This window comes from Peromyscus eremicus, chromosome 5, assembly GCF_949786415.1.
Source record: "Peromyscus eremicus chromosome 5, PerEre_H2_v1, whole genome shotgun sequence".
NCBI classification, from domain to species: Eukaryota; Metazoa; Chordata; class Mammalia; order Rodentia; family Cricetidae; genus Peromyscus; species Peromyscus eremicus.
Window position 1 is genome coordinate 104,240,775 of NC_081420.1, and position 66,413 is coordinate 104,307,187.

Sequence of the window (66,413 nt, forward strand, 5' to 3'; positions counted from 1 at the left end):
GAGGTCTTTTGCTCCACCCCTTGGCATTCCTATAAAAGGCCCTTTAGAAGAGACAGAAGTGGCCGGTGGATATTGATCCAGGCCTATCTGAAGCTATCCTGTGTTTCTATCTGTTTCTCTGCCCTCTATCCTTCTATCTAATATCTCTTATCCCTCACTCCTCAAGAGTACCCTGGGAAAAAATTGGGAGTGTACCTCCCACAGAGAAATGAGTAGGCCTCTCAGAGATCATGAAATTTGCAGGCAAATGGATGGAACTAGAAAAGGTCATCCTGAATGAGGTAACCCAGACTCAAAAAGACAAACACTGTATGTACACACCCATAAGTGAATATTAGCTATAAAGCAAAGGATAACCAGACTACAACCCACAGCTCCAGAGAAGCTAGGTAACAAGAAGGACCCTAAGAAGGATGCATGAATCACTTTGGGAAGGGGAAATATCTCCATGAGTAAACTGGGGGTGACAGAGGACAATAGAGGGGAGGGTATGGAGGATGAGAAATTCAGGAAACAAGATGGTCGACCTGGGAGAGGGATGGAGTGGGAGAGCAATGAAAGAGATTTGTGAATAGAGGGAGACATCATGGGGATAGGGAGAATCCTGGTGCTAGGGAAGTTCCCAGGAATCGACAAGGATGACCCCAGCTTAGACTACTAGCAATAGTGGAGAGGGTGCCTGAGCTGGCCTACCCTAGTAATCAGATTGCTGAATACCTGAACTGTCATCATAGCGCCTTCATCCAGTAATTGATGGAAGCAGATACAGAGAGCCATATCCAAGCACTAGGCTGAACTCCAGGAGTTCAGTCAAAGATAGGGAAGAGGGATTATATGAACAAGGGGGTCAAGATCATGATAGAGAAATCTATAGAGACTACTGAACCAAACTCATAGGAACTCAGGAACTTTAGACCAACAGCTGTGGAACCTGCATGGGACCAGACTAGCCCTCTGCATAAATAAGGTAGACAGTTGTGTAGTTTCTTCTGTTTGAGGGGCCCCTGGCACTGGGATCAGCATCCATCCCTGGTGTATGAGCTGGCTTTTTGAAGCCCATTACCTATGGTGGGACACCTTGCACAACCTTGATGCAGGGGGAGGAACTTGGTTCTGCCTCAACTGAATGTACCAGGCTTTGCTGACTCCCCATGGGAGGCCTTACACCTTTGGAAGAGGAGAGAGGTTGTGGGTCGGGGTAGGGAATGCTGAAGGGGAGTGGGAGGAGGGATGAGAGGGGGACCTATGGTTGGTCTATAAAATGAATTTTTAAAATTTCTTAAATAAAAAGAAGGAAACTTTAAAAAATCACCCAAGCTGGTCGGTGGTGGCGCACACCTTTAATCCCAGCACTTGAGGGGCAGAGCCAGGCAGTGAGTTTGATGCCAACCTGGTCTACAGAGCAAGAACCAGGACAGGCATCCAAACTATACAGAGAAATCCTGTCTGGAAACAACAAAAATAAAACAAAATAAAATGAAAATAAAAACAAACAAAAAAAGGGAAAAAAAACTAATGAGCTAGAGGACCAAAGACAATATGAGTTTCAGAAGAAAGCAAGAAGTAACTAGGAACTGAGAAAGGACAAAGGACCCTTTATTCAGTGATCAGGCAGACCATTTTTCTGCTGAACAGCTCACACCCCATCTACACTAAACCACAGTCAAACAGCTTCACTCATCTCTGCTGTGATCATGCAAATAGGGTCTCACCACATCTGTAGGGCCCTGGAATAAAAACAAACCTTGATGTAAGCAAACAGAAAGGAACTAAAGTGGTTCTTCTTGACACACACACACACACACACACACACACACACACACACACACACTGTCACAGAATCAAGGCACAAATGGACATGTTTAGATATATATGCTACTCACTTAAAAAAAAAAAGTCCTCCGCATTTGAGCACAGAAATTTCTAAGTGGATTGTTACACAGTCCATTACAAGTGACAACCAATGGAGACAATAGCTAGACAGGTTTTCAATCGTTGGCAATCTTGCTGGCTGATAGGAGGACCTTGGATGCTATATGCCGAAAGTCTTTGTGGCTCATACTTGTATGTTACAGCCTGATGTCCAATGTCATGATTATAAGATTGGGTTCACTGAGCAATGGCCAGGCTATTAACACCATTGTTTGTCTATTTACTCAAGGAGGATACTTGAGGCAATCTTTGAGTCAGAGAGTAAGCCCTATCCACATACCAAATCTAATGGCATCTTAATCCTGAACTTCATGATCACCAACTCTGGAAACCAATTTTTGTTGTTTATATGCCATACTGTTTGCGATACATACTTAAATACATAGTGATATACATACTTATCTGTATAGTTATTATATATTTACATGCAGTGTCCATATTTAGAACAAGTTACCCTTGCATTTCTGAGTTCATTAGATCCTCCACCTCAGTCTTGCTAGTAGTGGGGCCACACATCTGTCACAACACTCACCTTGCAGCTTATTATGATTTTTTCATGGCATCTTTAAAATACCAAGACACCAGTGCTGTTACTAATCATGTTATAATCAACTCATAGATAATGGATTCGGACTTGCTGAGAGATGCATATGGGGTTTTAATACCCACGACATGTGTCGTGTTCAAAACTGTCCAGAGCTTCTGATTCATTTGAAGAAATTTAGGATTTGGGAAAGAGGAGAAAGAGGGCTGGGAGAAGATGAGGTAAAGAAGAGAGGAAGAGATGCAGGTCCACTAGGATATAAAGCGATGTTGGCATCCACTAGGGCTCACACAAACATGCTGTCATGGGAAATTTATTGAATATGTGAAACAAGACAGGACCCAAACAGGGTACCAGTGACACACTTAAGTGTAAGCTGAACAGATACATGAAGAAGGGATGCATGGACACATGAAAGATGGAGTCACCCCTCTCTTCTGAGTATGGAGGCACCTTAGGTTGACTCCACTTCTACTCAGGACACTCCACTATGGTGCATAACATGCTACAGCTCTGTGTGCTTTTTCTCAACATCCTTCAGCTGCTGGATCTTCTGGGGCAGAGTCTTGGTCCAGAACTGCATCCTGTTGGCCTTCAGAGCATAGCCCACAGTAGTCTGGATGTCCAGCTGCAGGTACTGCTCATCCTGGGTAAACACAGGCCAGTGGGGCAGGTCCATGCTGTTGGGGTTCCTGTGGACACACCCCCATGTTAGGGTACAGTGAGGATCACTATGAGTTATGCTATGGCCAGACTTGATCCCCTACTTTGGGTCAATATGGCGCATGAAGCAGGCCAGAATTCAAGGACAAGGAAGGATGGTCTCATGATAAGGCAAAAAGAAGTCCCGCTACTGTCACTCCATAAGGGGCAAGACCATCTGGGATGTTTTTTCCTTTCTCTATAGCAGGCTCATGTACCCAAAACTAGAGCAGTTTGGCCACACATGCCAAGTCACAGAGACATGACTGTTGGCTGACACTCAGATGGGACAACTGTGTGAGAGAAACCTGCCCCTGAGGAATAAGCTATCATGTGATAAAGCATCTATATATGCTCCTGAGGCTACCACAAACAGGAACAGGAGTAGGTCCTGGAAGATTCAAAAGGTGTATCTTCTCACCCATGTCTTGCAAAGTTGGCCCAGTACTTCATTATCCTCCTGCTCAGCAGCTCCTCCTCCTCAGTGAAGTCAACTGTAGTCATTAGGAAGACAGAGGTCCAGGTCCCAGACACCCCATGCAGCTGCCACATCCACAATCCCAGCTACAGCCTAACTCTGGTGCTCATGTTCCCCACCTGCTAGATCCAAGGTCTTCCATTTTCCACCCACCCTTACTTGCCCCAGCCTCTAAGGAACCCACCACCTCCACCCCAGCTTATTCTTAGACTAGAGGCCCTTTCTTTGCTCTGGCATAATCACTTAAGAAAACATCATAGCCGGGCGGTGGTGGCGCATGCCTTTAATCCCAGCACTCGGGAGGCAGAGGCAGGCAGATCTCTGTGAGTTCGAGGCCAGCCTGGGCTACCAAGTGAGTTCCAGGAAAGGCGCAAAGCTACACAGAGTAACCCTGTCTCGAAAAACCAAAAAAAAAGAAAAGAAAAGAAAACATCATGGCTTTAACCATCCCCCTTGGATGTCAGGCCTGACACCACCATCAGGGCAGGGACAGGACAGAAAGTACAATCTAGACTGGAAAGGATTCAGATTACAGTCCTAGTATACCATTTGGGGTTACAAGATGGCTCAGAAAGGCTCTCCAAGAACCTCAGTTTCCTCACTTGAACAGTGAGCTCAGTCATCCCTCAGTTCTCATCTGGGTCCCCATCCTATTCATGCAGAAAAGGGAAGACTCACATTTGCTGCCCCAGAAGGAGGATCCAAAGACAAAGGAAATCTCATCATCATGGTCAGCCTTCACATGAGGTGGTCTTCCATCTTTGAAAAAGTTGGTTGGGTGCTGAAACTCATAGAAGTAGACAGGCGCAAGGGGACCTGGAAGTATAGACACACAGTGACATAGTTGCCTTTTGCCTGGACCAGTCCTATCTCAACATTTGTGTGAGATACCGTGACCTAAAGTTGTTAAAATGGCTGGGAGTTTAGGGGAGTGTTGACTCCAAGACTAAAAAATGAGCCTTTGGAAAACCCTTGGTTAAATCATGACCTTGAGTCATTTGAGGAAGTTCTAGCATATCATTACATCACTTTCTTCATTTGTGTCTGGAGAAGTTATGCTCTTACATTAGACATGAGGATTTACTAAAGTAAGAGTCCTCTGAAGCCTGGAACCAAAGAAAAATAAAGACATAGGTGGGAACCTGGACACCAGAGAGCTGTCCTTGGACCCACACCTCTGAGACCTCTCCTTGGAATCAGGCCTCTTTTTCTTTGTGACACTACAGGAAATTAATCATGTGGCATTATGCATATGAAGCAAGTGTTCTACCACTAGCTAGAGTCCCAACCCAGAGTCATATTTATAGATGTATTCACTCTGAGCATGGGCTACTTGCAAGCCAGGGGCCACAAACATGAAGTCTTCCATCATCTCCTTAAACTGTGCTAGGAGAATCTCAGGGTCTTCAGTGTCTCCCAAATACTCCTCTACCAGAATGTCAGCAACACCAGGAGGCATCATCTAGGTCAGAGGGATCCAGAAAAGATGTGTTAGGAAAACTTTAACACCAGGAATCAGTATCCTCAGGTGAAGAGAAAGGGGTCTGAGATGGGAGAAGGTAATGGAGCAAAGGACAAAACTGAGGGTGACACTACCACAAAACAGAAGTATACCCCATTCTTTGCTCAGGTGGCTCTTGGCAATGGCAGATAACTAGAAGCTCCCTTTTCAATGGCCCACAATATTAAGAGTCTTACCAGTTGTGCTGGTGTGCTCTGTAGAACAGCCTGAATGGTCTCTCTGTCCATTTTTTCCCCAGTATCAATGTGGAACAGATACTAAGAGGTGGATGGAAAAGTTCAAGTTGATTTTCAAATAGGTTGTAGTTGGGACTGTGGAGCTCTGAGCATCTTCTCCCATCCTATCAGTTAACCAAAGAGTTGTATCTGGACTCACCATTGGGATGTCCCAGCCAAACTCATCATTGTTGACACCTATGATGCTGGGGACAGGTCGAAAATCAGCAGAGACCAACAGCTCCTTAGGGTGCTTGGGAAAGAACACCCCATCCACCACAGCAGGCATGATCTTGAAGACCTGAAGGGCATTCAAGGTGAAGGATCAAGTCCAGGGCCCAGATATTTTCTAACGTCAAAAAATCTCATTAAATCCATACACATCCATGGTTTAGTTGAACTTGTATCTATTTTGTATTGACAGTTACAAGGGCATCAAGCCGTGCACATCAGCTATATTGTCGCTGAGTAGAAAGAACTTTCTGTTTCACTCCCTATTTGAACCCTTCCAAGACACTATCACCATGCAATCAAACCTTAGTGATATCCAGCATCTCCTCTTCACTCTTGCCTCTCAGACAGCCCACCATGGACTCTGAGTCCATCTGATTACATCCAGAGAGGTTGGCCACCATCTGTACAGATTACAAGCAGGAACCTGTTTATCATTCCAGGCAGGGAAAAAAGTTTTGCTAATATTCCTCGTTAGTGTGGATTCCCCACAAATCACAGTGGGTAAACTATGTGGATTGCAGCAGAAACGCAATTGTTCCCACATCCCCAGTGTCAATATGAGATAGACAAGGGAACTAATGCATCTGCAATGCTTCTGAACACAATGTGAGCTACCAGGCAGAACTGCTTTGGGCAGAGAAAATACTCAGCTTACATGAGACAGAGGTATATGCATTCTAACCCTTGAAGCTTTCAGCAAGGAAGAAGGAAAGAGAAAGTCCTAGGTACCCCTATGATATTTACTGCATTCAGAGATCAGACAGAACCAGGAGTTCTGAGAGTGAGGGCTGGGACAGAGGACTAGGATGTGGAGAATTGAGAGAACTCACTGTGTAGACCACCTCAGACTGAGAGACGAAACCAGGCATTGTGGCCACTCCACTCTCCATAATGGCTCCATGGAAGAGTCCTTTGGACATTGGGGACAAAACAAGTGAAGACACACTTGTTGCCCCTGCTGACTCGCCAAAAATAGTGACCCGGTCAGGGTTGCCTCCAAAGTGGGCGATGTTCTGCTGGACCCAGCGCAGGGCAGCCACTTGGTCCAGGTAACCCCAGTTGCCTCTGGCATGCTCGTCTCCAGTGCTGTGAAGTGGCAGGGGAAGGAATCACAGGCTGTCCTTCTTTTGCCCAGCTCCCAATTCCCTGCCTTGCCCTTGGCTCACCTGAAGTAACCCAAGACACCCAGGCGGTACTGGATGGTGACCACCATGATGTCCTCAATTGCTGCTAGCTTCGATCCATCATACACAGAAGCCAAGCCCAAAGCGAGTCCACCACCATGGATCCATACCATCACCTGGTAAATAAATAAGGTAAGAGATCATTCCCCTTACCCAGCTCAAGTGCTGCCTGTCATCTAGAATATCCATTGCTTTGTCTCAGAAGCTGCCCACATAGACAGTTCCCAGCTGTCATAATCTGTTAAAGGATCCAAGTTACATCAGGAAGAAAAGTCTCTCAACCATTATTTTGTCTCATGTACCAAAGGCTGTCTCCAATACTCCAGGAGACCCTCAAAAAAGGAAAGACATGTGTCCTTCCTGATCACATATGGAAATAAAACAAATGCCCTCCAATCTTTTGGCCAAACAGATGAGTCAACTTTTATGACTTGCTTTGGGCATGACACAAACCTCATCTCTGGGAAATCTGACTGGGTTTTTTGGGCACAAGCCCTGAATTCATTAAGATAAAGACTGACTTCTCGGTGCCTCCGGGGATTTCTGTGCGTAAGCCCATGAGTTAACTGCCTATGGTAGGCAAGAAGGCATTCTTGGACACAATATCAGGCAGGATCTATACTGAAGCAAGATCCAGAATGATCTTAGCCCTTCCATATTCCTTCAGAAGGAATGTCCTTCCACCCCCAGTTGGCCATGGCCTAATACTCACAGGCAGGTTGGAGCCCTCAGAAGCATGAACAGGTGAGTAGATGTTGAGGTACAGGCAGTCTTCAGACATAGAAAGAAGAGGTGGGGAGCCTTTGAACATGATCTCGGCTACTGAATTCATTACAGTAATATTCTGTAGACACCTGTCAACAATGGTAAATGGTTAACTATTCAAAGGACTGAACTGGGTCAAACTGGTTAAAGTCAGAAACCAGGTAGATTTGCTCCTAGAAAGCTACATGCTGCAAATATGAGATCATTTTCTAAAGTCCCTCTTGGTGATAGAGTGATAGTTCAGTGGTCACTAGCCCTGGCTGCTCTTCCAGAGGACCTGGGTTAGATTCCCAGCATCCACATGACAGCTGACAACCCCTATAACTCCAGTCAAAGCGGGATCTAAGGACAGTGAATGCGCATTGAGCACAGACATACATGCATTAAAACACTCAAACACACAAAATAATAAATAAATAAAATAAAGTCACTCCTCCACAGATAAAAGTCTCAGGCTTCGGGGAAGCTGTGATAGAGCCCAGATCTCCGTATATAGATTTAGATGGTCTTAGATCCTACTTATTGGAAGGTCAGGAAATAGAGAGTCCTAGGAAACCTCAAGGCAGCCTTTGACCATGGGCTTTAATATTTTTACCATTTCTCCCTATTTCCAATAAGGCCTGAAACAGGTGAGTTGCCTCTACAGTGCAATTGTATAAATAGGTATGAATTAGTTTCCCACAAGGTAGTAGGACCTCCTTCATCTAAAGTCTCCATTTTCAGGGTTCCTCATCTCTCCCACAGGCCTCCTCATTGTCAGCACATGCACTTGTTCTTGTCAAATGACATCTGCTCATATGGTTGGCACAGTGACTGTGGAGGGTACAGTCCTTTGGGGACCATTGCTTCACTATTTAGGATTCTTCAGTCTCTGCTATAAAACTAAGGAGTTCTTCTGGTTAAGTGATGGAGTCTGATCTCCTCCCAGAGACATTTCCCCTAGTGTCAGAGACACATGACATAACCTGACTCTCAAGACAAATGTGCCTGTGCTCCCATCTGCAGTCCTCAAGGCTAGCTCCTTGTGTGGGCAAAGCACTGAACCTTGAGCCTGGAACTGGTTGTTCCATTCAGAATCTGAGCAGGTCCTTGGAAAAATGTAAGTGGGACTCCCCCTACTCCATGAAGAGGGGGAACTGGATGTGGGATTGAGAAGTTGGAACCACTGCAGCTGGGACATCCCTCACAACACTAGCCCACTCCCAGGCCTCAAGTCTACTGGGCCCCAGAAGAGCTTACATGGCAGGATGGGAAGTTCCATCCCTCACACCATTCCACGGTTCAGGGGGCTCAGGAGGAGCAAACCGCAGAGGTCCTACAGGTGGCTTGGCAAAGGGAATTCCCAGGAAGGTGTGGACTCCCATGTTGATATCCTCCAAGTGGACAAGGCTACCTTGCACCTGTCCGGTGTGTGTGTTCCTGATGGGCCTGGATGAGTCCTGGCCTGTAAATAAAGAGGTGACAGCTGGGTTAATCTGCTTAATCAGACACTTTTGTTCCATCCTTTCGACCCTTTTCCCAGCCTCATCAAAAATCCTGGACTGAAAACACAAGATTTACATATTTGCTGCCTGTTACAGTCTTCACTGAGTTACGTCCAAGTCTAGTCCCTTGACAGGACTCATTTAGGCACCATGGGACTCAAGAACATCATTCAGCCCTATGAGCTTCCTGTACAGGGCCACATATGTGGCAATGACACAGTCTCCTTTCCATCAGCTCTATGTGAGCCAGTATAGGGACTATTCGGTCACACTGAACATTATCCCATGTAGCCTTGCAGCATGCACGATGTTTCATCCTCACAGAAAAGCTCTCTATAAAGTTCACATTAAATCTGGTGATCTGTCCTTCCCACCAGAGGCTGTAAGCTATAATCCAGAGCGGGGACAGAGTTTATGACCAACAGGTAAAATTAAACACAGCTGAAAAAATTTCATTTTCTTTCCTTTGTTTGTTTGTTTGTTTGCTTGTTTGTTTTTTATTATCTTGACACAAGTTCTTACTGGGTAGCACAGACTGGTTCTGCAGTTGGAGTTCCTCCCATTTCAATTTCCTGGGTGCTAAATTTACAGCTGTGTGGCTACACCCAAATCATACATCTCTTCTTGTGCAATCCTTGCACTATATGTCAGACTCTGTTATTTGCTGTCCCTGTGGTGAGCCAAGCCTGGGAGGTATAGAGGGGATGGGACACAAATATTTTTCATTTTATTGTTATCAGTGATTCTGAGCCCAGAAATTCAAACAAACATCAGCCATGGAGACAGAGCCCGACAGAGCCCGCCAGAGCCCGATTGGACTAAGAGGTGAGTCTTTATGCTCAAATCTAAACACCCCAGCCACTAGGCTTTGGGACTAGGGACACAACCCTGCACCTCCATTCCACCATCTATTGCAGTCCCAGTTTCAAACCAGTCGGCAGGCAGACCTCCTGCAGACAGGTGAGACTACCACCATCTTCCACAAGACCCTGTAACCCACAATCCCCACCTCCTCCATATCCCATTCACCCACTGAGATGCAACTGTTCCCTGAGATAGAGCCTGCCAGTGCCCGACTGTACTAAGAGGTGAGTCTTTCTCTAGGTTTGGCCCAGGGGCACAACCCTGTACCCCCACACCACCAGCCATTGCAGTTCCAGTCTCAGGCCAATAGGCAGACATCCTACAGACACGTTGGACTATGACCGTCACCCACTAGACCCTGTAACCCACAAGCCCAATCCCTCCCAAACATACCTACCCTCCCAGACTGCAGGTACTCCCTGAGACAGAACCCACCAGTGCCAATTGGACTAAGAGCTGCTCCTTGTGACAAAAAGTCCATCAGCACTGCTTAGACCGGGAGTCCCAACTAGACCAAGAGCTCCCACTGGACCAAGAGTATCGATCAGACCAAGAGAGGCTCCCTCAGACACAGACACCACTTGCACCAAGTGGAGAAAGAGCTGGGTAGACGCCAGTGCAAAAATACAGTCAACAACATAAAAACCAATATGGCTCCATCAGAACCTACATCAGCAAGACCTGAACATCCCAACACAGAAGAAACAGAAAAAAAAATCGACCTTAAAAATGACTTTAAGAAGATGATATAGATCTTTAAAGAGGAAATGAAAAATTCCCTTAAAGATATCGAGGAAACAAAAAAATTGGAAAAAATCAATAAATCCCTTAAAGAAAGCCAAGAAAAATCAATTAAACAGGTGAGGGAAACAGTTCAAGAATTGAAAACTGAAATTGAGACAATAAAGAAGATACAAACTGATGGAATGCTCGAAATGGAAAATCTGAGTAAATGAACAGGAACTACAGATGCAAGCATAACCAACAGAATGCAAGAGATGGAAGAGCAGATCTCTGGTGTTGAAGATACGATAGAGGAAATAGATTTATCAGTCAAAGAAAACACAAAAGCCAACAAAGTCATAACACAAAATATCCAGGAAATTTGGGACACCATGAAAAGACCAAACCTAAGAATAATAGGGATTGAAGAAGGAGAAGAATACTAACTTAAAGGCACAGAAAATATATTCAACAAAATCGTAGAAGAAAACTTTCCCAACCTAAAGAAAGAAATGCCTATAAAGACACAAGAAGCTTACAGAACACCAAATAGAATGGATCAAAAATAAATAAAAAGTCCCCTCTCCACATAATAATCAAACCATTAAACATAGAGAATAAAGAAAAAGTATTAAGAACTGCAAAGGAAAAAGGCCAAGAAACATATAAAGGAGGCCTATAAGAATAACACCCAGCCAGGCGGTGGTGGCGCACGCCTTTAATCCCAGCACTCGAGAGGCAGAGCCAGGCGGATCTCTGTGAGTTCAAGGCCAGCTTGGGCTACCAAGTGAGTTCCAGGAAAGGCTCAAAGCTACACAGAGAAACCCTGTCTCGAAAAACCAAAAAAAAAAAGAATAACACCCGACTTCTCAATGGAGACTCTAAAAGCCAGAAGGTCCTGGACAGATGTTGTGCAGACACTAAGAGACCATGGATGCCAACCCAGACTATTATACCCAACAAAACTCTCATTTACCATACACGGAGTAAACAAAATATTTCATGATAAAAACCAGATTTAAACAATATCTTTCCACAGATCCAGCCCTAAAGAAAGCACTAGAGGGAAAAATCCAACCTAAGGAAGTTAGATACACTCACAAAAACACAAGAAATAGTTAGTCACACATCAACAAACACCAAAGAATATAAACATACAACACTACCACCAAAAAATAACAGGAACTAACAATCACTGGCCATTAATATCCATTAATATCAATGGTCTCAATTCACCTATAAAAAGACACAGTCTAACAGAATGGATATGAAAAGAAGATTCATTCTTCTGCTGCATACAAGAAACATACCTCAACTTCAAAGACAGACACTACCTCAGAGTAAAAGACTGGAAAAAGATTTTCTAATCAAATGGACTTAAGAAGCAAGCTGGTGTAGCTATCATAATATCTAATAAAATAGGCTTCAAACTAAAATCAATCAAAAGAGGTAATGAACAACATTACATATTTGTCACAGGGAAAATCCAAAATGATGAAGTCTTGATTCTGAATATTTATGCCTCAAATACAAGGGCACCCACATTTGTAAAAGAAACATTACTAAAGCTTAAATAACAGACAATTTGATGCAAAAGGACTTAACAGATTTCTACAAAATATTCCACCCTAACACAAAAGAATATACCTTCTTCTCAGCACACCATGGAACCTTCTCCAAAATTGACCACATGCTTGGTCACAAAGCAAATCTCAACAAATACAAAATATTGGAATAACCTCATGTATCTTATCTGACCACCATAGCTTAAAGTTAGATTTCAACAACAACACAAATAACAGAAAGCCTACAATCTCATGGAAACCGAATAATGCCCAACTGAATCACCAATGGGTCAAGGAGGAAATAAAAAAAGAAATTAAAGATTTCCTAGAATTCAATGAAAACAAATGTACAACACACCCAAACTTATGGGACACTATGAAATCAGTACTAAGAGGAAAATTCATAGCACTAAATGCCCACATAAAGAAGTTGGAGAAATCGCACACTAGCAACTTAACATCACGTCCGAAAGCTCTAGAACAAAAAGAAGCAAACTCACCCAGGAGAAATAGATGCCAGGAAATAATCAAATTGAGGGCTGAAATCAATGAAATAGAAACAAAGAGAACAATACAAAGAATCCAAGAAACAAAGAGTTGGTTTGCTGTGGGATGGTCTGTATGTCAAGTGTGTTGCTGATTGGTCAGTAAATAAATCACTGATTGGCCATTGGCTAGGCAGGAAGTATAGGCGGGACAAGGAGAAGAATTCTGGAAAGTAGAAGGCTGAGAGAGAGACACTGCCAGCCGCCACCATGACAAGCCACATGTGAAGATGCCGGTAAGCCACGAGCCATGTGGCAAGGTATAGATTAATAGAAATGGATTAATTTAAGCTGTAAGAACAGTTAGCAAGAAGCCTGCCACGGCCATACAGTTTGTAACCAATATAAGTCTCTGTGTTTACTTGGTTGGGTCTGAATGGCTGTGGGACTGGCGGGTGACAGAGATTTGTTCTGAGGTGGGCCAGGCAGGAAAACTCTAGCTACATTGGTTCTTTGAGAAAATCAATAAGATAGACAAGCCCTTATCCAAACTAACCAAAAAGCAGAGAGAGAGAGAGAGAGAGAGAGAGAGAGAGAGAGAGAGAGAGAGAGAGCATCCAAATTAACAAAAATCAGAAATGAAAAGGGAGACATAACAACAGACAATAAAGAAATCCAGAGAATCATCAGGTCATTCTTCAAAAATCTGTACTCCACAAAATTGGAAAATGTGAAAGAAATGGATGATTTTCTGGATAGGTGCCCCATACCAAAGTTAAATCAAAACCAGATAAACTATTTAAATCGACCAATAACCACTAAGGAAATAGAAATGGTCATTGAAAGTCTCCTAACCAAAAAAAGCCCAGGACCAGATGGTTTCAGCCCAGAATTCTACAAGATTTTCAAAGAAGAACTAATTCCAATACTCTTCAAATTGTTCCACACAATAGAAACAGAAGGAATATTACCAAACTCTTTATGAGGCTACAGTTACCCTGATACCCAAGCCACACAAAGATGCAACAAAGAAAGAAAATTACAGACCAATCTCCCTCATAAATATTGATACAAAAAATACTCAATAAAATATTGGCTAATGGAATCCAGGAACACATCAAAACAATTATCCACCATGACCAAGTAGGCTTCATCCCAGGGATGCAAGGATGGTTCAACATACAAAAACTTGTCAATGTAATACACCAAATAAAAAAAACTGAAAAAAAAACACATGATCATCTCATTAGATGTGGAAAAAGCCTTTGACAAAATCCAACACCCCTTCATGATAAAGGTTCTAGAGAAATCAGAAATGCAAGGTACGTACCAAAATATAATAAAGGCAACTTACAACAAGCCGACAGCCAACATCAAATTAAATGGGGAGAAACTCAAAGTGAATCCACTAAAATCAGGAACAAGACAAGGCTGTCCACTTTCCCTATATTTATTCAACATAGTACTTGAAGTCCTAGCTAGAGCAATAAGACAACAAAAGGAGATACAAATTGGAAAGGAAGAAGTCAAACCTTCCCTATTTGCAGACTATATGATATCATACATAAGTGACCCCAAAAATTCTACCAGAGAACTACAGCTGATAAACTCCTTCAGTAAGGTGGCAGGATACAAGATTAAATCAAAAAAATCAGTAGGCCACCTATACACAAATGATAAATGGGCTGAGAAAGAAATCAGAGAAACATTACCCTTTACAATAGCCACAAATAGTATGAAATACCTTGGGGTAACTCTAACTAAGCAAGTGAAAGACCTGTATGACAAAAACTTTAAGTCTCTGAAGGAAGAAATCAAAGGAGATATCAGAAAATGAAAAGATCTCTCATGCTCATGGATAGGTAGAATTAACATAGTAAAAATGGCAATCTTACCAAAAGCAATCTATATATTCAATGCAATCTCCATCAAAATCCCAGTACAATTCTTCACAGACATGCAAAGAACAATATTTAACTTTATATGGAAAAAAAAAAACAAGGATAGCTAAAAGAATCCTGTATAATAAAGCAACCTCTAGAGGCATCACGATCCCTGACCTCAAGCTCTACTATAGAGCTATAGAAATAAAAACTGACATGTGGACCAATGGAATCGAATTGAAGACCCTGATATTAATCCACACACCTGTATACATCTGATTTTCGACAAAGAAGCTAAAACTGTACCATAGAAAAAAGAAAGCTGTAGCATGAATCTTATAATGTTCTTATTAATAAGATCAAATGTGAGCCAGGTATTGGGGTGAATGCTGGAAGATCAGAGAAGCAGAACAAGCCACAGCTTCCTCACCTCACCAATTCCTCAGCTGATCCTGTTTCTTCAGACTGGAAGCTTCTCAGTCCTCATCCAGAATGAATCTTAGCTGAACTGCTACTCACAGCCTGAAATCTTAACCAGCCTAGTTCCTGGTTTTCATGTCTTATATACCTTTCTGCTTTCTGCCAACACTCCCTGGGATTAAAGGCTCACATTCTGGGATTAAAATTTGTAAGGGTGCACAATATTTTGGGGAACACAATACCACCACAGAAAGCATCTTCAACCAATAGTGCTGGCATAACTGGATGTCAACCTGCAGAAGATTGCAAATAGATCCCTATCTGTCGCAATGCACAAAACTCAAGTCAAAGTGGATCAAAGACCTCAACATAAATCCAATTACACTGAACTTGACAGAAGAAAAAGTAGGAAGTACTCTTGAACACACTGGCACAGGATACCATTTACTAAATATAACACCAGTAGCACAGACACCAGAGAGCAACAATTAATAAATGGGACCGCCTGAAACCGAGAAGCTTTTGTAGAGCAAAGGACATGATCAATAAGACAAAATGACAGCCTACAGAATGAGAAAAGATCTTCACCAACCCAACATCTGACAGAGGGCTGATCTCCAAAATATATAAAGAACTCAGAAAGCTAGACATCAAAATACTGAACACTCCAATTTTTTTTTAAAAAAAAAAAGGGGGGGCTACAGAGCTTAACAGAGAATTCTCAACAGAAGAATCTCAAATGGCAGAAAGACATTTAAGGAATTGCTCAACATCCTTAGTCATCAGGGAAATGCAAATCAAAATGATTCTGAGATACCATCTTACACCTGTCAAAATGGCTAAGATCAAAAACACTGAAGACAGCTTATGTTGGAGAGGATGTGGAGGAAGGGGAACACTTCTACACTGTTGGTGGGAATGCAAACTTGTAATGCCACTCTGGAAATCAGCATGGAAGTTTCTCAGAAAATTGGGAATCAGTTTTCCTCAAGACTCTGCTATACTATTCTTGGCCATATACCCAAGGAATGCTGAATCTTACCACAAGGACACATGCTCAACTATGTTCATAGCAGTATTATTCATAATACCCAGAACCTGGAAACAACCTAGATGCCCCTCAAATGAAGAATGGATAAAGAAAATGTGGTACATATACACAATAGAGTACTACTCAACAGTAAAAAACAATGATATCATGAAATTTGCAGGCAAATGGATGGAACTAGAAAATATCATCCTAAGTGAGGTAACCCAGACTTAGAAGGAGAGACATAGTATGTACTCACTCATAAGTGGATACTAGATGTAAGGCAAAGGATAATAGACTACAACCCACAGCTCCAGAGAAGCTAGCTAACAAAGAGGGATACTAAGATGGACACATAGATAGCCCAGTGAAGAAGAAATAGATGAGATCTACATGAGCAAACTGGGAGTGAGGGCAGGTGGTAATGAAGGACAAAGAATGGGGGATGAGAACATAGGAAATTGGAGGTTTGAGCTGGAACAGAGACAGAGTGGGAGAGCAAGGAAAGAGATACCATGATAAACTGAAGACATCCTGGGAATAAGAAGAGGCATGGTGCTGGGGAAACGCTCAGGAATCCATAAGGATGATCCCACCTTGGACTACTGGCAAAGGTCAAGAGGGTGCCGGAATGGTCTACTAAGGTGACCAATCTAGTGAATACCCTAATTGTCATCAAAAAGCCTTCATCTAGTGAGTGCTGGAAGCGGATGCAGAGATCCAAAGCTGGGCACCAGGCTGAGCTCCCGGAATCCAATCAATGAGAGAGAAGAGGGATTCTGTAGCAGGGGACATCAAGATCATGATGAGTAAACATGCAGAAAGGACCAGCCACACTAGTGGAAACCCACAAACTGTGGACTAAATGCTGTGGCTCCCCCATAGGACTAGATTAGGCCCTCTGGAAATGGGAGACAGTTGTTTTGTTGAACTGTTTGGAGGGCTCCACCAGAAGGGGGATCAGGATCCATCCCTGGTGTATGGGCTGGCTTTTTGGAGCCCAGTATCTAGGGTGTGACACCTTGCACAGCCTTGGTGCAGGGGGTAAATGCTTGGACCTGCCTCAGCTGAGTGGGCCAGGCTGTGCTAACTCCCCATGGGAGAACTTAATTTGGAAAATGTGGGGATGAGGGTGAGTAGGGAGAAAAGATGGGGGGTGGGAAGAGGGAAGAGGGGGGATCTGTGGTTGGTATGTAAAGTGAATAGAAAAATTCTTAATAAAAAAATGAAAAAAATAACATAAAATAACAGCCCTGAGTGAATCTGGCAGAATCTCCTGTCTAGAAGGTGCTGGTGATCTCTCAGATCCCTGGAAACAACAGGGAAGAGTCCCAGCCCAAGGGGAGTGCAGTCTTCTTAGTGGGAAGGCCTGACTAGATGTCACCAGAGATGACACTAGGAGGAGCTGTGGTAAGGGACACCTAGGGCTGCACACACATACTGAGCACAGTGCCCTCTGACTCAGCTCTGATAAGGACCTGAAAATTGTACACACCCACAGCACATGCTAGTTGCCCCAGAAAGCAAGCCTAGATAAGGAGCATGGAGAAGGAAACACAGAGATTCCAGGTAGGTACAACTGTAGGTTGTAGGACTGGGACTGTCTGCATACCTTAGTGGCAGCCAATACCTTGTGCAGGGCCTTTATGGAGTGCATGGCACTTCTCTATTCTGAGAGTGACACATGAGGAGTTTTCAGCAGCATGAAGCATAAACTGTTATTATCCAAGTCAGTAGCAGCTACAGTTTCAGCAACACAGAGAGGAAATGTCCCCTCTGCTCCTCTATCCCTTGACATTTAGATCCAAAGCAACTGAGAGCCCATCATGCTGGGGTAGCTTCTCAGTATTGGAGTTCCTCTGGACTCCCAGACTCCTTGTTTGGTAGAGGGGCAAGACTCTGGCTTTTATAGGGAATTAGGAGACTCACATTTCCCACACTGCCATCTCCACCGGCTCTTCCTCCCTGGTACTTTTACCCCTGCAATCTCAGCCAACAGCTCTCATCAAGTTTTGACAGCTTGGACATGGGTCCCCCATTCCTCCCTAGGTAGTCTCACCACGCACACTGAAGAGAAGCAGAAGGCCACAGGTCAGAGTATTCAGCCATCTAGAAAGTCTGTCTGAAGGCATGCTTAGCTCCCAGTCCTGAGTCTGTGCTGCTGTGTGCGATCAACCTCCTGTTAATGTCACAAATATATTAACTTGCCCGGGCAGGAACTTTGAACCAAAGGAGATAGGCTGAGTGGGGACAGAGGGCTGGGTAGTCCAGGCCAAGGTCCTTGAACTCTACTGGCTGGGCTGCATGGTGGAAACCAATGAGCAGCAAGTGAGGTAAAGCTGCCTCCCATTCCTGCTCTTCCTTTAGTCCCCTTGGGAGGCACAGCAGGGACTCTGAAGCCCTCTCTCCAAATCTGGAGTCGCCATTTTCAGACTTATAAAGCACTCACAGGACTATTAAAGTATTGGTGTAGAGAGGATGAAGAAGAAAGCAATAACTAGAGAAGCTTTTTTGCAGAGATGCATACTCAGGATGTCACAGATGGAGAATGGAATGGAACTGAGGAAATGTGACCTGGGTAAAGGGGAACTGCATGCACGTGCCCACTACCTGAAAACACCTCCCTGCTTTCAGGACTTACAGTTCCTGAGTCCAGGTTCAGGGTTCCTCAACACTTACATTGATCTTAGGGTCTTCATGTGTTTCTCCCAGTTATGCCTTGACAGTTCATGAAACACACTGCAACTCTGCCACCATACCATAGTCACTTGGCCTCTTTGCTGTAGCTACTCTGGTGCCCAGCTTCTCTCAAGTTCACAGTTGCTAACCCACATGCACTGGAGCCTGCTGGCTCTAATATTGAAGACAGTCTGGGCTCTTGGGGCCTGAATTAAGGTTCACATGCAGGCCATTGATCAGGAGTTTCAGAAACATTGTGAACCTTGGCAAACTACATCTGAGAGGACAGAATCAGGAGCTCACACCTCACCCATCCTGATTTTCCAAAAGGAGTATCATGAGATTGACTCTTAGAAAGACTTTAGAGCCACCTAAGAACTGACCTTGGTTCCATTTTCCAGTCTACAGAACCCACCCACAGAACCACACAGAAAGACTTAATCTATGGCAGTTTTCTGGTCATTTCCCTGGTATGGTACAACCACGGCTTGTCCTATCACCCTGCTCTCAATAATCTATATCCTCCTCAGCACACTCTGTGGTCACAGCTCCTGCCTAGGCAATGCTCTCTCTGCCCTCCCTGTTTGAAGGAACAGCTGGAGTATGGAGGCTGAAGGCCCTCAGCTCCTCCAAGCTCCCTGTCCTAGGACCAGTTTCTTCAGTTAACTGGACAGTATGGTAATCTTCTGAATCCTGGGCTTCTGCACCAAGCTGGAGGAGGGTCCCCGTGCACTCTGCTACTTACTGCACTGTCTTCAGAGGCTCTGCATTGATGATGGAAAGACCATAGGAAATGTGGACTGGAGAGTCACACCAGTCATTTTCTGTATATGAGGAAATTGTCAAAGTGTGTGTGTGTATGTGTGTGTGTGTGTCTGTGTGTGTGTGTGTGTGTGTGTGTGTGTGTGTGTGTGTGTGTGTAGGGAAGGGAGTAAAGCTCAGGAAAACATCTAAAATGAGACACCACCACACACCCAGTCATTATAACCAGATCATGACCCATAGGCAAAAGTGTTGGCAAAGCCATTGAGCATCTGATACAGCTACACATGGCTAGAGGGGAAGGAAAATGATTACATGGTGATCAGGGAAGGCAACTTCACATTTTCTCTAGAAGTTCAATACATTTGTTCTATGAATCAACAGTTCTACTTACAGGACTTTAGCCTGAAGAAATAAGAGATTGGCATCACATCAAGTCATGGGTTTTGTTTGTTTGCTTGTATTTTATTTGGTTTTGAGACAGAGTCTCTCTACACAGCCCTGTATGTCTGAGAACTCACATTATAGACCAGGCTGGCCAAACTCATCGATTCACCTGCCTTTGCTTTCTGAGTGCTGGGATTAAAGGCATGTACCAACATGCCCAGTCAAAGTCTTGTTTGAACAAGAGCATGACAGCTTGATTAAAATAGCCCAAATATGATGTCATTCAGATGTGCACCAACAAGTGGTAAGTTCACTCACCATCAACGTGAAATGCCATTTGAATCTCAAAAACATTATTCTCAGTGTCAGAACCTCTCACACATGATACTTCTATATGATAGGGTAGATAAGATTCTGATGTTTCTGAATTATATTCTATTTTCAAACTTCAACTCCAGAAATCAGTCAGTTGGTTGCCAGGTATTAGGGCTCTGGTCTATGGTTAATGAAAGGGAACATACAGAAATATTTGTTGTTTAGTCAGAAAATAAATATTTATACCTGAAGTGGGTGTGGTTACATTCCTCTTATTCTATTCCAATATACTAAGCAATGGAATAAATGAGTGAATTTGAGTGCATACTTATCACTTGACAATAAAGTTCTAAAAAAAATAAGACTATTACCTAAATCTAAAAAGTCTCCTGCTGCTGGGTGGTGGTGACACATGTCTTTGATCCCAGCACTCGGGAGGCAGAGGCAGGTGGATCTCTGTGAGTTCGAGGCCAGCCTGGTCTACAGAGAGAGTTCCAGGACAGGCTCCAAAATTACACAGAGAAACCCTTCTGTAAAGGAGGAGGGGGAGGGGAGGAGAGGAGGAGGTTGAGAAGGAGGAATTGTTCCTGGAGGAGAAGGAGAGGAAGAAGAAGAGGAAGAGGAAGAGGAAGAAAAAGAAGAAGAAGAAGAAGAAGAAGAAGAAGAAGAAGAAGAAGAAGAAGAAGAAGAAGAAGAAGAAGAAGAAGATTGTAGATGTAACCAACCGTCTTATTAAATAAGAAACGCAGAACCAATGCAAAGAAGAAAGCTAAGAGGTCAGAGCTAAGAGCTAAAATCTTACCATTCCTCCTGCAGTGGTCCTACCTCTCCGAAAGAGAGCTACTTCCTGTGTTAAAGTCTTTATCTAGACTTTCTGTTCTGCCTTCTCATTGGTTGTAAACCCAACCACATGACCGCCTCTTCACTGCCTATCTGAACAGACCTCCAGGTCTTCTATGGTTGGTACTGAGATTAAAGGTGTGTGTATCCAATGCTGGCTGTATCCTTGAACACACAGAGACTTACCTAGCTCTGCCAACCAAGTGCTGGGATTAAAGGCGTGCGCCACCACCGCCTGGCTTTCCTATGGCTTGCTAATAGCTCTGACCCCCAGGCAACTTTATTTATTAACATACAAATAACATTTTAGTACAAATAAAATATCACCATATTTCCCCTTTTCTATTTTAATAAAAAGAAAAAAGGAAAAAGCTTATAACTAACATAAGAAAAACTATATGCAAAAGTACAATAACTATATATAATATATAGAAGTAATAAATACCTAAACAATGTCTAGTCCATTTGTATTTGACAAATTCAGAGAAAATAATTCCATTATCTATCCTATTGTATCTAATTCACTTTCTATCCTAATTAATCTTCAACTATAACTAACTAATCTTCAACTCCCTCAGAGACCCAAAAAGGAAATAATATTAGCTAATAAAAATAAAAACAGGAAGTACATGCAAGCAACTTCCAAAAAATTGTGAGTTGACAGAAACAGCCAGCTGCTTGGACAGTCATCTGAGGTTTCTCCGCAGTGTTGGGGCATCATCTTCAGCCTATGGGCTTAGCATATCTGACAGACTCATTTGTGAAGTAGGATGTACACATGGTCAACAGTTCAACCTCGCATTGGGTGAGAGCAGTCTATATACCAGAAACACCTGAATTCCACTAGTGTCATGTCATGATTCAGGATTTTAAATTCTGGAAATTGTTGATGTTTTTTTAATTCAGCTGTCCATTCTTCTTGGCTATGTGTGTATGTGGCTTCATCTCAGCATCCCGTTCTTCTCCACATCCCTCTATTAAATACCATTCTACTATTGAGAGGCGTGAGCTTAATTACTCTTCAAGAATAATGTTTCAGCTGCTGTTCCATTGCACATCAGAAGCCATTGGCCCACTGCCTGTTCAGCTGCCTTCGAAGAAAAGGGCACTGTACCTTTTCTGGATTGCGAAGGCCACTTCAGGGATGGTGCCATATTGTCCTGGCCTCAGAAGATGCCTTTTGATAAAGCCATAATCACACTTGTTTTGGCAAGAATCAGTAGTCCTTTGTTTCGTGTCCTGTCTGTCCTGTTTGTCAACAGTTGATTCAAGGATACTTTGTTGTCCAGTGGCTAACTTTTGCCACAATGAAAGTTAACTCCAATTGCAGTTTTTTCAATGCCCATATTTTCTCTGAAGTAGATTGGTACTGCCAGGAGCCAACATGTCTCATAGTCATAACAAAAAAGAAAAATTTTCTAAGTTATTAAAACATTTTAAATGCCATATTCTGTAGATCTCTGAAGGGTTTGAAGATGACCTGTCTATCTAAAATATATCTGCTCAATCTTGAAAACATACCTAATATGACTACAAGTTCTATTATACTGTCTAGCTACTTTTTCATTTCTTTGTATCCTAATAGTTGGTAATAATAACATTCAAGGATCAGAAAATTGTATTACATTGTTAAATGAACGGTATAAATACAGTTAGAAATATACATATAGCATTTTCTAACAATATCAATTTCAATATATATATTTTGTATACAATATAAAACAATCCAATCCAATGCAAAGTATTTAAAACTAGTATTGTCTTTTTCTTTTCTTTTCTTTTCTTCTTCTTTTTAAACAAGAACCTTAAATCTAATCTCTTTTGCTTAGCCCTTTTCCTAACCCTTGACAACAACTTGTAACCAACCCCCCTAATCAATGAAAATTATCCCAGACCCAAAATCCATTAAAAGACCAAAAAACCACCCGCTCCACACCACCTCTTTGGGAATGTGGGAGTCGTATTCTTAAAATTGCTTCCTGCTGGGTATGGGCGAAGGTATCTTTATCCTGAAAAGAAAAATTTTAGGTTAATTGTCAAATTCTAGGAAAGGTAACTATATCCTTCATTATCCAGGTTGTGTATAATGCCAAAGTTCAGGGTTTATCTCAAATCCTTATTCAAGTAGTCTTTGAGACTGGATCATCTCAGCTAGCCCTCTCAAAATTGCTCTGAGCACTTTGTAGTTCAAAGCTGATCTGTAGATGATGTTTGTCAGCTTAGGGATGTTATTATTGTCCACGTGGAATTGTTGTGGGGCCCCATCTTCTTCCTGGAGACTTCAGTTGATGTTAGGCCTGACCATGATTTCCTACAGAAAACTGATAAGAGACTTGAACACAAAGACATATATATGCAGCTAATTGAAGCCTTTTTTCTTTCTAGAATTAGTTAGTACTCTATATGACCATTCATATCTTAACAAAGTTTAAAATGTATATATATATATATATTAATCTTGTAAATTTTGATATAAAATTCATACTTTAAGGAAAGTTTAAAGAATCAGAATAGAATCAAAAAGTTGAGATTAGTAATAGAATAGTCCCTTAATTAATTTGGCTTTTCTCCTGTCCCATGGCAGAAGATGGCTCTTTTCTTCTGGCATGATACAGGGAGTTTGCATTTTCCTTTTAACAACATGCTTGAGTTTAAAAAGGAGAGAGCCATTCTCCAACTCCAAAGTCAGCTTTAAATTTTAATTGAACTGGGACTATTAGAAGACCAATAGTGTTAAATCTTTAGAGAAAAGCAGAAACAAACATTTAGGAAAACATAAATTTTTTAAGATGATATACCCATATGCCATTTCACTCTGTTTCCTGGGATAGATGATTTGTCCCTTTTCTTCAGTTGTCTCATTTGTCCAGTGTTTTTCAGATTCCTTAACCTTCATTCTCCTAAAAGACAAAAAAAAAAAAAAAAACCTTTCCCCAAGGTTTTTTGGGGATGTTCCTTTTTGGCAAGTTATTATCTGATTAAATGAAAAGGCATGTGTTACTGGTGTAAGTTAGTTTAAATTGGATGTTCATGCTGGTTGATGAACTATCACCTCCTCTAATTAAGTGGTCTCTCTTGTTCAAATCGAACCTTTATCAATTTTGATGGTACCCACAGCTTATCTTCTCCTGTAGAAACAAAAGTAAAACCTCGTCCCCAATGTAACACATATCCTGGTTTCCATTGTGAGGTCAGCACATCCTTAAAGTATATAGGTTGATTTAATTCTGTAGTTTTTTTTTTATTTTCCAATGTCTCTCTGCAGCTGTTGTTCCTTACTCATTGGCATTGAGAAAATTCAAAGTTAATAGAGCATTATGTAGTCTATTTCTGGGGTTTTTGTTACCCCTCTCTGTTTATTTAGCATATCCTTTAGAGTTCTGTTTGATCTTTCTATAACTGCTTGACCTGTAGGATTATGTTATATTGTAATAAGCAAAAAACTGTTTCATTTTAACAGAGACATATGATGGAGCATTGTCAGTTTTGATTTGTGCAGGTATACCCATGATGGCCATAACTTCTAGCAAATTAGTAATTACAGAATCAGCTTTTTCAGGACTCAAAGCAGTTGCCCATTGAAATCCTGAATAAGTATCGATGGTATGGTGTACATATTTCAATTTTCCAAATTCTGCAAAGTGAAACACGTCCATCTGCCAGATTTCATTCCTCTGAGTACCCTTTTGGTTACATCCTGCTGGTAATAGCGTTTGATTGTAGAAGGAACAAGTAAGACATTTCTTTACTATTTCTTTGGTTTGTTGCCAGGTTATGGAAAAATCCTTTTTTAAATCTTTACTATTGACATAATGTTTTTTATGAAATTCTGAGGCCTCCAGCACATTTCCTATCAATAATTTATCAATCTTATCATTGCCTTGTGCTAGATAGCCTGGCAGACCAGTATGGGATCGGATGTGAGTTATATATAAGAATGACTCCTTTTCCTGATTGTATCTTGTAATTGAATAAATAGTGAAGTTAATTCTGAAGCATCAGGGATAAACTATGCAGTCTCAATATGTAACACTACTCTTTCAATATACTGAGAGTCAGTTATTACGTTGAGAGGTTCTGAAAAATCCATTAATACCAACAGAATAGCATACAATTCTGATTTTTGAACTGAATTATTAGGACTTTGAACCACTTTACTTAAATTTTTGGATTTGTAACATGCCTTTCCTTGTTTGTTGGCATCTGTATAAAACGTACAAACTCCAGATATGGGTTTTTCCCATACAATTCAAGGCAAGATCCAATCAGCTCTTTTTATAAGATCAATTCTATCGCTTTTGGGATATTTGCTGTTAATTTCTCCCAAAAAATTACTGCAAGCTTTTTGCCAAGGTTCACTTTCTGTCCATAATTTTTCAATGTCCTCCTTAGTTAAAGGTACAACAATTTCTGCTGGGTCTATTCCTGCTAATTGACGAAGTCTCAATTTTCCTTTCGAAATCAAGTCAGAGATTTTTTCCACATCAGTTTTTAATTTTTTATTTGGTTTTTTTGGTAAAAATATCATTCCAATATAATATCTTCCCTCTGCATTAATATTCCTGTAGGAGAATGTCTAGAAGGTAAAATAACCAAAATGCAATCCAGCTTTGGATCAATATGATCCCATGCCCTTCATGTACTTTCTTTTCTACCAAGGCCAATTCTTTCTCAGCTTCAGGTGATAATTCTCTTGGACTATTTAAGTCCTTGTCACCTTCTAAGATTTTAAACAAATTATTCAGTTCATCATTTTTTACCCCAACAATAGTTCTTAGATGAAAAATGTTTCCAAATAATCTTTGAAAGTCATTAAGAGTCTGTAGTCAATCTCTCCTAATTTGCACCTTTTGGGGTCTAATTTTTTGTAGCTCTATTTTATATCCTAAACAATTAATAGAATTTCCTCTTTGTATCTTTTCAGGAGCAATTTGTAATCCCCAGCAAGGCAAAATTTTCTTTACTTCTTCAAACATTCTTTCTAAAGTATCTGCATTTGAGTCAGCTAGTAAAATATCATCCATATAATGATAAATTATAGATTTAGGAAATTTTTTTCGTACCACTTCCAATGGCTGTTGTACAAAATATTGGCACAGAGTTGGGCTATTCAACATTCCCTGTGGGAGGACCCTCCATTGAAATCTTTTAACCAGTTGAGAATTATTATAAGTAGGCACTGTGAAAGCAAATCTTTCTCTGTCTTTTTCTTGTAAGAGTATTGAAAAGAAACAGTCTTGCCGGGCGGTGGTGGCACACGCCTTTAATCCCAGCACTTGGGAGGCAGGGGCAGGCAGATCTCTGTGAGTTTGAGGCCAGCCTGGTCTACAGAGTGAGATCCAGGAAAGGCGCAAAGCTACACAGAGAAACTCTCTCGAAAAACCAAAAAAAAAAAAGAAAGAAAGAAAGAAAGAAAGAAAGAAAGAAAGAAAGAAAGAGTCTTTTAAATCAATAACTATGAGAGGTCATCCTTTTGGTAACAGAGTAGGCGAAGGAATTCCAGATTGTAGAGAGCCCATTGGCTGAATTACTTTGTTAATTGTTCTAAAGTCTGTTACCATTCTCCATTTACCAGATTTCTTTTTAATAACAAATACAGGAGAATTCCAAGGGCTGGTTGATTCTTCAATATGCTGAGCATTTAACTGTTCTTCTACCAGCTCTTCTAAAGCCTGGAGTTTCTCTGTTGTTAAAGGCCATTGCTGAACCCATACAGGCTTGTCTGCTGACCATTTTAAAGGTAAAGCTGTTGGTGTTTTTGGAAGATCATGAGTTGTTGTGCCCTGTTCTTGTATAACATGGATGGCTGGTGACCACTCTTTAGAATAATATCTTCTAATATTTCTCTCAGAAACATGTGCTAGTTTATGATTTGTTTCTGAGATTGGAGGGATGTTAATCTGAGTATTCCATTGTTGCAACAAGTCTCGACCCCACAGGTTCATAGCTATGTTAGCCACATATGGTTTTAATTTTCCTCTCTGCTATATGTATATTTCTAACTGAAGATGATGATGATGATGATGATGATGATGATGATGATGATGATGATGATGTCGGCAGCTAATACTCTTGGTTAAGTACCCTGCTCGTTGGCTGAAATGTCCTTGCAACCAGCAGTTAAATTCAGGCTCCAGCAGAATTATCAGGCAGTTGTCTTCCTCTGCTCAGAGGCTATCTAGCACCTTATGGAACTTTATCTTTGTCTGCCCTCTAGTGTCCAAGGAGAGCAATGCAAGAGTTGTCACTTCATGATTTCCTGTGATTGGTCTTCAAAACAGTGGATGAAAAAAGAGGGACTTGGAGAACCTGGGAAAACTAGAACCCCAGAAAGGCAGTTTCTCAGAGGCAAGAGGCTATGGCCATCTCAGGTCTATAGGAAGAAGGATCTAGCTGTGTGGTGATAGAGATAAAATGTTTTAGGAAAACACTTGCAGACAACACGATTTGGCACTTTTATATAAAGACAAAATAGAAGAGAGGAGTTTTGTTTTGTTTTGTTTAGAGGATAAATAAAAAACTTAGAGTGAAAATAAGGTAAGAATGGAAATTAAGGACGGGAAGACCACGGAGAATAGAGTGTCACAGGAACCAGAAGTGTGCAGGGAACTGTAAAAGGCAGAAGGGCCCTCAATAGATGAATAGATGCTCAGGGAGACAGAGGAAAGCAATCTCTTCTGATGGACATGTCTGGGCCTCCTGACACCCCCATCCTCATTTCAGACACCCACAGTCAAACATCTTCACAGTATGGATGGCATCTCTGCCCATGTAACTTACTGAAGCATCACTGATGCTTGACCCTTTTTATAGCAACAGATATCATAAAATTTGCAGACAAACAGATGGAACTAGAAAATATCATCTGAGTGAGGTAACTCAAAATCAGAAAGACAAACATGGTATGTACTCACTCATAAGTGGATACTAGATGTAAAGCAAAGGATAACCAGACTATAACCCACAGCTCCAGAGAAGCTAGCTAAGAAGGAAGACCCTAAGAAGAATGCATGGATCACTTTGGGAAGGGGAAATAGGTGAGATCTCCATGAGTAAACTGGGGGTGACAGGAGAAAAAGAGGGGAGAGGATGGGGAATGAGAAATTAAGGGAACAAGATGGTCAAGCTGGGGGAGAGATGGAGTGGGAGAGCAATGAGAGAGATTTCTTGATAGAAGGAGACATCATTGGGATAGAGAGAAACCTGGTGCTAGAGTAGTTCCCAGGAATCCACAAGAATGACCCCAGCTTAGACTACTGGCAATATAGAGAGGGTACCTGTGTAGCTAGAGTTTTCCTGCCTGGCCCACAGTCAGGACAAATCTCTCTCACCTGCCAGTCCCACAGCCTCTCAGACCCGACCAAGTAAACACACACAGAGACTTATATTGCTTTCAAACTGTATGGCCGTGGCAGGCTTCTTGCTAACTGTTCTTATAGCTTAAATTAATCCATTTCCATTAATCTATACCTTGCCACATGGTTCGTGGCTTACCGGCATCTTCACATGCTGTTTCTCATCGTGGTGGCTGGCAGTGTCTCTCTGACTCAGCCTTCCACTTCCCAGCTTTATTCTCCTCCTTGCCCCACCTATACTTCCTGCCTAGCCAACGGCCAATCAGTGTTTTATTGATTAATTAGCAACACATTTGCCATACATCCCACAGCATACCTGACCTGGCCTACCCTGGTTACCAGATTGGTGAATACCTGGACTGTCATCATAGAGCCTTCATCCAGTGATGGAAGCAGATGCAGAGAGCCACAGTCAAGCACCAGGCTAAACTCCAGGAGTCCAGTTGAAGAGAAGGAAGAGGGATTATATGAACAGGGGGGGTGGCAGGTGTCAAGATCATAATTGCAAAATCTACAGAGCCTACTGAACCAAGCTCGTAGGAACTCACAAACTCTAGACCAACAGCTGTGGAACCTGCATGGGACCAGTTAGGCCCTCTGCACGAGGGAGACAGTTGTGTAGTTTGGTCTGTTTGAGGGGCCCTGGCACTGGGAACAGGATCCATCCCTGGTGTATGAGCTTTTTGGAGCTCATTACCTATGGTAGGACACCTTGCACAGCCTTGATTCAGGGGAAAGGGGCTTGATCCTGCCTCAACTGAATGTACCAGGCTTTGCTGACTCGACACAGGAGGCCTTACCTTTTTGGAGGAGAGGATAGGGGGTGGGTTGGGTGAGGGAAAGACGTAGGGGAGTGGGAGGAAGGATGAGAAGGGAACCTGTGGTTGGTCTGTAAAATGAATTTTTAAAATTTCTTAAGTAAAAAAGAAACTTTTTTAAAAAACACACAAACTGGGCAGTGATGGCACGCGTCTTTAATCCCAGTGCTCGGGAGGCAGAGCCAGGTGGATCTCTATGAGTTTGAGGCCAACCTGGTCTACAGAGCAAGATCCAGGACAGGCACCAAAAATACAGAGAAAACCTGTCTCGGAAAAAAACAAACAATCAAACAAATAAATAGATAAATAGATAAATATTTTTAAAACCCACAAAAAAAAAGAAAAAATAATAATGATCTAGAGGACCAAAGAGAATTTGAGTTCCAGAAGAAAGCAAGAAGTAGCCTGGAACTGAGAAAGGCCAAAGGGCCCTCCATGCAGTGATCAGGCAGACCATTTTTTCTCCTGAACAGTTCATACCCCACTACACAACCCACAGGCAAACATCTTCACAGATCTATGCAGTGATCCTGCAAATAGGGTCTCATCACATCTGTAGAGCCCTTGGAATAAAAACAAACCTTGATGGAAGCAGAGAGCAAGGAACTAAAGTGGTTCTTCTTCACACACACACATACACACACACACACACACACACACACACACACACACACACACACTTTCCCAGGATCAAAACACAAATGAACATGCCAAGACATGTATCTCACTTGAAAAAAAAGATTCCTTTCCCCATTTGAGGACAAAAATAAATTGGATTGTTACAGCATCGATCATTTGTGACAAATTATGGAGACAATAGACAATGAGGTTTTCAGTTGTTGGGAACCTTGCTAGCTGATGTGAGGACACTAATGCTATATTCTGAAAAGTTTATGGCTCAGACTTGTATGTTGTAGCCTGATGTCCAATGTCATGATTATAAGATTGGATCCACTAGGTAATGGCCAGGCTATTAACACCATTGTTTGTCTATTTTACTCAAGGAGGACATAAGGGGCAAACTTTGAGTCAGAGAGTTACCCCTCTCCATATGCCAAATCTAATGGCTTTCTAACCCTGAACTTCATGATCACCAAATCTAGGAACCAATTTCTGTTGTTTATAAGCCAAACTGTTTATGATACATACTTAAATACATAGTGATATACATACTCATCTGTATAGTTATTATATATTTACATATAGTGTCAATATGTAGAATGAGTTACCTTTGCATTTCTGAGTTCATTAGATCCTCCACCTCAGTCTTGCTAGTAGTGGGGCCACACATCTGTCACAACACTCACCTTGCAGCTTATTATGATTTTCTCATGGCATCTTGAATATACTAAGACACCAGTGCTGTTACTAATCAGGTTATAATCAACTCATAGATAATGCATTGGGACTTGCTGAGAGATGCATATGGGGTTTTAATACCCACCCACATGTGTCATGTTCAAAACTGTCCAGAGCTTCTGATTCATTTGAAGAAATGTAGGATTTGGGAAAGAGGAGAAAGAGGGCTGGGAGAAGATGAGGTAAAAAAGAGAGGAAGAGATGCAGGTCCACTGGGATACAAAGCAATGTTAGCATCCACTGGGGCTCACACAAACACACTGTCATGGGGAATTTATTGAATATGTGAAACAAGACAGGACCCACAAACAGGGTACCAGTGATACACTTAAGTGTAAGCTGAACAGATACATGAAGAGTGGATGCATAGACACATGAAAGATGGAGTCACCCCTCTCTTTTGAGTGTGGGGGCACCTTAGGTTGACTCCAATTCTACTCAGGACACTCCACTATGGTGCATAACATGCTACAGCTCTGTGTGCTTTTTCTCAACATCCTTCAGCTGCTGGATCTTCTGGGGCAGAGTCTTGGTCCAGAACTGCATCCTGTTGGCCTTCAGAGCATAGCCCACAGTAGTCTGGATGTCCAGCTGCAGGTACTGCTCATCCTGGGTAAACACAGGCCAGTGGGGCAGGTCCATGCTGTTGGAGTTCCTGTGGACACACCCCCATATTAGGGTGCAGTGAGGATCACTATGAGTTATGCTGTGGCCAGACTTGATCCCCTACTTTGGGTCAATATGGTGCATGAAGCAGGCCAGAATTCAAGGACAAAGAAGGATGGTCTCAGGATAGAGACAAAAGAGAAGCTCCCACTCCATAAGGGGCAAGATCATCTGGGGTGTTTTTTACTTTCTCTCTATAGCAGGCTCATGGACACAAAACTAGAGCAGTTTGGCCATACATGCCAAGTCACAGGGAGATGATTATTGACTGACACTCATATGAGACCACTGTGTGAGAGAAACCTGCCCCTGAGGAATAACCTATCATGTGATAAAGCATCTATATATGCTCCTGAGGCTACCACAAACAGGAGGAGGCCCTGAGAGTTTCAGGGGGTGTGTCTTCTCACCCATGTCTTGCAAAGTTGGCCCAGTATTTCATTATCCTCCTGCTCAGCAGCTCCTCATCTTCAGTAAAGTCAACTGTAGCCATGAGGAAAAGAAATGTTCAGGTCCCAGTCGCCCTATACACCTGCCACATCCACAATCCCAACTACAGCCTAACTGCAGTGTGCATGTTCCCCATCTGCTGGGATTCAGGATCTTCCATTTTCCACACTTCCTTTACTTGTCCCAGCCTCTAACTGAACCCACCACCTCCACCCCAGCTTATTCTTAGTACAGATGCCATTTCTTTGCTCTGGCATAGTCACTTAAGAAAACATCATGGCTTTAAGTGTCTCCCTCAGATATCAGATTTGACACCACCATCAGGGCAGGGATGGGAAAGAAAGTACAATCTGGACTGGAAAAGATTCAGATTACAGTCCTAGTTTACCATTTTGGGCTATAAGATGGCTCAGAAAGGCTCTCCAAGAACCTCAGTTTCCTCACTTGGACAGTGAGCTCAGTCATCCCTCAGTTCTCATCTCGGTCACTATCCTACTTGTGGAGAAAAGGGAAGACTCACATTCGCTGCCCCAGAAGGAGCATCCAAAGACAAAGAAAATCTCATCACCATGGTCAGCCTTCACATCAGGTGGTCTGACATCTTTGAAGAAGTTGGATGGGTGCTGAAACTCATAGAAGTAGACAGGGGCAAGGGGACCTGGAAGTGTAGACACATGGTGACATAGTAGCCTCTTACCTGGACCTGTCCAGCCTCATCTTTTGTGTGAGATACCTTGACCTAAAGTTGTTACAATGGCTGGGAGTTTAGGGGAGTGTAGACTCCAAGGCTGAAGCATGAGCTTTGGAAAGGCCTTGGTTAAATCATAACCTTGAGTCTTTTGAGGAAGTTCTAGCACATCATTACCTCAATTTCCTCATCTGTGCCTGAAGGTATTATGCTCTTACACTAGACATGAGGATTTACTGAGGTAATAGTCCTCAGAATCCTGGAACCAGAGAATAAATAAAGACACCAGAGGGCTGTCCTTGGACCCACAGCTCTGAGACATCTCCTTGGAATCAGGCCTCTTTTTCTTTGTGACACTACTGGAGATTAGACATGTAGCATTATGCATATGAAGCAAGTGTTCTTTCACTAGCTAGAGTCCCAACCCAGAGGCATATTTATAGATGTATTTACTCTGAGCATGGGCTACTTGCAAGGCAGGGACCACAAACATGAAGTCTTCCATCATCTCCTTGAACTGTGTTTGGAGAATCTCAGGGTCTTCAGTGTCTCCCAAATACTCCTCTACCAGAATGTCAACAAAACCAGGAGGCATCATCTAGTTCAGAGAGATTCAGAGAAGATGTGTTAGTAAAACTTCAGCACCAGGCATCAGTATCCTCAGGTGAAGAGAGAGGGGTCTGAGGTGGAGACCGTAATGGAGCAAAGGACATACTTGCAAGTGACATAAGGGGAAAGGGGCTGGATAAAGAAATCCACCCTGACCCTGGAGCCCAGAATTAGGGAAGGATGGCTCAGATAAAGCCAGTGAGAGAAACACAGTTTAGCTCAGATCAGAGCCATCTCTGTCCCTATCCAACTGACTTGTGAAACCAACCAATCACAGAGCAGGATAGTAGAACCCTGGGTCTGGAGTTGACTCCACCCCCTAGACTTCCTGTAAAAATTGCCCTGCCTAGTCTGTTAGAAAAGAAGGCTGTTCTCTCCACCCTGGTAGAGGCAGCTACTCTCCTGGACTCCTCCCTCCCAAATAAACCTCTTCCTCAAAAGAGTTTTTTGGGTGTGAAAATCTTCATTCACTGGCATAGAGAAGATCTTTGCTAAGACGTCCCCCAGGAATGTGGTAAAAACGAGAGAGAGAACTGAAAGAGCAGGGCAAGGAGGAGCTGAACAGAGACCTTTGCTAAGACATCCCTCGGTGGACAGAGAGATTGCTACATTTCTGCAGGGGTTTCCCCTTTCCCAGAGTGAAGCAAAAGAAGCACCATCTCAGGCGAGAGAAGCAGAGCTCTGCTAAGAAGTCCCCTTAAGTGGGAGCTGAGCAAAGCTCAGCTGTAGAAGCTCTCCAGGAGAGGAGTGGGGTTCCTATATCCTGTGGGGAGACCACCCTCATCCCACCAGGTATACCCTGACTTCCCCAAAGAGTCAGGATGCCCTTCCCTGCTGAAGCAGTTTCAGACTTGATTCTCCCAAAAAGTAAGAATAATCGCCCTCCAGGGCTGAACTGTCTCCTCGCAGTTTCAGCCATCAATTTACTAACATTTTGGTGCCGAAACCCAGGACCTAAACCCAGAGAGTTGTAAAACATGAAATTTATTAACATTTGGGTGCTGAAATCCAGGAAACCAAACCCAGAGTTTTTGCAATTTACTAACAATAAGCATACTCTATTCTTTGCTCAGGTGGCTCTTGGCAATGGCAGATAAGTAGAAGCTCCCTGGTCACTGGCCCACAATATTAAGAGTCTTACCAGTTGTGTTGGTGTGCTCTGTAGAACAGCCTGAATGGTCTCTCTGTCCATTTTTTCCCAAGTATCAGTGTTGCACAGGTACTGAGAGGTGGATGGAAAAGTTCAAGTTGATTTTCCAATAGGTTGTAGTTGGGACTGTGGATCTCTGAGCACCCTCTCCCATCCAATCAGGTAATCAAAGAGTTGTATCTGAACTCACCATTGGGATGCCCCAGCCAAACTCATCATTGTTGACACCTATGATGCTGGGGACAGGTTGAAAATCAGCAGACACCAACAACTCTTCAGGGTGCCTAGGAAAGAACACCCCATCCACCACAGCAGGAATGATTGTGAAGACCTGAGGGGCATTCAAGGTGAAGGATCAAGCTCAGGGCCCAGATATTTTCTGATGTCAAATAATCCCATGATACCCATACACATCCATGGTTTAGTTGAACTTGTATCCATTTTGCATTGACAACTACAGGGGCATCAAGCCATGTACATCAGCTATGTTGTCCCTGAGCAGAAAGGACTTTCTATTTCACCCCTATTGGATCCCTTCCAAGACACAAATACCATGTGATCAAACCTTAGTGATATCCAGAATCTCCTCTTCACTCTTGCCTCTCAGACAGCCCACCAGGGATTCTGAGTCCATCTGATTACATCCAGAGAGGTTGGCCACCATCTGTACAGAGCACAAGCAGAAGCCTGTTCATCCTTCCAGGCAGGGAAAGAAGTCTTCCTAATACTTCTAGTTAGTGTGGGTGCCCCACAAATCACAGTGGGTAAAGTGTGTGGATTGCAGCAGGAATGCAATTGTTCCCACGTCCCCTGTGGGAGCTAATGCACCTGCTGCAATGCATCTGGACACAATGGGAGCTACTAGGTACAACTGTTTGGGGCAGAGAAAAAACTCAGCTTTTGTGAAGCAGAGGTGTATGCAGTCTGACCCTTGAAGCTTTCAGCAAGGAAGAAGTAAAAAGAAAGACCTAGGTATCTCTATGATATTTGTTGCATTCACAGAGCAGACAGAACCAGGAGTTCTGAGAGTGAGGGCTGGGATAGGAAGAATAGAGGGAACTATGTAGACCTCCTCAGACTGGGAGACAAGACCAGGCATCCTGGCCACTCCACTCTTCATAATGGCTGCATGGAAGAGTCCTTTGGACATGGGGGACACAACGAGTGAAGACACACTTGTTCCCCCTGCTGACTCGCCAAAAATAGTGACCTGGTCAGGATTGCCTCCAAAGTGGGCAATATTCTGCTGGACCCAGTGTAGGGCAGCCACTTGGTCCAGGAAGCCCCGGTTGCCTCTGGCATGCTCATCTCTAGTGCTGAGAAGTGGCAGGGACAGGAATCACAGGGCTGTCCTGTTTATACTCAGCTCCCAATTCCCTGCCTTACCCTTGGCTCACCTGAAGTAACCCAGGACACCCAGGCGGTACTGGATAGTGACCACCAGTATGTCCTCAATGGCTGCTAGCTTCGATCCATCATACACAGAAGCCATGCCCACAGTGAGTCCACCTCCATGGATCCATACCATCACCTGGTAAATAAATAAGATAAGAGATCATTCCCCTTACCCAACCCAAGTGCCACTTGTCATCTAGAATATCCATTGCTTTGTCTCAGAAGCTGCCCACATAGACAGATCCCAGCTGTCATCATCTGTTAAAGGATCCAAGTTCCACCAGGAAGAAAAGTCTCTCAACCATTATTTTGTCTCATGTACCAAAGGCTGTCACCAATACCCCAGGAGACCCTCAGAAAAGGAAAGACATGTGTCCTTCATGATCACATATGGAAATAAAGCAAGTGCCCTCCAGTGTTACTAGCCAAACAGTGATGAGTCAATTTTTATGACTTAGATGATACAAGCCTCATCTCTGGGAAATCTGATTGGGTGTTTTGGGCACAAGCCCTGAATTCATTAAGTTACAGACTCCGACTTCTCAATGCCTCCAGGATTTCTGTCCCTAAGCCCATAAGTTAACTGCCTACTGTGGGCAAGAAAGTATTCTTGGAAATATTCAGGCAGGGCCTATACTGAAACAAAACCCAGAATGATCTTAGCCCTTCCATATTCCTTCATAAGGAATGTCCTTCCACCCCCAGTTGGCCATGGCCTAATACTCACAGGCAGGTTGGAGTCCTCAGAAGCATGAGCAGGTGAGTAGATGTTGAGGTACAGGCAGTCTTCAGACATAGAAAGAAGAGGTGGGGTGCTTTTGAACAGGATCTCGGTTGCTGAATTCATTATAGTGATATTCTGTAGACAACTGTCAACAATGGTAAATGGTTAACTATTCAAAGGACTGAACAGTAATTAAAGTCAGAAACTGGGTAGATTGTCTCCTAGAAAACTACTTGCTGTAAATATGAGATCATTTTCTAAAGTTCCTCTTGGGGCTGGAGGGATGGCTCAGTGGTCACTAGCCCTGGCTGCTATTCCAGAGGACCTGGGTTAGATCCCTAGCACCCACCCCTATGACTCAAGTCAAAGGGGATCTGAGGACACTGAATGGTCATTGATCACAGACATTCATGCACTAAAACACCCAAATACACAAAATAATAAATAAATAAAATAAAGTCACTCCTCCACAGATAGAAGCCTCAGGCTCTAAGGAAGCTGTGATAGAGCCCAGATCTCTGTATATAGATTTAGATGATCTTAGATCCTACTTATTGGAAGGTCAGGGAACAGAGAGTCCTAGGAGTCTTCATGGCAGATTTGACCATGTGTTTTGACATTTTTACCATTTCTCCCTCTCTCAATTAAGGCCTAAAAAAGGTGAGTTGCCTCTACAGTGCTATTGCATAAATGAGTGTGAATTAGTTTCCATAAGGTAGTAAGACCTCCTTCATCTAAAGTCTCCATTTTCAGGGTTCCTCATCTCTCCCACAGGCCTCTCATTGTCAGCACATGCACTTGTTCTTGTCAATCGACATCTGCTCATATGGTTGGCACAGTGACTGTGGAGGGTACAGTCCTTTGGAGACCATTGCTTCACTATTTCGGATTCTTCAGTCTCTGCTATAAAACTCAGGAGTGCTTCTGGTTAAGTGATGGAGTCTGATCTCCTCCCAGAGACATTTCCCCTAGTGCCAGAGACACATGACATAGCCTGACTCTCAAGACAAATGTGCCTGTGCTCCCATCTGCAGTCCTCAAGGCTAGCTCCTTGTGTGGGCCAAGCACTGAACCTTGAGCACAGGTTGTTCCATTCAGAACCTCAGCAGGCCCTTGGGAAAATGTAAGTGGGAATCCCCCTACTCCATGAAGAGGGGGAACTGGATGTGGGATTGAGAAATAAAAACCACTGCAGCTGGGACATCCCTCACAACACTAGCCCACTCCCGGGCCTGAACTCCTCTGGACCCCAGAAGAGCTTACATGGCAGGATGGGAAGTTCCATCCCTCACACCACTCCATGGCTCAGGGGGCTCAGGAGGAGCAAACCGCAGATGTCCTACAGGTGGCTTGGCAAAGGGAATTCCCAGGAAGATGTGGACTCCCATGTTGATATCCTCCAAGTGGACAAGGTTATCCTGCACCTGTCCGGTGTGTGTGATCCTGATAGGCCTGGATGAGTCTTGGCCTGTAAATAAAGAAGTGATAGCTAGGTTAGTCTGCCCAATAGGCCACTTTTGTTCCATCCTTTCGACCCTTTTTACAGCCTCCTCAAAAGACCCTGGACTGAAAACACAGAATTTGCGTATTTCCTCCCTGTTACAGTCTTCACTGTGCTACCACCTGGCCTATTCCATTTACCAGACTCAATTAGGAATGAGGGGACTCAAGGACATCATTCAGCCCTATGAGCTTCCTGTACAGGGCCACATATGTGGCAATGACACAGTCTCCTTTCCATCAACTCTGTGTGAGCCAGTATAGGAACTATTCGGTCACACTGAACATTATCCCATGTAGGCTAGCTACATGCACGATGTTTCAACCTCACAGAAAAGCTCTCTATAAAGTTCATATGAAATCTGGTAATCTGTCCTTCCCACCATAGGCTGTGAGTTATAACCCAAAGCAGGGACAGAGTTTATGAACAAAAGGTAAAATCAAACACAGCCGAAGAAATTTCATTTTCTGTTTTCCTTTGTTTGTTTGTTTTTTGTTTGTTTGCTTGCTTGCTTGTTTGTTCTTTAATTTCTTGACACAAGGTCTTGCTAGTTAGCCCAAACTGGTTCTGCAGTTGAGATGCTCCTGTCTCAATTTCCTGGGTGCTTAATTTGCAGCTGTGTGGCTATACCCTGGTCACACTTCTCTTCTTGAGTAATCCTGGTCACTATATGTCAGACTCTGCCATTTGCTGTCCCTGTGGATGAGACAGGCCTGGGAGGTATAGAGGGGACAGGACATGAATCTTTTTCATTTTATAGTTGTAAGTGATTCTGAACCCAGACTTTTAAACAAACAACATAAAATAACAGCCATGAGTGAATCTGGCAGAACCTGCTGTCTAGAAGGTGCTGGTGACATCCCAGAACCCTGGCGACAACAGAGAAGAGTCTCAGGCTGAGCTGGGTGCAGCCTCCTTAGTGGGGAGGCCTGGATAGAGGTCACCAGAGTTCACACTAGGAGGATTTGTGGTAAGGGGCATCTAGGGCTGCACACACACCCTGAGCACAGTGCTCTCTGACTTAGCTCTGATAAGGACCTGAAAATTGTTGACTCTCCCAAAGCACATGCTAGTTGCCCCAGAAACCAAGCCCGGGTAAAGAACATGGAGAAGGAAACCCAGACTATCTAGGTACAACAATAGGTTGTAGGACTGGGACTGTCTGCATACCTTAGTGGCAGCCAGTACCTTGTGCAGGGCCTTTATGGAGTGCCATGGCACTTCTCTATTCTGAGAGTGGCACATGAGGACTCCTCAGCAGCATGAAGTTATGCTGTTATTATCCAAGTCAGTAGCAGCTACAGTTTCAGACACACAGAGAGGAAATGTCCCCTCTGTTCCTCTGTCCCCTGTAGATTCAACACAACTGACAGCCCATCATACTAGTATTGGAGTTCCTCTGGCCTCCCAGATTGTTTGGTAGAGGGGCAAGACTCTGGGCTTTTGTAGGGAATTAGGAGACTCACATTTCCCACACTGCCATCTCCTCCGGCTCCTTCCTCCCTGGTACTTTTACCCCTGCAATCTCAGCCAATAACTCTCATCAAGTTTTGGCAGCTTGGACATGGGTCCCCCATTCCTCCCTAGGTAGTCTCACTGTGCACAGCAAAGAGAAGCAGAAGGCCACAGGTCAGAAAATTCAGCCATCTAGAAAGTCTACCTGAAGGCCTGCTTAGCTCCCAGTCCTGAGTCTGTGCTGCTGTGTGTGATCGACCTCATGTAAATGTCACAAACATATGAATTTGCCAGGGCAGGAACTTTGAACCAAAGGAGAGGGGTCAGAGTAGGGGCAGAGGGTGGGGCAGTCCAGGCCAAGGTCCTTGAACTCTACTGGCTGGGCTGCATGGTGGGAACCAATGAGCAGCAAGTGAGGCAAAGCTGCCTCCCATTCCTGCTCTTCCTTTAGTCCCCTTGGGAGGCACAGCAGGGACTCTGAAGCCCTCTCTCCAAATCTGGTGTCACCATATCAGGCTTATTAAGCAGGAACAGGACTATTAAAGTATTGGTGTAAAGGGATTGAAGCAGAAAGCTATAACTGGAGAAGCTGCAGGGCTTTTCTGAGTAGATGCATTCTCAGGATGTCACAGATGGAGAATGGAATGGAACTGAGGAAATGTGACCTGGGTAAAGGGGAACTGCCTGCACATGCCCACCACCCTGAAAACACCTCCCTGCTTTCAGGACTTACAGTTCCTGAGTCCAGGTTCAGGGTCCCTCAACACATTGATCTTCATCTTTCTCCATGTGCCTCTCCCAGTTATGCCTTGACAGTTCATGAATCACACTGCAACTCTGCCACCATACCATAGTCACCTGGCCTCTTTGCTGTAGCTACTCTGGTGGCCAGCTTCTCTCAAGTTCACAGTTGCTAACCCACATGCACTGGAGCCTGCTGGCTCTAATACTGAGGACAGTCTGGGCTCTTGGGGCCTGAATTAAAGTTCAAATGCAGGCCATTGAGCAGGAGTTTCAGAAACATGGTGAGCCTTGGCAGACTACATCTGAGAGGACACAATCAGGAGGTCCCATCTAGCCCATCTTGATTCCCCAAATGTAGTATCATGAGGTTCAATCTCAGAAAGACTTTAGAGCCACCTAAGAATGGGCCTTGGTTCCGTTTTTCAGTCTACAGAACCCACAGAACCACACAGAAAGACAGTCTACGGCAGTTTTCTGGTCATTTCCCTGGCATGGTACAACCACGGCTTGTCCTATCACCCTGCTCTCAATAATCTGTCTCCTCCTCAGCACACTCTGTGGTCACAGCTCCTGCCTAGGCAATGCTCTCTCTGCCCTCAATTCCCTGTTTGAAGGAAGAGCTGGAGTATGGAGGCTGAAGGCCCTCAGCTCCTCCAAGCTCCCTGTCCTAGGACCAGTTTCTTCAGTTAACTGGGCAGCATGGTAATCTTGGGCTTCTGCACCAAGCTGGGGGAGGGTCTCCGTTCACTCTGCTACTTACTGCACTGTCTTCAGAGGCTCCACATTGATGATGGAAAGACCATAGGAAATGTGGACTGGAGAGTCTCATCAGTCATGTTCTGTATATGAGGAAATTGTCAGTGTGTGTGTGTGTGTGTGTGTGTGTGTGTGTGTGTGTGTGTGTGTGTGTGTATTGGGAAGGGAGTAAAGCTCAGGGAAGTGTCTGAAATGAGACACCACCACAACCCAGTCGTTATAACCAGATTATGACCCATAGGCAAAAGTGTTGGCAAAGTCATAGAGCATCTGATACAGCTACACATGGCTAGAGGGGAAGGAAAATGATTACATGGTGATCAGGGAAGGCAACTTCACATCTTCTCTGAAAGTTCAACACCTTTGTTCTATGACTCAACAATTCTACTTCCAAGACTTTAGCCTGAGGAAACAAGTGAATGGCATCACATCAAGTCATGGGTTTTGTTTGTTTGCTTGTATTTTGTTTGATTTTGAGACAGGGGATCTCTACATAGCCCTGTATGTCTGAGAACTCATAATTATAGACCAGGCTGGCCCAAACTCACTGATTCACCTGCCTTTGCCTCCTGAGTGCTGGGATTAAAGGCATGTACCAACATGCCCAGTCAAAGTCTTGTTTGAACATGACAGCTTGATTAAAATAGCCCAAACCTGATGTCACTCAGATGTGCACCAACAAGTGGTGTGTTCACTCACCATCAAAAGAAAATGCAATTCAAATCTTAAAAACATTATTCTTAGTGACAGAACCGCTCACACATGATTCTTACCTGTGATAGGTAGACAAGACTCTGATGTTTCTGAATTATATTCTATTTCCAAACTTCAACTCCAGAAAGCAGTCAGTTGGTTGCCAGGGAACAAGGCTCAGGTCAATGGTTAATGAAAAGAAACATAGAAAAATATTTGTTGTTTAGTCAGAAAATAAATATGTATACCTGAAGTGGGTGTGGTTACATGCCTCATATTCTATTCCAATATACTAAGCTATGGAATAAATGAATGAATTTGAGTGCATACTTATCACTTGACAATAAAGTTCTACGAAATTAAGACTATTACCCAAATCTAAAAAGTTCCCTGCTGACCAGTGGTAGTGGCACATGTCTTTGATCCCAGGACACGGGAGGCAGAAGCAGGCGGATCTGTGTGAGTTCCAGGCCAGCCTGGTCTACAGAGCAACTTCCAGGACAAAACAACACAGAGGAACCTTGTCTCCACTCTCGAAAAGACAGGAGGAGGAGGAGGAGGAGATGGAAACGAGGTTAAGGAGCAGAAGGAGAGAAAGAGAAAGAAGAAGCAGAAGAAGAAGCAGAAGGAGAAGGAGAAGGAGAAGGAGAAGTCCCCTGCTAACACTCTTGGTGAAGTGCCCTGTTCGTCTGCTGAAATGTCCTTGCAATCAGCAGTAAGTTCAGGCTCCAGCAGAACTATCAGGCAGCTGTCTTCCTGTGCTCAGAGGTCATCTAGCACCTTATGGAACTTTATCTTTGTCTGCCCTCTAGTGTCCAAGGAGAGCAATGCAAGAGGAGTCCCTTCATGATTTCCTGTGATTGGTCTTCAACGCAGTGGATGAAAAAGAGGGACTTGGAGAACCTGGGAAAACTAGAACCCCAGAAAGGCAGTTTCTCAGAGGCAAGAGGCTATGGCCATCTCAGGTCTATAGGAAGAAGGATCTAGCTGTGTGGTGATAGAGATAAAATGTTTTAGGAAAACACTTGCAGACAACATGATTTGGCACTTTTATATAAAGACAAAATAGAAGTGGGAAGTTTTGTTTTGTTTAGAGGATAAATAAAAAACTTAGAGTGAAAATAAGGTAAGAATGGAAATTAAGGAAGGGAAGACCACGGAGAATAGAGTGTCACAGGAACCAGAAGTGTGCAGAGAATTGTAAAAGGCAGAAGGACCCTCAATAAATGAATAGATCTCAGGGAGACAGGGGAGAGCAATCTCTTCTGATGGACATGTCTGGGCCTCCTGACACCCCCATCCTCATTCCAGACACCCACAGTCAAACATCTTCACAGTATGGATGGCATCTCTGTCCAGGTAACTTACTGAAGCACCACTGATGCTTAACACTTTTTATAGCAACAGACGACCTTGTTAAAATGGCCCTGTTTGGAGATTCTCTTTATTAATGCTTTTTCTTCAAGGGAGAATCCTCCTGAGAAAGTTGTGCCATGCTGCAAGATGAAGTGAGCTGTCTGCTAGTGAGAAAGCCCGGCTCCAGAAAGGGTGGAAGTTTGTGACCATGTTGTGAAAAATCAGCATAAGTGCTCACTCCTGTACATCCTGGACATTCAATAAGACCCTGCCAACTTGATGGTCCCTGAGAAACCAAGCCTGGGTGGGACAGAGAGGATGGGACCCAACTCTGCCCTCTAGTGGTTGTGAGTGATTCTGTCCACAGGAGTCAGAGCCAAAGATTTTTCTAATCAGGAAACAGATGGGGTCAGGCTAAAGTTTCTGCCTGCCGAGGCACTGGTGGCCTCCATAGCCTGGCTGACAGCAGGCAAAGGAGAAAGTCTGGTCGGGAGGAGCTGAGGGATAAAGCAAGTGCTGTCTCCTCAGAGCAGAGCAGATTCAAGTGGCCTGGCAGGGGTCACCAGGGTCCACATTAGGATGTCCTGGGGTAAGAGACATTAAAGGCTGCAGACACACCTTGGACAAAGTGCCATTCTGGCTCAGATACTAATAGGGCCTACAGAGTGCCTGACACATCCCCTTTGTCCTGGAAGCAAAATCACTCTTTTGCCCCACGTTCCGGTCGAGCACATGGAGAACAGAACACTGGGGCCTCCTAGTGCAATGTGGGATGTGAGGGCTGGGAGTTTCTGCATCTCCCTGGACAAGGAATCTTGCGTGAACCTTTTTCATCAGTCAGTGCTGGAGAGCACACTCAGTACCAAATGCCAGAGGTATGCTATTATTACCATCATTATCCTATAGTGTTTACAGCTCCAACCACTTCCACAGCCATTCACAGAGAATGAATATGTCCCAAACCTCACCCACCCACCTCTACCCAGAGGTTTCTAACCTCCAAGAACAGCACTCCTCAGAGCTCCTATGCCTGACTAGATTCTGTACTGGGTGTCCTCAGAAATATCTGCCCCTCCTAATGCTGCAAGAGACCCTGTATCTCTAAATGTTGTTGACAGTTCATTGGGTGGGTGCACTATTCCTCCGCTAGCTCCTCTCCATGGTGCATCCTCACCTTCAGTCTCAGCCTCTACTCTACACAATTGTGTAATTCCCACTCAAGTCTCTGTCCCCTGCAAGGGTCTCCTCCTGTACTGGGAAGAGGAGAATCAAGGGCCCACAAACCACAGCGTTTAAACAGCCAGAGTCTGTCTGGCCACATTATCTTCAGTAGCTTGGTTTGTGTCTGCACTGCCGTTAGACATGCCGTGTCTCACAGACAGGGAACAGCATATCTCTCACCATGCACAAAACTCAAGTCCAAGTGGATCAAACACCTCAACATAAATCCAGTTACACTGACCCTGATAGAAGAGAGAGTGGGAAGTAGCCTTGAACACAATGGCACAGGAGACTACTTCCTAAATATAACAGCAGTAGCACAGACACTGTGAGCAATAATTAATAAATGGGACATCCTGAAACTGAGAAGCTTACGTAAGGTAAAGGACACAGTCGATAAAACAAAACATCAGCCTACAGAATGGGAAAAGATAATCACCAACCACACATCTGACAAAACACTAGAAATCAAAATATCAAATAATGCAATTTAAAAAAAAAAAAGAGGTACAGAGCTAAATAGAGAATTCTCAACAGAAGAATCTCAAATGGCAGCCAGACTTTTAAAGAAGTGCTTAACATACTTAGTCATCAGAGAATTCAAATCAAAACAATCTGAGATACCCTCTTACACCTGTCAGAATGGCTAAGATCAAAAACACTGATGACAGCTTATGATGTAGAGGATGTGGACAAGAGGAACACTTCTCCACTGTTGGTGGGAGTGCAAACTTGTACAGCCACTTTGGAAATTAGTATGGCAACTTTTCAGAAAATTGGAAATCAATCTACCTCAAGACCCCGTGATACCACTCTTGGGCATATACCCAAGGAATGCTCAATCATACCACAAGGGCACATGCTCAACTATGTTCATAGCAGCATTATTTATAATAGCCAGAAATTGGAAACAACCTAGATGCCCCTCAACTGAAGAGTGGATAAAGAAAATATGGTACATTTACACAATGGAGTGCTACTCAGAAGTAAAAAATAATGACTTCTGTGGAGGCCCACAAAGGTTTCCTAGTGAGATCTGAGCTTGTTTTACTCAGCAGGGCTGAATTAGAGGATTGCTTGACTACATGCATGGTTACCAGGTGTTTGGAAGGGTCTGCACTTGGCTGTGCTAGGGGGAGGTCTTTTGCTTCACCCCTTGGCATTCCTACAAAAGGCCCTTTAGAAGAGACAGAAGGGACTAGTGGTAATTGATCCCGGCAATTCCTAAGCTATCCTGTGTTTCTATCTGTTTCTCTCCCCTCTATCCTTCTATCTAATATCTCTTATCCCTCACTCCTCAAGAGTGCCCTGGAGGAAAAGTGGGAGTGGTCCTCCCACAGAGAAATGGTAGACCTCCCACAGACATCATGAAATTTGCAGGAAAATGGATGGAACAAGAAAAGGGCATCCTGAGTGAGGTAACCCAGACTCAGAAACACAAACATTGTATGTACCCACTCATAAGTGGATAGTAGATGTAAAGCAAAGGGTACCCAGACTACAACCCACAGCTCCAGAGAAGCTAGGTAACAAGAGGACCCTAAGAAAGATGTATGAATCACTTTGGGAAGGGGAAATAGATGAAATCTCCGTGAGTAAAATGGGGGTGATGGGGAGCAATATAGGGGATGGGATGGGGGATGAGAAATTGAGGGAACAAGATGGTCGAGCTGTGAGAAGGTTGGAGTGGGAGAGCAATGAAGGAAATTTCTGGATAGAGGGAGACATCATGAGGATAGGAAGAAACCTGGTGCTAGGAAAGTTCCCAGGAATCCTCAAGGATGACCCCAGCTTAGACTGCTAGCAATAGTGGAGAGGGTGCCTGAGCTGGCCTACCCCAGTAATCAGATTGCTGAATACCTGGACTGTCATGGCTCCTTCATCCAGTAACTTGGAAGCAGATGCAGAGAGCCACAGCCAAGCAGTAGGCTGAACTCCCGGAGTCCAGTCGAAGAGAGGGAAGAGGGATTATATGAATAAGGGGGTAGGGGGGTTAAGATCATGATGGCCAAATCTACAGAGCCTACTGAACCAAGCTCATAGGAACTCACCAACTTTAGACCAACAACTGTGGAACCTGCATGGGACCAGACTAGCCCTCTGCATAAATAAGGTAGACAGTTGTGTAGTTTCTTCTGTTTGAGGGGCCCCTGGCACTGGGATCAGGATCCATCCCTGGTGTATGAGCTGGCTTTTTGAAGCCCATTACCTATGGTGGGATACCTTGCATAGCTTTGATGCAGGGGGAGGAGCTTGGTCCTGCCTCTACTGAATGTACCAGGCTTTGCTGACTCCCCATGGGAGGCCTTACACTTTTGGAAGAGGACAAAGGTTGTGGGTCGATGGAGGGAAGGCTGAAGAGGAGTGGGAAGAGGGATGAGAGAGGGACAATTCTGTAAATTGAATTTTTAAAATTTCTTAAATAAAAAAGAAAGAAACTTTTTTAAAAATCACCCAAGCTGGTCGGTGGTGGCGCAGGCCTTTAATTCCAGCACTTGGGAGGCACAGCCAGGCAGTGAGTTTGAGGCCAGCATGGTCTACAGAGCAAGATCCAGGACAGGCACCAAAACTATACAGAGAAACCCTGTCTCGGGGGGGGGGGGGGGGGGGGGGGAGTAAAATAAAATAAAACAAAATAAAAATAAAAAACACAAAAAAAGAAAAGAAAATTAATGAGCTAGAGGACCAAAGAGAATTTGAGTTCCATAAGGAAGCAACAAATAGCTAGGAACAGAGAAAGGCTGAAGAGCCCTCCATGCAGTAATCAGGCAGACCATTTCTTCTGCTGAACAGATCACACCCCGTCTACACAACCCACAGTGAAACATCTTCACAGATCTGTGCTGTGATCATGCAAATAGGGTCTCACCACATCTGTAGAGCCCTTGGAATAAAAACAAACCTTGATGTGGGCAGACAGCAAGGAACTAAAGTGGTTCTTAGTTGTTCTTCTTGCCATACACACACACACACACACACACACACACACACACACACACACACACTGTCCCAGGATCAAAGCACAAATGGACATGCCTAGACATGCTACTAACTTTAAAAATCAAAACAAAACAAAACACTTCCTTTCCCCATTAGAGCACAGAAATAAATAAGTGAATTGTTACACAAACAATCATAGGTGACAATCTATGGAGACAATAGCTAGTCAGGTTTTCAATTGTTGGCAACATTGCTGGCTGATGGGAAGACCTTGGATGCTATATTCTGAAAGTTTTTGTGGCCCATACTTGTAAGTTACAGCCTGATGTCCAATGCCATGATTATAAGATTGGGTCCAATAGGCAGAGGACAGGTTATTAACACCATTGTTTGTCTATTTTATCCAAGGAGGACACATGGGGCAATCTTTGAGTCAGAGAGTTAGCCCTCTCCACATGGCAAATCTAATGGCATCTTAACCCTGAACTTCATGATCACCAACTCTGGAAACAATTTCTGTTGTTTATAAGCCACACTATTTGTGATACATACTTAAATACACAGTGATATATATATACATCTGTATAGTTATTATATATTTACATGCAGTGTCCATATTTAGAACAAGTTACCCTTACATTTCTGCATAGATCCTCTCACTCAGTCTTGCTAGTAGTGGGGCTACACATCTGTCACAACACTCACCTTGCAGCTTATTATGATTTTCTCATGGCATCTTGAATATACTAAGACACCAGTGCTGTTACTAATCAGGTTATAATCAACTCATAGATAATGGATTGGGACTTGCTGAGAGATGCATATGGGGTTTTAATACCCACCCACATGTGTCGTGTTTAAAACTGTCCAGAGCTTCTGATTCATCTGAAGAAATTTAGGATTTGGGAAAGAGGAGAAAGAGGGCTGGGAGAAGATGAGGTAAAGAAGAGAGGAAGAGATGCAGGTCCACAGGGATACAAAGCAATGTTGGCATCCACTGGGGCTCACACAAACACACTGTCATGGGGAATTTATTGAATATGTGAAACAAGACAGGACCCACAAACAGGGTACCAGTGACACACTTAAGTGTAAGCTAAACAGATACATGAAGAGGGGATGAATGGACACATGAAAGATGGAGTCACCCCCCTCTTTTGAGTGTGGGGGCACCTTAGGTTGACTCCACTTCTACTCAGGACACTCCACTATGGTGCATAACATGCTACAGCTCTGTGTGCTTTTTCTCAACATCCTTCAGCTGCTGGATCTTCTGGGACAGAGTCTTGGTCCAGAACTGCATCCTGTTGGCCTTCAGCATAGCCCACAGTAGTCTGGATGTCCAGCTGCAGGTACTGCTCATCCTGGGTAAATACAGGCCAGTGGGGCAGGTCCATGCTGTTGGGGTTCCTGTGGACACACCTCCATGTTAGGGTGCAGTGAGGATTACTATGAGTTATGCTGTGATCTCCTACTTTGGGTCAATATGGTGTATGAAGCAGGCCAGAATTCAAGGACAAGGAAGGATGGTCTCAGGATAGAGGCAAAAAAGAAAGTCCCACTAGTGTCACTCCTTTAGGGGCAAGACCATCTGGGATGATTTTTCCCTTTCTCTATAGCAGGCTTATGTACACAAAACTAGAGCAGTTTGTCAGCCACACCAGGGCACAGGAGATGACCGTTGGCTGACACTCATATGGGACCACTGTGTGAGAGGAACCTCTCCCTGAAGAATAACCTGTCATGTGATAAAGGATCTATACTGCTCCTGAGGCTACCACAAACAGGAGGAGGCCTTAGAGATTCAGGGGGTGTGTCTTCTCACCCATGTCTTGCAAAGTTAGCCCAGTACTTCGTTATCTTCCTGCTCAGCAGACCCTCCTCCTCAGTGAAGTCAATTGTAGCCACGAGGAAGACAGAGGTCCAGGTCCCAGACACCCCATGCAGCTGCCACATCCACGATCCCAGCTACAGCCTAACTCTGGTGCTCATGTTCCCCACCTGCCTAAATCCAGGGTCTTCCATTTTCCTCCCTTCCCTTACTTGCCCCAGCCTCTAACTGAATCCACCACCTTCACCCCAGCTTATTCTTAGTCCAGAGGCCCTTTCTTTGCTCTGGCATAGTCACTTAATAAAACATCATGGCTTTAACCATCCCCCTTGGATGTTAGGCCTGGCACCACTATCAGGACAGGGTTGGGACAGAAACTACAATCTGGACTGGAAAGGATTCAGATTACAATCCTAGTTTACCATTTTTGGGCTACAAGATGGCTGAGAAAGGCTCTCCAAGAACCTCAGTTTCCTCACTTGGACAGTGAGCTCAGTCATCCCTCAGTTCTCATCTCGGTCACTATCATACTCATGGAGAAAAGGGAAGACTCACATTTGCTGCCCCAGAAGAAAAATCCAAGACAAAGAAAATCTCATCACCATGGTCAGCCTTCACATCAGGTGGTCTGACATCTTTGAAGAAGTTGGATGGGTGCTGGAACTCATAAAAGTAGACAGGGGCAAGGGGACCTGGAAGTGTAGACACATGGTGACATAGTAGCCTCTTACCTGGACCTGTCCTGTCTCATCTTTTGTGTGAGATACCTTGACCTAAAGTTGTTACAATGGCTGGGAGTTTAGAGGAGTGTAGACTCCAAGGCTGAAGCATGAGCTTTGGAAAGGCCTTGGTTAAATCATAACCTTGAGTCATTTGTGGAAGTTCTATCACATCATTATGTCACTTTCCTCATCTGTGCCTGGAGGTGTTATACACTTACACTAGACATAAGGATTTACTGAGGTAAGAGTCCTCAGAAGCCTGGGACTAGAGAACAAATGAAGACACCAGAGGGATGTCCTTGGGCCCAAAGTTCTGAGGCATCTCCTTGGAATCAGGCCTCTTTTTCTTTGTGACACTACTGGAGATTAAACATGTAGCATTATGCATATGAAGCAAGTGTTCTATTATTAACTAGAGTCCTAAGCCAGAGTCATATTTATAGATGTATTCACTCTGAGCATGTGCTACTTGCAAAGCAGGAACCACAAACATAAAGTCTTCCATCACCTCCTTGAACTGTGCTTGGAAAATCTCAAGGTCTTCAGTGTCTCCCAAATACTTCCTTTCCAGAATGTCAGCAACACCAAGAGGCATCATCTAGTTCAGAGAGATCCGGAAAAGATGTATTAGTAAAACTTCAGCAAGGAAGAAGGAAAGAGAAAGTCCTAGGTACCCCTATGATATTTGTTGCATTCACAGAGCAGACAGAACCAGGAGTTCTGAGAGTGAGGGCTGGGATAGGAAGAATTGAGGGAACTCACTGTGTAAACCTCCTCAGACTGGGAGACGAGGCCAGGCATCCTGGCCACTCCACTCTGCATAATGGCTCCGTGGAAGAGTCCTTTGGACAATGGGGACAAAAGAAGTGAAGACACACTTGTGCCACCTGCTGACTCGCCAAAAATAGTGACCTGGCCAGGGTGGCCTCCAAAGTGGGCGATATTCTGCAAGACCCAGTGCAGGGCGGCCACTTGGTCCAGGAAGCCCCAGTTGTCTCTGGCATGCTCATCTCCAGTGCTGAGAAGAAGCTGAGACAGGAATCACTGGACTCTCCTGTTTCTGCTCAGTTCCAAAATCCCTGTCCAGCCCTAGGATCACCTGAAGTAACCCAGGACACCCAGGCAGTACCGGATGGTGACCACCAGTATGTCCTCAATGGCTGCTAGCTTCGATCCGTCATACACAGAAGCCATGGCCACAGTGAGTCCACTGCCATGGATACATACAATTACCTGGTAAATAAATAAGATAAGAGATCACTCCTCTTACCCAGACCAAGTGCCACCTGTTGTCTAGACTATTCATCGCTGTCTCTGAAGCTGCTCACATAGACAGATCCCAGGTATCATGATCTGGTGAAAGCTCCAAATTCCATCAGGAAGAAAAGTGTATTGACCCTTATTTGCCTCATGTACCAAAGTCTGTCTCCAATACTCCAGGATACCCTCAGAAATGGAAAAGCATGTGTTCTTCATGGTCACATATGGAAATAAAACGAATGCCCTCCAATCTTACTGGCCAAACAGATGAGTCAATTTTTATGACTTAGATGATACAATCCTCATCTTTGGGAAATCTGATTGTGTTTTCTGGGCACAAGCCCTGAATTCATTAAGTTACAAACTCTGACTTCTCGGTGACTCCAGGGATTTCTGTCCCTAAGCCCATGACTTAACTGCCTACAGTGGGCAAGCAAGCATTCTTGGATATAATATCAGGGTCTATACTGAAGCAAAGGCAAGAATGATCTTAGCCCTACCATATTCCTTCAGAGGAAATGTCCTTCCACCTCTAGTTAGTCATGGCTTGATACTCACAGGCAGGTTGGAGCTCTCAGAAGCATGAGCAGGTAAGTAGATGTTGAGGTACAGGTAGTCTTCAGACATAGAAAGAAGAGATGGGGTGCTTTTGAACAGGATCTCGGTTGCTGAATTCATTATAGTGATATTCTGTAGACAACTGTCAACAATGGTAAATGGTTAACTATTCAAAGGACTGAACAGTAGTTAAAGCCAGAAACTGGGTAGATTGCCTCCTAGAAAACTACCTGCTGGGAAGATGAGATCATTTTCTAAAGTCCCTCTTGGGGCTAGAGTGATGGCTCAGTGGTCACTAGCCCTGGCTCCTCTTCCAGAGCACCTCGCTTAGATCCCCAGCACCCACATGACAGCTGACAATCTGTATAACTCCAGTCAAAGGGAATCTGAGCACAATGAATGCACATGAAACACAGAAATACATGCAAATAAACACCCAAATACACAAAATAATAAGTAAATAAATAAAGTCACTCCTCCACAGAAAAACGACTCAGGCTTTGGGGAAGCTGTGATAGAACCCAGATCTCCATATATAGATTTAGATGATCTTAGATCCTACTTATTGGAAGGTCAGGGAACAGAGAGTCCTAGGAGACTTTGACCATGGGTTGTGACATTTTTACCACTTCTCCCTATCCCCATTAAGGCCTGAAACAAGCGAGTTGCCTCTACATTGCTATTGCATAAATAAAAGTGAATTAGTTTCCCATAAGGTAGTAAGACCTACTTCATCTAATGTCTCCATTTTCAGGGTTCCTCATCTCTCCCACAGGCCTCTCATTGTCAGTACATGCACTTCTTCTTGACAAACGACATCTGGTCCTATGGTTGGCACAGTGACTGTGGAGGGTACAGTCCTTTGGGGACCATTGCTTCACTATTTAGGATTCTTCAGTCTCTGCTATAAAACTCAGGAGTTCTTCTGGTTAAGTGATGGAGTCTGATCTCCTCCCAGAGACATTTCCCCTAGTGTCAGAGACACATGACATAACCTGACTCTCAAGACAAATGTGCCTGTGCTCCCATCTGCAGTACTCAAGGCTAGCTCCTTGTGTGTGCCAAGCACTGAACCTTGAGCCTGGCACTGGCTGTTCCATTCAGAATCTGAGCAGGTCCTTGGGAAAACATAGTGGGAATCCCCCTACTCCATGAAGAGGGGGAACTGGATGTGGGATTGAGAGGTAAAAACCACTGCAGCTGGGACATCCCTCACAACACTAGCCCACTTCCGGGCCTGAACTCCTCTGGACCCCAGAAGAGCTTACATGGCAGGATGGGAAGTTCCATCCCTCACACCACTCCATGGTTCAGGGGGCTCAGGAGGAGCAAACTGCAGAGGTCCTACAGGTGGCTTGGCAAAGGGAATTCCCAGGAAGGTGTGGACTCCCGTGTTGATATCCTCCAAGTGGACAAGTCTACCTTGTACCTGTCCAGTGTGTGTGTTCCTGATGGGGCTGCATGAGTCCTGGCCTGTAAATAAAGAGGCGACAAATGGGTTAGTCTGCCCAATAAGCCACTTTTGCTCCATCGTTTGAACCCTATCCCCAACCTCATCAAAAGACCCTGGATTGAAAACACAGGATATACATATTTCCTGACTTAGTCTTCACTGAGGTACCTCCAGGTCTAGTCCCTTGACCGGACTCATTTAGGCACCATGGGACTCAAGGACATCATTCAGCCCTATGAGCTTCCTGTACAGGGCCACATATGTGGCAATGACACAGTCTCCTTTCCATCAGCTCTATGTGAGCCAGTATAGGGACTATTCGGTCACACTGAAAATTATCCCATGTAGGCTAGCTGCATGCATGATGTTACATCCTCACAGAAAAGCTCTCTATAAAGTTCACACGAAATCTGGTAATCTGTCCTTCCCACCAGAGGCTATAAACCATAACCCAGAACAGGGACAGAGTTTATGACCAACAGATAAAATCAAACACAGCCGAAGAAATTTCATTTTCTGTTTTCCTTTGTTTTTTCTTTTTTTTTTCGTTCTTTATTTTCTTGACACAAGGTCTTGCTAGCCCATTCTGCAGTTGGAGATCCTCCTGCCTCAATTTCCTCTGTGCTTAATTTGCATCTGTGTGGCTACAACCATATCACACATCTCTTCTTGAGTAATGCTGGAAACTATATGTCAGACTCTGCCATTTGCTGTCCCTGTGGACGAGACAGGCCTGGGAGATATAGAGGGGATGGGACATGAATCTTTTTCATTTTATAGTTGTCGGTGATTCTGAATCCAGACATTCAAACAAACAATATAAAGTAACAGCCATGAGTGAATCGGGCAGAACCTGCTGTCTAGAAGGTGCTGGTGATGCCCTGAACCCTGGCAACAACAGAGAAGAGTCTCAGGCTGAGTTGGGTGCAGCCTCCTTAGTGGGGAGGCCTGACTAGAGGTCACCAGTAATCACACTAAGAGGATTTGTAAGGGGTATCAAGGGTTGCACACACACCCTGAGCACAGTACCTTCCTGACTCAGCTCTTATAAGGACCTGAAAATTGTTGACTCTCCCAACGGACGAGCTAGTTTGCCCAGAAACCAAGACCCAGGTAAGGAACATGGAGAAGGGAACCCAGATTTCTAGGTACAACTGTAGGTTGTAGGACTGGGACTGTCTGCATACCTTAGTGACAGCCAGTACCTTATGCAGGGCCTTTATGGAGTGCCATGGCACTTCTCTATTCTAAGACTGACACATGAGGACTCTTCAGCAGCATGAAGTTATGCTGTTATTATCCAAGTCAGTAGCAGCTACAGTTTCAGCAACACACAGAGAAAATGTCCCCTCTGTTCCTCTGTCCCTTGACCTTTAGATCCAAAGCAACTGAGAGCCCATCATACTGGGGTAGCTTCTCATTATTGGAGTTCCTCTGGCCTCTCAGACACCTTTTTTGGTAGAGGGGCAAGACTCTGAGCTTTTATAGGGAATTAGGAGATTCACATTTCCCACACTCCTTCCTCCCTGAAACTTTAACCCCTGCAATCTGTCAATAACTCTTCTCAAGTTTTGGCAGCTTGGACATGGGTCCCCCATTCCTCCCTAGGTAGTCTCACTGTGCACAGCAAAGAGAAGCAGAAGCCCACAGGTTCTCTGTCTGTCTGAAAGGCATGCTTAGCTCCCAGTCCTGAGTCTGTGCTGCTGTGTGTGATCAACCTCGTGTAAATGTCACAAACATATGAATTTGCCAGGGCAGGAACTTTGAACCAAAGGAGAGGGGTCAGAGTAGGGGCAGAGGGTGGGGCAGTCCAGGCCAAGGTCCTTGAACTCTACTGGCTGGGCTGCATGGTGGGAACCAATGAGCAGCAAGTGAGGTAAAGCTGCCTCCCATTCCTGCTCTTCCTTTAGTCCCCTTGGGAGGCACGGCAGGGACTCTGAAGCCCTCTCTCCAAATCTGGAGTCCCCATATCAGGCTTATTAAGCAGGAACAGGACTATTAAACTATTGGTGTAAAGAGGATGAAGCAGAAAGCTATAACTGGAGAAGCTGCAGGGCTTTTCTGAGTAGATGCATTCTCAGGATGTCACAGATGGAGAATGGAATGGAAGCTGAGGAAGTGTGACCTGGGTAAAGAGGAATTGCAATGTGCATGCCCACCACCCTGAAAACACCTCCCTGCTTTCAGGACTTACAGTTTCCTGAGTCCCGTTTCAGTGTCTCTCAAAACTTACATTGATCTTAGGGTCTTCATGTGCCCCTCCCAGTTATGCCTTGACAGTTCATGAATCACACTGCAACTCTGCCACCATACCATAGTCACTTGGCCTCTTTACTGTAGCTACTTTGGTGGCCAGCTTCTCACAAGTTAACAGTTGCTAACCCACATGCACTGGTGTCTGCTGGCTCTAATACTGAGGATAGTCTGGGCTCTTGGGGCCTGAATTAAGACTCAAATACAGGCCATTGATTAGGAGTTTCAGAAACATGGTGAACCTTGGCAGACTGCATCTGAGAGGACAGAATTAGGGGCTCACACCTAGCCCATCCTGATTTCCCAAATGTAGTGTCATGAGGTTCAATCTCAGAAAGACTTTAGAGTCACCTAAGAACGGGCCTTGGTTCTGTTTTCCAGTCCCCAGAGGTCTACAGAACCCACAGAACAACACAGAAAGATTTATTCCATGGCAGTTTTCTGGTCATTTCCCTAGAATTGTGTAATCAGGGCTTGTCCTATCACCCTGCTCTCAATAATCTGTCTCCTCCTCAGCATACTCTGTATTCACAGCTCCTGCCTAGGCAATGCTCTCTCTGCCCTCAATTCCCTGTTTGAAGAAACAGCTGGAGTATGGAATCTGAAGGCCCTCAGCTTCTCCAAGCTCCCTGTCCTAGGACCAGTTTCTTCAGTTAACTGGACAGCATGGTAATATTCCAAACCCTGGGCTTCTGCACCAAGCTGGAGGAGGGTCCCCATGCACTCTGTTACTTACTGCACTGTCTTCAGAGGCTCCACATTGATGATGGAAAGACCATAGGTAATGTGGACTGGAGAGTCTCATCAATCATGTTCTGAATATGAGGAAATTGTCTGTGTGTGTGTGTGTGTGTGTGTGTGTGTGTGTGTGTGTGTGTGTGTGTATTGGGAAGGGAGTAAAGCACAGGGAAGCATCTGAAATGAGACACCACCTCACACCCAGTCATTATAACCAGATTATGACCCATAAGCAAAAGTGTTGGCAAAGCCATTGAGCATCTGATACAGCTTCACATGGCTAGAGGGGAAGGAAAATGATTACATGGTGATTGGAGAAGGTAACTTCACATCTTCTCTGAAAGTTCAACACCTTTGTTCTATGACTCAGCAGTTCTACTTTCAGGACTTTAGCCTGAAGAAACAAGTGAATGGCATCACATCAAGTCATGGGTTTTGTTTGTTTGCTTGTATTTTGGTTAGTTTTGAGTCTCTCTACAGAGCCCAGGCTGTCTGAGAACTCATAATTATAGACCAGGCTGGCCAAACTCATCGATTCACCTGCCTTAGCCTCCTGAGTGCTGGGATTAAAGGCATGTACCAACATGCCCAGTCAAAGTCTTGTTTGAACAAGAGCATGACAGCTTGATTAAAATAGCCCAAACCTGATGTCACTCAGATATGCACCAACAAGTGGTGTGTTCACTCATCATCAAAGGAAAATGCCATTTGAACCTCAAAGACATTATTCTCAGTGTCAGAACCTCCCATACATGATTCTTCTCTGTGATAGGGTAGACAAGACTCTGATGTTTCTGAATTATATTCTATTTCCAAACTTCAACTCCAGAAAGCAGTCAGTTGGTTCCCAGGGAACAGGGCTCTGGTCCATGGTTTATGAACAGGAACATAGAGAAATGTTTGTTGTTTAGTCAGAAAATATATGTTCTTATGCATGAAGTGGGTGTGATTACATGCCTCATATTCTATTCCAATATACTAAGCTATGGAATAAATGAATGAATTTGAGTGCATACTTATCACTTGACAATAAAGCTCTACAAAAATAAGACTATTACCTAAATCTTAAAAATCTCCTGCTCCTGGGTGGTGGTGCACACATCTTTGATCCCAGCACTCAGGAGGCAGAGGCAAGTGGATTTCTGTGAGTTAGAGTCCAGCCTGGTCTACAGAGCAAGTTCCAGGACAGGCCCTAAAACAACACAGAGAAAGCCTGTCTCAAAAAAGAAGGGGAGAAGGAGGAGGAGGAGGAGGAGGAGGAGGGGGTAGCAGGGGGAGGAGGAAGAGGAGGAGGAGGAGGAGCACGAGGAGGAGGAAGAGGAGGAGGAGGAGGAGGAGGAAGTAGTCCCCTGCTAACACTCCTATGAAGTGCCCTGTTCATCTGCTGAAATGTCCTTGCAATCAGCAGTAAGTTCAGGCTCCAGCAGAACTATCAGGTAGCTGTCTTCCTGTGCTCAGAGGTCATCTAGCACCTTATGGAACTTTATCTTTGTCTGCCCTCTAGTGTCCAAGGAGAGTAATGCAAGAGGCGTCCCTTCATGATTTCCTGTGATTGGTCTTCAATGCAGTGGATGAAAAAGAGGGACTTGGAGAACCTGGGAAAACTAGAACCCCAGAAAGGCAGTTTCTCAGAGGCAAGAGGCTATGGCCATCTCAGGTCTATAGGAAGAAGGATTTAGCTGTGCGGTGACAGAGATAAAATGTTTTAGGAAAACTCTTGCAGACAACACGATTTGGCACTTTTATATAAAGACAAAATAGAAGGGAGGAGTTTTGTTTTGTTTTGTTTGCTTAGAGGATAAATAGAAAATTTAGGGGGTATGGGCTGGAGAGATGGCACAGAGGTTAAGAGCACCGACTGCTCTTCCAGAGGTCCAGAGGTCCAGAGGTCCTGAGTTCAATTCCCAGCACCCACATGGTGGCTCACAACCATCTACAATGAGGTCTGGCACCCTCTTCTGCATACATAATAAATAAATAAATCTTTAAAAAAAAATAGGGGTGAAAATAAGGTAAGAATGGAAATTAAGGACGGGAAGACCACGGAGAATAGAATGTCACAGGAACCAGAAGTGTGCAGAGAATTGTAAAAGGCAGAAGGACCCTCAATAAATGAATAGATCTCAGGGAGACAGGGGAGAGCAATCTCTTCTGATGGACATGTCTGGGCCTCCTGACACCCCCATCCTCATTCCAGACACCCACAGTCAAACATCTTCACAGTATGGATGGCATCTCTGTCCAGGTAACTTACTGAAGCACCACTGATGCTTAACACTTTTTATAGCAACAGACGACCTTGTTAAAATGGCCCTGTTTGGAGATTCTCTTTATTAATGCTTTTTCTTCAAGGGAGAATCCTCCTGAGAAAGTTGTGCCATGCTGCAAGATGAAATGAGCTGTCTGCTAGTGAGAAAGCCCGGCTCCAGAAAGGGTGGAAGTTTGTGACCATGTTGTGAAAAATCAGCATAAGTGCTCACTCCTGTACATCCTGGACATTCAATAAGACCCTGCCAACTTGATGGTCCCTGAGAAACCAAGCCTGGGTGGGACAGAGAGGATGGGACCCAACTCTGCCCTCTAGTGGTTGTGAGTGATTCTGTCCACAGGAGTCAGAGCCAAAGATTTTTCTAATCAGGAAACAGATGCGGTCAGGCTAAAGTTTCTGCCTGCCGAGGCACTGGTGGCCTCCATAGCCTGGCTGACAGCAGGCAAATGAGAAAGTCTGGTAGGGAGGAGCTGAGGGATAAAGCAAGTGCTGTCTCCTCAGAGCAGAGCAGATTCAAGTGGCCTGGCAGGGGTCACCAGGGTCCACATTAGGATGCCTTGGGGTGAGAGACATTAAAGGCTGCAGACACACCCTGGACATAGTGCCATCCTGGCTCAGATACTAATAGGGCCTACAGAGTGCCTGACACATCCCCTTTGTCCTGGAAGCAAAATCACTCTTTTGCCCCACGTTCCGGTCGAGCACATGGAGAACAGAACACTGGGGCCTCCTAGTGCAATGTGGGATGTGAGGGCTGGGAGTTTCTGCATCTCCCTGGACAAGGAACCTTGAATGAGCCTTTTTCATCAGTCAGTGCTGGAGAGCACATTCAGAACCAAATGCCAGAGGGACGGTATTATTACCATCATTATCCTTTGGTGTTTAACGGATCCAACCACTTCCACAGCCACTCACAGAGAATGAAAATGTCCCTTGTTCAAGTAATTTAAAAGATTCTATTATATTGGGGACTATGGGGGTCCAGCCCCTCGATAGTCCCCTCCCAGGGTCCGGAAGAATCTACAACCAGCTGATAATTAATCTTTGATGAAAAGAAATGGATCTATGGACACCAAACTCCTTAGTTCATACACTTTATTATTCTGTGATAGTTCTCTCTCTACACAGCTTCTATTCTGCTCTCATGTCTAGCTCCTTTCTTGCCTGATTTCTCTCTATATTTATCTACTGTCCCCTCTAGGTTCTATCTTAATTCCTTCATCTAGTTCTGTCCTTTCTAGGTTCTCATCCATCTAGTTCTTTCCCCTATCAGCTCTTCTCCCATCTTCTTCTCTCTCATCTGGCTCTTCCTCATCTTGTTCTTCCCCATCTGGCTCCTCCTCATCTTCCATCTTATTTCTCTACTACTCTCTTCTAGCCCTTCAGTCTAGTTCTTCCCCATCTCAGTTTGTTCCTCTCAAGTTCTTACCCATCTAGTTCTTCCATTCTCTTTTCTCTTCTCCGTCCTGTGCCCTGGAAGTCCCAGTATATAAAGGGAGGGTCCGAGCTAAATTGTGTAAAGCTATTACTTAACGTCCACCTCTCCTAGGCGGTGTCTCCTTGAGGAATTTACCTTAAGTCAGGAGACTTGTATGTGGGCTGCTGTCACTGTTAGTCCTTGAAAGTTAAGGCCCACCTGGGCGGTGTCTCCTTGTGGAATTTAAGTCAGGAGACTTGCACGTGGGCTGTTATCATTGTTAGTCCTCAGAAGTTGGGCGCCCACCTGGGCGGTGTTTCCTGTAGTCCTTGAAAGTGGCTAAGGGAGATATCTGATTCCAGAGAAAGCCTTTCCCAAGGCTATTCTCCAAATACCTGGAATGTGTATGTCCAGAGAGTGATCAGACCACACTGTTAGCCCTTCTTAGGGAAAGGTCAATTGGGAAAACTATGAAGGCACACATGATTTTCATAACAATACAGCTGATATATAACAAGCCAAGTAACACCAAAAACTCCTTGGGATTTGGCTTCCTCTGGAGGAATTCCCTGATCCCTCCATGTAGTGACTTTGCCATAACCAGCTGAGTTCTTATGATATATTCCTGTGGCCTGCAGCACCATTATGCATTAGAGGCTGGCATTCTCCATTCACAAGCACCTAAGAGGATCTTTGGGTGGGGAGGTTGTTTTTCCAGTTTATGGATGTTAAAGCTGAAGCCCATGAAAGTTAGGTAACTTGTCCAAACCAATAAACTAAAGGGAGGGTCTCTGTGCTGGGGGCGGTCGTGTGATTTTTACAGTCTCCCTTGTCCATGCAGGTTAGCGACCCCGAGAGCACAGTGGCAGTGGCTTTCACACCCACCATTCCACACTGCAGCATGGCCACGCTTATTGGCCTTTCCATCAAAGTCAAGCTTCTTCGATCCCTTCCCCAGCGTTTCAAGGTCAGTTGGAGTCCAGCCTAAGGGTGAAACAGCTACTGAGGAGAGGGGACAGCAGAGTGGAGACTGGAAGGATCCCAACTTGCAGAGATGAACTGCGAGGAAACGCCAAGCTGATGTGACAAGAATACAGGAAATTCTCCAGAAAATAGTGAAGAGTGTGGCAGAAAGGGCAGCTGTATAGGGGCAACAGCAGCTGACAAGGTCCTTGGATAGAAGTGGATTGACTGCAGGTGGGCTTGGGGTAGGACAGAAGGGCCAGAATCAAGAGGAGTGATTGGAAAGAAGGATGGTGTGGAGGTCATGTCTGGAGGGAAGGGACAGAAGAAGAAGAAGAAGAAGAAGAAGAAGAAGAAGAAGAAGAAGAAGAAGAAGAAGAAGAAGAAGAGGAGGAGGAGGAGGAGGAGGAGGAGGAGGAGGAGGACGAGGAGGAGGAGGACGAGGAGGAGGAGGAGGAGGAGGAGGAGGAGGAGGAGGAGAAGAAGAAGAAGAAGAAGAAGAAGAAGAAGAAGAAGAAGAAGAAGAAGAAGACAGATGAATAAGTGCTCAGGCCCAGGTTGTCTTTCTCCCTGATGGATGTATACATTACACTCGGGACCCACACCTAAGTCCTCATCTCCTTTTCTATCCACCTCTATATTGCGGTTACTCTATTGGTCAAATCCTTATAAGAAAACTTCACAGTCATCGATCTACTTTACAAATATTGTTTAATTTTTCACATTCATTTATCATTATATGTGTGCATGCATACATGCACATGTATGGGCACTCATGTACCATGGCACCTATGTGAAAGCAAAGGGACAACAGTAGGAACCAGTTCTTTTCTTTTTCTAGCATGTGTGTCCTCAAGATTAAACTCAGGTTGTTTGTCAGGCTTGGCAGAAAGCTTCCTTACCCACTGGGCATTCTTCCCAGGCCTTACTCAATGAACATTTTTTGAGGCATTGCTGGCTCCAGACTGAAGAGAGTCTGGGCTTTCATAGCCTGTGATAAAATCTAGAGACACATCTATAAATAGGAGTATCAGAATCATAAAGAAACCTGGAAAGATGCATCAAAGAACACAGGATCAGGAGTTACCATGAGACCCAGTCTAACCTCTTGGAGGATGTGCTGTAGGGATCAGTGTCAGTCTGTACTGTTGTCTGAGAATTGGCCTTGGTCCATATTTCCAGCCCCAGTAGTCCTGGGAACCCTCAGCCTAGAACTGAAAGACTTCCTCCTAGTTTCTCTTTCCCCTAGCATGGCAGTCATGCTTCTTGCCTCCTCTCATCACCAAGGCTTACTTTCATTTCCCAATAGCCACTTCTCTGCACTCTTGTGCAGTCCATGAACTCCTCTTTGGCAGATGTTGTCTCTATTCTAAATTCTCTGACCCAGAGAACTGCTGGGCTGTGGGGCTGGGAAGTCTCTAGTTACTCTAATCTTGGAGTCAGGGAACCAGCTTCATCATGTTGCCTAGATATCCTGGTACTACTTCTTAATCTGAGATTTTTTTTTCAACTCAAATTTGGGACAGCCCATGTCTCTCTGCCATTTGTTAGACCATCACTCAAAGGCTTTGTGCTAATGATGGCCAAAGCCCTAATTAAAAGGTGGAATGAAGACTCTTCAATGTATTTCTGTGGTAAGAGAACAAAATTAGGGGAGGATCGAGAAACAGATAGAAATCTCTCAAACATCATAGAAATACATGAAATGAGATTCAATCACATTCCCATTCACTTTAAGACCTATAAGGCCAAATGTTGGCAAAGACATGGACTCACTGACACCATCATACAAGGCGGGAAGAGATGCAAAATTGTATAATCATTTGGAAGACAGTTTAGCAATTTCTTCAAAAATTAAACATGTACTTGTTGCATGAATCTTAAATGGTCTTAATAAAAACCCAGAGCTAGATATTAGGGTAAATGCTGAAAGATCAGAGAGACAAAGGAATGAGCCATAAATGCCTCTGAATCCTCAGCTGAAAGGGCTTTCAGGCAAAAGGCCTTCTAGTTCCTGTATTCTCACACCTTATATGCCTTTCTCCACCCAGCCATATCATTTCCTTCCTAGTGCTGGGATTAAAGGCATATGTGCTTCCCAAATACTGTTGCAAAGGAATCAGATCTCAAGTGCTGGGATTAAAGGCCAGTGACTCCCAAGAACTGGGATAAAAGGTGTGTGCCACCAATGCCTGGCTCTGTTTCTCTCCTAGACTGAATCAATCTCATTAGTCCAGGTGGCTTTGAACTCACAGAGATCCAGACAGATCGCTGCCTCACGAGTGGTAGGATTAAAGATGTGTGCTACCACTGCCTGGCCTCTATGTTTAATCTGCTGGCTGACTCTGTCCTCTGATGCTCAGGCAAGCTTTATTTGATACACAATATATCACCACAGTATTGTCCTAGGTCCATAGCCCTGTGGAATGACAGCACCAATCACAAAGCCCATGTTTGAAAAAGTTCTTGAAGAGCTTGATTAAAAGTAGTCAAAAACAGGTCACTCTGATGTGTACCTGTAGAGATCAGGTAAAATGTGTTGTGTGCATTCAAGTATCTGCATGGGTAGACAGTGCTTACTCTAGAAGGCAAGGGTTATTAAATGAAGATCTTAGTTGCAAGCAGGCCATACTTCCCTGTGAATTATTGGTCAGAAATACCAAGAACAGAGGTAGGAACCGTGGAGGGAAGTTGCTTGCTGGCTTCTTCCTCATGGTTTGCCAAGCCTGCTTTCTTATACAATCCAGCACCGTCTACCCAGGGGTGGGACTGTCCAAATCAGTCATTGTCAAGGAAATGCTCCACAGATTTGCCTACAGGCCAATCTTATGAAGGCAATTCTTCAGTTGAGAGTTCTTCTTCCCAGGTGTGTCAAACTGACAAAAACTAGTCAGCACAGTTGCCTACCAGAACTACAGAGAAAACTGGGGAGTGGGTAAATCATTAACTAGATGATAAACTCTATCCCTGAAGATAACTTTGGTTAAAGGGCATAGAGAAATCAAGGAACTCTCCTGAAAACATTCTCTCTGATGGCTAGCTTTTATAGTCTCAGAAGGGACTATGAAGCTGCCTGGGGGAGAAAACCCATCAGTGGTATTCCCCAAGAGGAAACCCCATGTACAACTTGTCAGGTAAGACATACCCCCTGGAGCAATATTGCCAGAAAGGTCATAAGGGTAACCAACTGCTTTTGGATTGGATTTGAGACCTGCTCCATAGGAGAGAATTCATGTCTAATATTGTAAACATTGTCAAAAGCCAAAGGTGTGGGAAGTCATAGATGCTAATGGGAACCTACTGCTATTATCTTGCTAAATGGACACGCTTTCAATCTGCCCTCTAAATATTTATGCATATACCCATAGATTATGGTTGCCCTCAACCTTAACCAAAGAAGCTTCTCTGTGCAGTGGTCAGCAGTTAATGCAGAGGCTTGTAACTGATCAGGTGCTTGGAATAAGTGACCTCAAGCTCTACTATAGAGCTATAATAATAAAAATAGCTTGGTACTGGCATAAAAACCGACATGTGGACCAATGGAATCGAATTGAAGACCCTGACATTAATCCACACACCTATGAATATATGATTTTCTAAAAAGAAGACAAAACTGAACCATGGAAAAAAGAAAGCATCTTCAACAAATGGTGCTGGCATAACTGGATGTCAACATGCAGAAAATTGCAAATAGATCCATATCTGTCACCATGCACAAAACTCAAGTCCAAGTGGATCAAAGACCTCAACATAAATCCAGTTACACTGAACTTGATACAAAAGAAAGTAGGAAGTAGTCTGTAACAAATTGGCACAGGAGACCATTTCCTAAATATAACACCAGTAGCACAGACACTGAGAGAAACAAATTAATAAATGGGACCTCCTGAAACTGAGAAGCTTTTGTAGATCTAAGTATACAGTCAATAAGAAGAAACAACAGCCTACAGAATGGGAAAAGATTTTCACCAACCCCACATCTGACAGAGGGCTGATCTCCAAAATACATGAAGAATTCAAAAAGCTAGACATCAAAATACTGAACAATCCAATTAAAAAATGGGCTACAGAGCTTAACAGAGAATTCACAACAGAAGAATCTCAAATGGCAGAAAGGCATTTAGGGAATTGCTCAACATCCTTAGTCATTAGGGAAATGAAAATCAAAACAACTCTGAGATACCATCTTACACCTGTCAGAATGGCTAAGATCAAAAACACTGAAGACAGTTTATGTTGGAGAGGATGTGGAGCAAGGGGAACACTCCTCCACTGTTGGTGGGAATGCAAAATTGTACAGCCACTCTGGAAATCAGTATGGCAGTTTCTCAGAAAATTGGGAATAAGTCTTCCTCATGACGAGCTATACCACTCTTGGGCATATACCCAAGGAATGCTCAATCTTACCACAAGGACACATGCTCAACTATGTTCATATCAGCATTATTTGTAATAGCAAGAACCTGGAAACAATCTAGATGCCCCTCAACTGAAGAATGGATAAATAAAATGTGGCACATATACACAATGGAGTACTACTCAGCAGTAAAAAACAATGATATCATGAAATTTGCAGGCAAACGGATGGAACTAGAAAATATCATCTTGAGTGTGATAACCCAGACTCAGAAGGACAAACATAGTATGGACTTACTCATAAGTGGATACTAAATGTGAGTGAAGGGATGGCCAGACCGCAACCCACAACTCCAGAGAGGCTAGCTAACAGGGAAAGACCCTAGGAAGAACACATGGATGGCCCTGTGAAGGAGAAATAGATGAGAGCTACACGAATGGACTGGGTATGGGGGGTGGCAGAGGGCGAGGAGTGGGGGATGAGAACATAGGGAAATGTGAGGGTTTAGCTGGAACAGGGACAGAGTGGGAGGACAGGGAGGAAGATACCATGATAGATGAGGACATCATGGGAATAGGAAGAGGCAGGGTGCTGGGGAGGCTCTCAGGAATCCACAACGTTGACCCCATCTTGGTCTGCAGGCAGTGGTCCAGAGGGTGCCTGGACCAGTCTACTCTGGTGACCAGACTAGCAAATAACCTAGTTGTCATCATAGAGCCTTTGTCCAGTGACTGATGGAGGCAGATACAGGGATCCACAGCCAAGCACCAGGCTGAACTCCAGGAATCCAATTGATGAAAGAGAGGAGAGATACTGCAGGCAAGGGAGGTCAAGATCATGATGAGAGATGACCAGTCACACTAGTGGAAGCCCATGAACTGTGGACTGGTGGCTGTGGAGCCCCCATGGGACTGGACTAGGCCCTCTGGATATGGAAGACAGTTGTTTGGCTCTAACTGTTTGGGGGGCACCCAGGCAAGGGGATCAGGATCTGTCCCTGGTCTATGGGCAGGCTTCTGGAATCTGGTGCCTGTTGTGTGGCACCTTGCACAGCCTTGGTGAAGTGGGAAGGAGCTTGGACCTGCCTAGGCTCAGTGTGCTGGGCTCTGCTGACTCCCCATAGGAGACTTTAATTTGGGGGATGTGGGGATGCAGGGTGGCTTGGGAAAGAGGGCTGGGGGTGAGAGGAGGGAGGAGGGGGGAATCTGTGGATAGTATGTGGAGTGAGTAGAAAATTTCTTAATAAAGAAAAATGAAAAAATATAAAAATAACAAAGCTGTAGCAAAAACTAAGAGAAGCTAAGAAAAGTTAGAGAAGCTAAAAGAAACTAAGAGAAGTAAGAGAAGCTAAGATAAAGTTAGAGAAGCTAAGAGAAGCTAGGGAAGCAAAAGAAACTTAGCAACTGCAGAAGGCTGAAGTGACCTGTGCTGTGGGATGGTCTGTATGTCAAATGCTCTGATTGGTCAATAAATAAAATACTGAGTGGCCAGTGGCCAGGCAGGAAATATAGGCGGGACTAACAGAGAGAATTGAGAGAACAGGAAGGTGGGAGGAGATACTGCCAGCCACCGCCATGACAAGCAGCATGTAAAGATGCTGGTAAGCCATGAGCTACGTGGCAAGGTACAGATTTATAGAAATGGATTAATTTAAGATATAAGAACAGTTAGCAAGAAGCCTGCCACAGCCATACAGTTT

At 44.1% G+C, this 66,413-nt stretch overlaps 2 protein-coding genes and 1 pseudogene across 3 annotated transcripts; all 3 read right to left on the reverse strand.

Annotated features, from left to right (window-relative positions):
- Nucleotides 1–2,942: 2,942 nt before the first annotated feature.
- On the reverse strand, nucleotides 2,943–18,162 carry LOC131911829 (acylcarnitine hydrolase-like). Of its 2 annotated transcripts, none has more exons than XM_059264221.1 (12): nucleotides 18,090–18,162; nucleotides 8,816–9,020; nucleotides 7,524–7,665; nucleotides 6,794–6,927; nucleotides 6,458–6,713; nucleotides 5,930–6,028; nucleotides 5,554–5,694; nucleotides 5,355–5,435; nucleotides 4,974–5,118; nucleotides 4,335–4,472; nucleotides 3,600–3,672; nucleotides 2,943–3,168 (listed from the first exon to the last, which is right to left on the reverse strand). In XM_059264221.1, the coding sequence occupies exons 1-12, from the start codon at nucleotides 18,160–18,162 to the stop codon at nucleotides 2,982–2,984; spliced, it is 1,674 nt and encodes a 557-aa protein (XP_059120204.1). In that variant the 3' UTR covers nucleotides 2,943–2,981. The 2 variants fall into 2 exon arrangements, with proteins under 2 accessions (XP_059120204.1, XP_059120206.1); XM_059264223.1 differs by having other exon boundaries at nucleotides 5,355–5,412; nucleotides 5,534–5,694.
- Nucleotides 18,163–30,920: 12,758 nt separating this feature from the next.
- Nucleotides 30,921–39,962, reverse strand: LOC131911114 (acylcarnitine hydrolase-like). The gene is made up of 14 exons (XM_059263068.1): nucleotides 39,917–39,962; nucleotides 39,326–39,442; nucleotides 37,788–37,793; nucleotides 37,491–37,695; nucleotides 36,231–36,372; nucleotides 35,506–35,639; nucleotides 35,169–35,424; nucleotides 34,674–34,772; nucleotides 34,299–34,439; nucleotides 34,100–34,180; nucleotides 32,803–32,947; nucleotides 32,182–32,319; nucleotides 31,622–31,694; nucleotides 30,921–31,200 (listed from the first exon to the last, which is right to left on the reverse strand). The coding sequence occupies exons 1-14, from the start codon at nucleotides 39,960–39,962 to the stop codon at nucleotides 31,014–31,016; spliced, it is 1,770 nt and encodes a 589-aa protein (XP_059119051.1). The 3' UTR covers nucleotides 30,921–31,013.
- An 8,156-nt stretch (nucleotides 39,963–48,118) lies between these two features.
- On the reverse strand, nucleotides 48,119–60,297 carry LOC131911115 (pyrethroid hydrolase Ces2e-like; annotated as a pseudogene).
- Nucleotides 60,298–66,413: the final 6,116 nt, after the last annotated feature.

Bases quoted from the DNA above. Each gene is read 5' to 3' on its own strand.
- LOC131911829 (XM_059264221.1), bottom strand. From the start codon at position 18,162: ATGCCTTCAGACAGACTTTCTAGATGGCTGAATACTCTGACCTGTGGC. The intron at 7,666-8,815 runs GTAAGCTCTTCT...CATTGTTGACAG, and splicing joins GGAACTTCCCATCCTGCCAT to GTGTCTACAGAATATTACTG. The intron at 3,673-4,334 runs GTGAGTCTTCCC...TAATGACTACAG, and splicing joins CTCCTTCTGGGGCAGCAAAT to TTGACTTCACTGAGGAGGAG.
- LOC131911114 (XM_059263068.1), bottom strand. From the start codon at position 39,962: ATGAAGATCAATGTGTTGAGGGACCCTGAACCTGGACTCAGGAACT. The intron at 35,640-36,230 runs GTGAGTATTAGG...TTTATTTACCAG, and splicing joins CTGAGGACTCCAACCTGCCT to GTGATGGTATGGATCCATGG. The intron at 32,320-32,802 runs GTAAATACATCT...CTACACTTCCAG, and splicing joins GCAAGTAGCCCATGCTCAGA to GTCCCCTTGCCCCTGTCTAC.